The sequence below is a fragment of the Xenopus laevis genome, chromosome 1S (assembly GCF_017654675.1).
Source record: "Xenopus laevis strain J_2021 chromosome 1S, Xenopus_laevis_v10.1, whole genome shotgun sequence".
Classification (NCBI taxonomy): domain Eukaryota; kingdom Metazoa; phylum Chordata; class Amphibia; order Anura; family Pipidae; genus Xenopus; species Xenopus laevis.
In genome coordinates this window covers 72,396,421-72,457,368 of record NC_054372.1, presented here as the reverse complement: position 1 = coordinate 72,457,368, position 60,948 = coordinate 72,396,421, and the positions used below count along the sequence as shown (strand labels likewise).

The following is a 60,948-nucleotide window of genomic DNA, read 5'->3' as shown; positions in this document are numbered from 1 at the left end:
TGTTATGAGCAAATTCCGCCCACGGGAGGAGATCAGACCAATCATCTTGACAAAGGGAAACGTGGTTCCTCAAGAACTGTTCCAAGGCTTGGTTCACTCGCTCAGCCGCTCCATTTGTCTGGGGATGATAAGCTGAGGAGAACTGAAGATTAATACCCAGATCTTTGCACAGGGAACGCCAGAATTTTGCTGTGAATTGGGACCCTCTGTCAGAAACGATCTCGGCCGGGAAGCCATGCAGGCGAAAAATGAACTGAATGAACAACTGTGACAACTCCACTGCAGATGGAAGCTTCCGTAGAGGGATGAAGTGGGCCATCTTGCTAAAGCGGTCAATGACAACCCAGATCACGGTGTTCCCACTGGAGGGAGGAAGTTCAACAAGGAAGTCCATTGCCAAGTGCGTCCAAGGACGAGAGGGAACCGGCAACGGCTGTAGTAACCCACTGGGGCGAGAATGGCTGGACTTGGAAGTGGCACAAACGGTACAGGCAGTAACAAAGTCTTTGACATCTTTACGGATTGTCGGCCACCATACTAGACGCCGTAAAAGTTCAAGAGTTTTAACAGGACCAGGATGTCCAGCTTGTTTGGAACTATGAGTCTGTTGCAGGATAGGCAGACGAAGGTCAGGAGGTACAAAAGCCATTCCGATGGGGGTATCAGGAGGGGCAGAAGATTGACCAGCCAGGATTTGATCGGCAAACTGAGGGTACAATGAAGCGATGATCTTGACAGGAGGAATAATTGGCTCTTGTCTTTCAGGAGAATGATCCACCGGAGTGAAACTTCGCGACAGAGCATCGGCCTTCCGATTCTTGGAGCCAGGGCGATAAGTCAAGATAAAGTTAAATCGAGAAAAGAAGAGAGCCCACCTTGCCTGTCTGGGATTCAGCCTCTTGAGAGACTGAATGAATTAGAGATTCTTATGATCGGTGTAGATCGTGACTGGAATCAAGGAACCTTCAAGGAGGTGACGCCACTCTTCTAAGGCAAGCTTGACAGCCAGGAGTTCTCGATTTCCTACATCATAGTTATGTTCAGCAGGCGAGAACTTCTTAGAGAAATATGCACATGGGTGCAGCTTTCCATCAGAGGGATGTCTTTGGGACAAGATAGCTCCAGCTCCAACTTCAGAAGCATCCACCTCAATGAAGAAAGGTAACCCCGGATCAGGATGGCGGAGAACCGAAGCGGAAGTGAAGGCATCCTTCATGGATTGAAAGCTTCAATAGCAGATGGGGGCCATGAGCTGGGTTTACCCCCTTTTCGGATGAGGGCCAGGATAGGAGCAATACGAGAAGAGAACCCCTTAATGAATTGCCGGTAGTAATTGGCAAAACCAATGAATCTCTGGATCGCCTAGGTGCTCAGCGGAAGGGGCCACTCTTGGATTGCGGACACTTTAACGGGATCCATCTCGAAACCCTCTGGGGAGATGATATAGCACAGAAAAGGAATCTTGGACACTTTAAATACACATTTCTCCAGCTTGGCAAAGAGAGAGTTCTTCCTCAAACGAGAGAGTACTTCCTTCACCTGGGAGCGATGGCTTGCAAGGTCCTTGGAGAAAATCAGGATGTCGTCTAGGTACACGACCACAAACTTTCCCAAGAGATCCCGGAAAATGTCGTTCACGAATTCTTGAAAGACAGCGGGGGCATTGCAGAGACCAAAGGGCATTACGAGGTACTCATAGTGCCCATCACGAGTGTTGAATGCTGTCTTCCATTCGTCACCTTCCCGGATGCGGATAAGGTTGTACGCCCCACGGAGATCCAACTTAGAGAAGATTTTAGCCCCCTTCAGTTGGTCAAAAAGTTCTGCAATCAGAGGCAAGGGATACCAGTTCATAACGGTGATTTTATTAAGACCCCGGTAGTCAATACAAGGACGTAAGCCTCCATCCTTCTTTTCCACGAAGAAGAATCCAGCCCCTGCAGGAGAAGTAGAAGGGCGAATAAACCCCCGCTGGAGATTTTCTTGGATGTATTCATTCATGGCAGCGGTCTCTGCAGGGGAGAGAGGATAAGTGCGACCTCTAGGAGGCATGGTTCCTGGCAGGAGATCAACTGGACAATCGTAGAGACGATGAGGAGGGAGAAATTCTGCAGACTTTTTACAGAAGACATCAGCGAACTCCTTATAGAAGGAGGGAAGCGTCTTCAAATCTGACGTAGAAATATTCACCCTCTGGATGGGTTCAGCAGGAAGGCAGTGCTGTTGACAGTATGGACTCCAACGGGAAACCTGCCCCGAGGACCAATCAATGATGGGATTGTGCAGGCGTAACCAAGGAAGCCCCAAGACGACAGGAACAGAAGGACAGGAAATAATCAGGAACGATAACTTTTCTTTGTGTAAAGTCCCAACCTGCACAGGCAATTCCCCGGTTGTCATAGAGATAAACTCGGATTCAAGGGGTCGGTCATCAATGGCGGTTACACGAAGTGGAGGAGTCAATGGAAACAGAGGAACATTCATCTGCTTGGCAAAGAGAGCGTCCATGAAATTTCCGTCAGCCCCAGAGTCAATAAAAGCTGAGCCAACAATGGTCTTAGTGGACAGACGGATCTGTAAAGGCAGAAGAAACCTATGAGAGTTCTCTTGTGACTTGGGAGTAACACCCCCTACATGAGTCTTTCCAAGGTTACCTTGAAGAGGGGAACTCTGAGGCTTCACTGGACAGGAGTTGGCAAAATGAGATTGACCCCCACAGTAGAGACAAAGTCCAGCCGTACGTCTCCGGAGTTTCTCCTGATCAGAGAGACGAGCTCTTCCGACTTGCATAGGTTCCTCTGGAGGAATAACAGAAGGCTGCTGGGGGGTAGGAGGTAACAGAGGTCTTTGGAAGCGAGGAGCCAACATGGGTTGAAATTTCTTGACTCGGTCCCTATCAGCTTGATGTTCTCTCTGACGAGTGTCCACCTTGACAGACAAAGCAATGAGGTCTTCAACCAGCGTGGGTAATTCACGGGAGACAAGGTCATCTTTGAGGCGGATAGAGAGACCATTGCAGAAGGCAGCGTGATAGGCATCATTGTTCCAGCAAGTCTCTGCAGCGAGAGTACGGAATTCAACGGCATATTCTGCTACATTGCGATTTCCTTGGCGGATCTGGAACAGATGAGAAGCAGCGGTCGCCACCCGACTGGGAGCATCGAACACAGTCCGGAATTCATGAAGGAAGGCTTTGGAATCATCAATTAAGGGAGACTCCTTCTCCCAGTGCGGAGATGCCCATTCGAGCGCTTTCCCCGCCAGACGAGTGATCACGAAACCAACCTTTGCTCGTTCAGAGTTAAATTCCGCAGGTTGCAGGGCGAACCGAATCTGGCACTGATTCACAAAACCACGACAGGCTTGAGGGTCGCCACTGTAGAGAGGCGGTGCAGGAATTCGCGGACCAGAAGTGGAGGATTGTGTAGCCATGTCGGCAGCAACTAGCGTGGGCGTTGTTGGCGGAGTAGTCGGCGTTAGCATGGATAACTTTTCCAGAATCGCCTCCAGCGTGCGTCCGACATAATTTTGCCGAGCTTCGTACGCCTCCATGCAGGCATGCAGACCTTGAAAGGCCCTGCCGAAATCTGGCTGAGCTTCCTCAGTGGGATCCATGGCCCAAGTATAATGTCAGGGAGCCGGGATGCTCCCACCAGGGAGGTTGTCAGGATCAAGGAGGAAGCCCACAAGGGAGTCAAGGTCGCGGTGTATAACACGGGGTAAACCAGAAGAATAACCAAAGTCCAGGCAAGGGTTCAAGGGCAGGCAGAATATCAGCAAAGTCCAAAAGTCCAGGCAAGAGGTCAGCAACAAACAGGAACAAGATAAGTCTTCAAAATAGCAGACAGGAAACCCAGGAAACACACAGGAACGAATCCTATACTTGGGCGCCATTCTGGCGTCTTGGTAGGGCTTTTATATTTGAATTTGGCGCCATAGTGACGTCATCGGCGTCCTTGCGCCGACATTGACGCGCTAACGTCACCGCGCCGGCGCAGCTACCCACGTGGCGGCCATGGGCGCCGCCATTTTGGGAGCGACGCCGGCAGGAGAGGACGCGCCGCCCGGAGCTCCTGGACCTGCGATCGTGACACCCGGGCCTAAAGGGGACCAGGTTGTGGGCGGGGCCCTAAAAATTTTGTTGTACAGGGCCCCGTGATTTCTAATGGCGGCCCTGATTATGGGGCACACTTAGTTGCAGAACACTGATCTAGATATTGTAACAAACAAGTTTTGACTATGGATAACCACCCTATTGATGCTAAGATCTAAATTGCTTTATTGGATAATTTATAGCTTATATCTCATATATATTACATACAGTAGGCCTCAATCATAAAACTAACTAGGATTTTACAAACCTGGTCTAAATTGCTTTACTAAATAAGGTATATCTAGTTTCTTAGCCCATTTGATAGGCTTTAAGCATAACACTCTTTTACAAACCTGGTTGTGGGTAATGCCATGTTTATTTAGAATAAGCAACTGGAGAGCCTTTTCAAATCTTTGTGCAGTTCTATTTGAAGCACTACATGTTGCGGACCACACAGGTCCTTCCTCTGGTGCTATTAACTAACAATCAAAAAAACTGAACTTTTAAAGCAGTTACTTTCCCATAATTCCCAGATGTGCATCCTCAGCTCCATCTAGTGGCTAGAGGGCTAAAGGCATCAGCCATTATTACCAAAAGGATACTATTGTTACAATCTACCCAAAAATACACCATAATGTAGCTTTTCATAGTATAATGTTTCAAGCATTGCAAATAGTATAAATAGTAAATAGTAGGTTGTATTCCTCACCAATCATAGTGTGAAACAGTCCAATTCAGTTAAAGTATCCATACTTTTTTCAAGCTGTAAAAATATATAAATGATATTTAGCAATAAATCTGTTATAGAATGTATTACAAAAAACATTTCAGGCTCCAGGCCTCATTCATCCCCAGGGGTTCAACAGAGTTAATTTTGTCTATCCATTTAGCTTCAGATTTTAGTAACATTTTTTTTTATTCACCACTTCTGACCATTAGGCACACTGGCTATAAGCACTACTGAGCTGTTAGCAAGTCATGTTAGAAAACCCCATAATTTCTTTAGAAGATCCAGTGTGAGTTTCACGCTGTAGCAAATTTGAATAATTTTTGGCCCTTAATATTAAATAAATATGCCTAGAGGATTTGATTGTTCCTGTAAAGCCATAGAATCAGATATTGTATTATTTGAAAAGATGCAAGATGAACCCCCTAGGTGTCAACAATAAAGACATGCGCATAGCATCATATCCTTTCACTTTCATTGCTTGACCTCTAGTGCAATTTTTAGGAACTACACTGATACTTCACATATTTTATTGGTACATGTGATGCTTTTCTCATATCATTTCATTTTATAGTTTTATTGACTAGGCAATTAAACTGTCTCTCATAGGATAAAACTTAAATCCAATTTCCTCTAGAAAGGGAAAATCTACAAATGAATAAAATGAGAGCTTATTGTAGAGTCTGCATATATATTTATACTTTAGTCTCCACTTAAGTGTCTTTTTCTCACAGTGTAAACATTTCCAACTTGACCAGCTAGAACATATTGATCAGATAGAGAAGACATTATGGGATTATTAAAGATTGCTGGTGCTTCAGAACAAATGAATAGAATATAATGAATTATTACTCTCAAATAGGGATGGGCAAATTTTTTCGCCTCGTTTTGCTGAAAAAAATGACGCCCATAGACTTGTATGGCGGCGTGCAAACAAAAAAACAGACGCGCGTCAAAACAATTACGCTGCGCGACAAAATTTTTTTGAAGCCCATAGACTTTAATGGGCGTCTGCGTCATTTCGCCAGCGGCGAATTTTTGGCGAAGTGAAACGGGTCAAATTCTCCCATCCCTACTCAAAGAAAGGGTAACCTATATATTGCAGAGTTTCTTTATTCCTCCACCAATGCATCTGAAAGAGGCATGCAATTATTTGTAGGTCTGGGAAGTGCTAAATGTTGCTGCTATCCCTGCTCAATAAGACGTTTTTTATTTAATGTCACTTGTTACACCAAAAGATTTTTAAGCAGAACCCAGCAAAGTGCTACAGAACGTGGAATCTATGTTCTGTGGAAAAGTCACTTGAAATGCCTCAGAACATAGATTCTTCACTCTGCAGCATTAAAGGGTTTGGGAACGGAGCTGCTTTTAAAGCAGAGGATCAGAAATCTCATAAAAAACATTATATTTAGCATAGTTTGCAGTTTGGAAGTGTGCAGTAGAAAGATGTAATTACCTGCTTTAGATTTGTCAGAATGTGTACTTTCGGAAAATATATGGTTTTCTCAGGGCCGGAACTAGTGGCAGGCAGAGTAGGTACGTGCCTACAGCGCAAAGCTGGAGGGGCGCCAGGCACGCACCTTCTCTGCCTCTGCTATCCCCTAGTCCGGTCTCTGCTCTGGCTGACGTGCGTGTCTGCGTGAGTGTGCATGCACGAAAAATACTAGTGTGCATGCACGAAAAACGAAAGTGCGCTTGTGTCTCGCGTATTGGGCGCTTTGCTGGGCCAGGCTGCCTAGGGCGCCTGCCCACGTTGGCCCGGCACTGGGTTTTCTAGGGTTGAAGCTTTGAGGCAATTTGTATGTATTTCACCAAAACCGCAAATTTTGGAAAAGCCTTTGCGACTCAGTAGTGTTGACTATTTGTATGCACTAACTTCATTTTGGGGCCTCTAAACGCTAGATTCTTTGGTAATCCTATGCACAATAGGCACCAAACTGTTTGGAGGACCCCTGGCAATCATATTTAGGGTGCTTTTTTTTGGTATGTAATGAATCATGGGTGATATGATGCTGGAAAGTTGAAGCTTTGAGGCAATTTTCAGATATTTCACCACTGACAATTTTGGGAAAGCCTTGCGAGATTTAGTAGTTTGGATGAGAAAGCCCAGGGTTACCCATTTTAGATTCAGTAGAATGTGTACTTTCCAAAAATATATGGTTTTGGAGGGTAAACATATATTTCTGTATTTTTACCTCACAAAAAATGCAGTCAGTGTGTTGATTTTTCATTAGATTAAGTTACCCACAGGACTTTTTATATGCTAAATTTATTTTGGGGCCTCTAAATGCCAGATACTTTGGTAAACCTATGCACAATGGGCATCAAACTGTTTGGAGGACCTCTGGCAATCATATTTAGGGTGCTTTTTCTTGTTATATAATCATAAGTGGGTGATATGATGCTAGAAAGTTGAAGCTTTGAGGCAATTTTCAGGTATTTCACCACAACTGAATTGGAGTTTGGAGCAGAAAGGCATGAGAACCCATTTTAGATTTGGTAGAATGTGTACTTTACAAAAATATATGGTTTTGTGGGGTAAACCAATTTTTCGGTATTTTTCCCACAAAAAATGCAGTCAATGTGTTGATTTTTCAGAAACTGAAGTAAAGTCCTGGACAATTTGGATGCGCTAACTTCATATTGGGGTCTCTAAAGGCCAGGTACTTTGATAAACCTATGCACAATGGGCAAAAAACTGTTCAGTGGACCCCTGGCAATCCTATTCAGGGTGCTTTTTCTTGGTACCCCACCAGTGTGGGATATATACGGATCAGAATTTTGATACATTTTTATAAAAACTGCTACATTCAGACAAGCTTTGATGTTTGGTTGTTAGGATTAGAGAGACATAGTTACCCATTTTGGAATCAGCAGAACTTTGAAAATATATGGTTTTCTCTGGTAAACATACTGTCTCAGGATTTTTTGGCCTTGGAATCTAAAGTATGCCGTTTTCTGCCAAAATTCGATAATATACTGTCGGGAGTTTTTGCTGTACAGAAGTCCTAAATCTCCATAAAACTATACATATCTGGTATTGGCATGCTCAAGAGACATAAGGTTTTCCAATTCAGTTGGATTTTGATGCATAAAATGAAATATTTTTTCGGTATAAATTCATATATTGTGAAAAATAGGAATTTTTCATTTATTTTTTTGGTATTTAGCTCTATAAATCTTTTTGCAGAGGTGGAAATACATGAAAATTCAGGCAGATTTAGAAAGCTCAGTTTCTCCCAAGAAAAACAATGTATAGTGTTCCTAGTAAAACTATAGGTTTCCCCTCAGAAAATGCCCCTAAAGTGAAATAGCACAAAATGTTTCAAAAACGGCTGGAATTTCACGTAACCAAAATGTGAAATTCAGCTGGCACTTAAAGGGTTAAATACACAGTTCAGTGTAAAAATAGAACTTGGTAAATAGATAGGCTGTGCAAGATAAAACATGTTTCTAATATAATTAGTTAGCCAAAAATATAATCTGCCTGGAGAGAACAAATGTCTAAAAAACAGTAAAAGTCCTGCTTTTTAGCTCTCTAACTCTGAGTTAGTCAGCAACTTTAAGGGGGGCCACATGGGGCATAACTGTTCAGTCAATTTGCAATTGATCCTTAGCATGCAGCTCAGATTCAAAAGCAAACAGTTATGACCCATGTGGCCTCCCTTTAAGTTACTCATTGGTAACTTCCTGGTAACCAATCAGAGAAAACCAAAAAAGTAGGAGTGTGCTTGCTATTATGTTAGACATCCAGTCCCTCCAGCATTTCTAGATTACATTTTTGGCTAACTAACTCTATTTTTTTTTTGTTTTGCACAGCCCATTTATGCAGTTGTTATTTTTATACGTAAAGTGATACTGACACTAAAAAACTACTTTTTAAAATATGAATGTACATTAAAAATTACAAATACCGTATATACTCGAGTATAAGCCGACCCGAGTATAAGCCGAGGTACCTAATTTTACCAAAAAAAACTGGGAAAACGTATTGACTCGAGTATAAGCCTAGGGTGAGAAATGGAGCAGCTTTCAATGTTTTCTTTAACTGGATTACAGCTCCCAGCATCCTCCAGCGACCATTCAATTATCAAATCATAGGGGGCACTAAATTTGGAAGTGAAAGTTGGGATTAGGAAGCTGTGCTGTGAGGGGAGCTGTGGACCTTTTTTGGTGGAAAGAAGGATTTGAGTGGGCAGAGGGTAAAGGCCATAATGCAAGCTCTCATACACACGGAGCAGTCGCTCATACACACACAAGCCTCTTCTCCAGCAGCTAAAGTTACCCCCTCCCTCTTGTACTCACTTTGCCTGGGCTTCTTCAAGGCTCTTGTCAGTGATTGTCATGATTTGTTGCAATATGTCGCCGACATCCAGCTTCCTGGGCTCCCCATTGTCTGTTGGGGGGGTCGGGCATAGGATGAGGAGTGAGAGTTTGGGTCCCCCATGGATGGGGAGTCCTGGAATCCCCACCCCCTGGCCTGCATCAGCCTGCCTTGTTCACCATTTGAGCAGCAACAGCGAGGGATCGCTCTCCTGTTGTAATGTGTGTGTCACTCAGCTCTGTCTCCCCTGTCCTTCATAATACGCTCCTTCTCCTGAATTGCCGGTATCCTCGTCTCCCAGCAGCACCAATGTGGCCAGTGCGGAGCGTGCCTGCGGTGACGTCACACGCAGCGCGCCTGCATCGACAGCACACGCAGCGTGCATACGCAGCGCACACTGTTCACTGTCTTGCGGCACCGTGACCTTACTCGCGCCGTAACCAAGGCAACGGATTGTTTCGTGCTGGGCCGCATGGCTCTCCATCCGGATCAGCTAGGTACAAAGGATAATTTTTGGGCAAGCTGGCATGACTCGAGTATAAGCCGAGGTTTTTCAGCATATTTTGGGCGCTGAAAAACTCGGCTTATACTCGAGTATATACGGTAGGTCATGCTGATTGTTGTTTGCTGAGAGGTTTGTTAGTTGAAGTTCCTAAACCTGACTTTTTGCCAACCTGACTGTCCCATCTCAGCCTGTTAGTTAAAGTTTCTAATGCTAACGGACTCCTGCTGCATAAATATGGCAGCCCCCTTAGAGACGAACACAGGGAGTCAGATAGGTAACGTAAAGTTATGCAACACCTGAGACCATTCCCTATGGTGACACATGTGCCTGTCTTCCAGTTCCCATAAGACTACAGACACCTACAGAACACAGAAACAAAAGGCAATACTAATCTTGACAATTTAAAAGTATCTGTTATTTATATTTAAACAAACCGAGAATCACTGGTGCAGTGCAACATGAGCATTAAAGTTCTACAATTGTTTGTGCCATAATATCATTCTATGCAGAGTAAATGTAAAATAAGAGTTGGCTATAGCATCCCCTAACAGTTGTCGGCTAATTCTGGGAGAGTACATCATGACGCTCATTTCTAGTGTAATTAAGATGCATGATCCATTTAGATGCATCGAAGTATCACACTACTTTTTACATTATTATCACATTAGAGGGAGAGGAAGGTTTGCCATTATTCTCACAGTTTTTACATTATGAATAAATAAGGCTTGTACATAATGTGACAACACATTTGTCCCCTTTACTGTAAACTCTTAATAATTTCAAGTCCACCCAAGGGTTTTGTATTAACTCCTGTGCTGGGATAACTTGAACCAGAATTATATTACTTCTACTTGATGCAAACCCACATCTGGCAATTCAGCTCTTCCCCAGACTCTAAATAGGTGAATTGTAATCATATACTATATAGCCCCAGTAAGGGATCAATTCTTTCCAGTTATGGGACCAAGTAGCTAAAAAATATACCCTTCTCTCCGCACACACTACTGCAGCTTCTATTCTAGCAAATCCTCTTTTTGTTCCAGCTATTCACTCAATGTTAACCTACAGGGGCGTCTACACTATAGAGGTACTATGTGAAAATTTCCAGCCCCCGAATCAGAGATCTACCGTGGCTTCCAAATTATACACTTTATTAACACACACTGGAAGAGCTCTAAGCCTCAAAAACAGACTACAGTCTTTTTTGAACACAAAACCAATTAGGACCGCTTCAAACACACCACCACTTGGCTGCTCCCATATAGTGCCGGGTGCTCAGTCCACAGCGTCCCCACTGCCAACAATAGATACACGAACAGGAAGACGGCACTCCGGTAAAAAACAGGATTTTATTGCTGGGTACTGCAGAAATACATAGGCCTTATGCGTTTCGGGAACACCTTCCCTTAGTCATAGGCTTACAAAGTGAGTCGAGCACATGCATTATATACAATAGGTCTATGGCGACCTCTATTGGTTATCCTAGTTATTACAGCTAAAAAGCATATTTTATTTTTTGTATATCAATAAAAATAACAACACTCTGCTAAAATGTATAAAACAAAGGAAGGGGAATTTTGTGCCTTGGATATTTTATACGATTATCAATTAAAGTTGATATATAAACTTTATCGTAATATCTTAAATTCTTACTATTGAGGTTACCATAAGTGCAGATCAACTCTTATTTAATTTATATCTTAATGCATTAGTTTTGCCTTTTTCTAGTATTTTGTGTTTTGTATTTATACTTGAAGATATAAATCTGTGCATATATATATATATATATATATATATATATATATATATATATATATATATATATATATATACATATATGAAAAGAATAATCCAAATACGGGTCTGCATAACAATTTTAGCAGAGTTTTAACCCAATCATGGCAGGATGTGGGACTGTGGATTCTGGGGAAGTTGTTGGACTATGTGCCTTGGAAACTTTGGAGAACCATGTGCACAGATTTAATAGATATGAAATTATGCTTGGGGATATGGAGGTGGATGATGATGCGACCAGTATGGTGTTCAATTTATTCAAAACCCTGGAGAAACAGATGTCGTATGAGTTATTAACATGTTGGGACATTTTAACCTTTGAAAAGTACATCTCCCTAAAATGGGTACCTAGGGAATTAAGATTGAGAAAATACCCCACATTTGCTAGGGGGGATCAGGATTTTGCCAATAAGTGGAATGATGCATTGGCCAAATGTTCCATGGAGCTGATGGGTTGTATAATTGACTATAAATTACAAGAACTCTCTAATATCAGAGAAGGGATCAAAGAATCACAAATACATCTAATAGCCCATCTCCCGACTTTGACAGATTAGACACGAAACTACAGGAACATCTTTCCAAATTGGAATCCTCAGTTAGTACCCGCAAGAAACGTAAACTGAAAAGGGACAAAAGAGACTATGATAATGAGATGGTCTATTTGTGGAATAAACCCAAGTCTATTCTAAGGAAAAAGCAGAATAAATATAACCACAACAAATCTGTGTCCTTTTCGAGCACTCCTAGTGACTCAGGAGAGGAAACCTTCTGTACCGAGGATGTTGAGCCCACCTCCTTACGTACCACCAGGACAAATCAGAGATACCAAGGAAGGCAAAAAACTACCACGGCCAGGATACGTTTCTGAAACGCAAGAAAACGGACAAGAAGGAATGGCCCAGACGGAATTATCAGGCAGAAAGAAGATTAGAAGAGGAGGAGGAAGATTTCAGAGGTGGACATTATCGGCTGAGGACAAATTCGAAAAAGAAGAACAGGACTCACTGAATGTGGTTAATATATCCTCAATGCCCCTGACCCCATCCCAAGAGAGAGTCCTTAGCAATGGTTTGTCGTTTGCACCCACACATCATTTCAACCTGTTTAACACTTTACTAGATCTCAACAAGTTTGTAAGAAAATTGACCCTACGTAGACACTTTGGCCCATGTGGAATAGGCACAGATAGTGACAACAGTCAACAGGTTGAGGCCGACAAAGTCCGTGTAGGGGCCAATCAGAAGGGATTTTTCAATTTCAATTCTTTTAGGGAATATTGCTGCTTAACAGATTTAAGTGATTTACAAAGGGAAAGTGCAACAGAGTCCCACAGTCAAAAGGACACCATAGGTCATATTCTTTTGTCCAAGAAAATGCCTTCTAGATTTTATCCCCTACAATCTAGGTGCCCCTCTACCTTCCAGGATCTTGTTGAAGGGGACTTAACCAAGCTAAGTCTAGATAGGCCCAGGAGGACCCTTGAGAATATTTCCAGTGAGGAAAGAATAGCCATAAAATCTTTGAGGGACAATGCAGCTCTCACAATTAGACAAGCGGATAAGGGAGGATGTGTTGTGGTTATGAATATCACGGATTATATATCCGAAGCTGAAAGACAGCTTAATGATCCTGATACTTATCAAAAATTACATTCTAATCCGCAAAGCGAATATATGGTAATTATTGAGCAATTGGTTTCTTATGGGGTGTCGTTGGGGGTGGTGGACCATCGGGACAAAGAATATTTGGTGAGAACACAACCGATTGTCCCGATCTTCCACCACCTCCCCAAGATACACAAATCACTATCATCCCCAGAAGGCAGGCCCATTGTGGCCAGTATAGGGTCTGTCAATGAAGGCCTTTCGGATTGGGTGGATGCTTGTCTGAACCCTTGGTACCCCAATTGGATTCTTTTATTAGGGATTCAGGTCACTTGCTAGATAAGTTGTCCACCGTGAAATGGTTAGACACTTACACATGGGTCACAATGGATGTGAAGTCATTGTACTCAATGATACCACACAAATTAGGCGTAGCAGCCATCACAGAGATATTGACGGATACACAACAATATACGGGAGATTTTATTCACTAAACACTTTTAGTTTTAGAATATCTGCTAACACACAATTTTTTTTATTTCTACGGGGTTTTTACCTCCAGAGATGGGGACCGCTATGGGGGCTTCCTTTGCCCCATCCTACGCAAACCTCTATATGGGGTGGTGGGAGCGGTCCCTTTCGTCAACACATAGTATGGTATGGCAGCTATATAGACAACCTCTTGTTTATATGGGGCGGTCCACAAGAGTTGATTGGTGATTTCCATACCTATCTAAATAACAATCCGCACAATTTAATTTTTTCACTAGAGCACAATCATCTAGAAATTAATTTCCTGGATCTTAATCTAAGAGGTAATTGCCAGAGGGGAGGCATTGATTCCAATATTTTTAGGAAACCGACAGCAGGCAATACAATATTAAAAGCCAATACTTGTCATCCTAAGCATACCATACGTAGTATCCCTTATAGCCATTTTGTTAGATATAGAAGGAATTGCAGTCAAGATGACACTTTTAACGAACAATCTCGACTGCTGGGAGACAGGCTTCGTAGGCGGGGCTACTCAAAAGAGATTGTAAAGACATCATTTGATAAAGCAGGAAGATTATCTAAGAATAACAGTTCCTGTCCATACACTGATCCTAAAACTAAGATATTTGCCACTAAAGGGGAGAATCAAATTGATTTCATAACGGAATATAGTGAAGAGTATAGTAAGATTTGTGGCATTATCAGGAAACATATTCCAGTTCTGTATAATGACGCTAGATTAGCGGAGACTCTGAAGTCAACGGACATCAGATATATCTCAAAGAAAGCCCCTACGCTAGGAAAGATCTTAGCACTTAGCTTGGTGACCAAGAGCTCAAACAATCCCAGCAGTACCTAGCTCTCAGTTAGAGGCGTATAGATGTGGGACAATGCCGTGCAAAACATGCACAGTTATCTCCACAGGACCTGATTTCAAATCCAATGTCACTGGGAGGATTTTTCAAAATTATGGCTTTTATAATTGTAATACCAAGAGAGTCATTTATCTGCTGGAATGCACATGTTGTGGGAAACAATATGTGGGACGTACAACACGTTGCCTAAAAAGAAAGGGTTAGGGAGCATATTAGCAATAGATAAAAAAGATGAAGGATCCCCTGTGGGCAAACATTTTGCTCTATGTTCTTCAAAAGGTATTCAGGACCTGGCTGTTAAAGTCATTGAACAGGTAAAGGTACCGTTTAGAGGAGGTGACCCATTACATTCCATTAACCTCATGGAAGCTTTCTGGATTCTGAAACTTGAAACAAGAACACCAAAAGGCCTGAATACAAGATATGACATTACTTACCTATACTGATATACGTTAAATACAGGCTATATTATTCGAACACATATATATTTATTTGACCTAGGATGGGATATAGGACAGCTCACTAGGACATTTGGGTTTGTTCATATAAATCTATAATCATATCAACTAATGGAAGCCCAACCCCTCCTTTTTTCAGTGGAATCTGATTATGGAAAACTCCATTATTCCTCAGGATTATGCTTTTCATATATGTATATATATATATATATATATATATGCACAGATTTATATCTTCAAGTATAAATACAAAACACAAAATACTAGAAAAAGGCAAAACTAATGCATTAAGATATAAATTAAATAAGAGTTGATTTGCACTTATGGTAACCTCAGTAGTAAGAATTTAAGATATTACGATAAAGTTTATATGTCAACTTTAATTGATAATCATATAAAATATCCAAGGCAAAGAATTCCCCTTTGTTTTATACATTTTAGCAGAGTGTTGTTATTTTTCTTGATATACAAAAAATAATAAAAATGCTTTTTAGCCGTAATAACTATGATAACCAATAGAGGTCAACTACAAGAGGTCCTCTGCACTCAACCCATTATCAATATATTTAAGACAGAGACATTTTGTGCATACTGCTACTAAAAAATGCCTTACCCTTTAAACAACACAGGGATTGTTTGTCCATAGTGTATATTGCAATATATTTAAGATGGCCAACTACGTCAAAGTCATCCCATATCTGGCCAGTCCTACACTTAATTTTCATCTGATTCATTAAGAATTCAATTGCTTAATTATACATTTTACAAAGGGACTAAGTTTTACCTGCAACTTACTAGCTGCTTTCAAAGTAAAACTCCCAAACTTGGCTGCCCTTTTATTAGAAACCAGTGGGATCACCTGACTATAGCTGGGAAGGGTGGGAGCTACAACATGGAGCTGGTCACTGCTCCTGTATAACTATAACAAACAAGGGAAAGTTGTGCTCACCACTATTTTTTAAAACCATTAGGCGGGGGTGCAAACCAATAGAGGTCGCCATAGACCTATTGTATATAATGCATGTGATCGACTCACTTTGTAAGCCTATGACTAAGGGAAGGTGTTCCCGAAACGCGTAAGGCCTATGTATTTCTGCAGTACCCAGCAATAAAAACCTGTTTTTTTACCGGAGTGCCATCCTCCTGTTCGTGAGTCTTTTTTGAACCCTGGTGCATGTCTGGTAAGTTTAAACTTGAATGTTCCTGTCTCTAGTTTTTCAGTCTGGCAGTTTAGTAATTCAGGCTCAGACTCTAAACTGTAACAATTTTGCAACATTTAGTTGATACATTTCTCAGCAGCATCTCTGGAGTATTAGCAACTATTGTATCAATTCTATCAGCTGCCTGTAATGAAACCCAGAGATTCTGCTCAGCAAGATAAGAAATGTATCAACTAAATGTATCAATTAAGAACAGTTTACAAGGTCGGCGACCCCCCCCTCCCAGAGCTGCTTTAGAAGGTGAAAAATTACACTTTACACTTCAATATTACAAAAATAATGACATAGAAAATAGAGAGTAATTGGGAAAAGTCGTTATTTCTGGTGATCTATCTGAAAACAACTAGTTTCATGAAGGTGAACAACCCCTTTAACTCCAGCAAGGATATTTTCCTAATGACATCCGGCAACTGCTTATGGGGATGTTCAGAGCTGGGTATTATGGGACACATATGGTGGACTTGTCCCCAGGCAATTCGATTTTGGTTCAGAGTATACAACTTGATACTTTTCATACTACATATTAATTTCAGGAAAAACCCCTCCTCTTTATAAAAAAAATTTAAGAAAAGAACAATTAAAATAATGATAAACAACTAAAAGCTAAATAAACTATTATGGGATGGATGGTAAATTTTGCTCCTGTAATTCAGAGATATAACTGAATGCAACACTGCATACTTGTATGTAGTAATGGACCTTAGAGAAAGTTTCTAAAATGTAGGCAAAGAGTCATGGTACATTTTATATACAGCGCTGCCAGGGTTCATATTCAGCTGTGTTGCCTGCAGCGTGCCCCTCTTTTTGTTTATTGTACTTACCTTGTATGAAATATGGTAAGCCTGTATAAAATTGTTGTAAAGCATAACATTTCTGTAGGGTTATATTATAAAAGAAACAAAGTTTGACAAGATGCAGTAACTCAAAGGAACTCGTGCGCAGATGGCATTTACTGGTCACCTGTTTAAAAGCAAACATCTTATTGGTTGTTATGGAGCAATAAAGGAAACAAATTTATAGACTTGTCTTTTATGTATCTTGCACAGTTTTGATCATTCATTTATTTACAAATAATACTTGTTTTCAGTATTTTATTTTACATGCAGGTATTTACAAACAGTGTCACACGGAGCACTCACCAACTGGATAGATGAATGTCTATGTCAGTCAAACAGAAAACCTTTTGTGTTATGTTTGCAGTGAGAAAACCATTCCTAGATAATATTGGTTGCTTTAAAAAATTATTGGTTAATTTTGGCTATGCCAAGAGATCCAGGGCGTTTGAAATTAATACATTACTTATCATACCCATTGGTGGCATCGGTCAATGATAGTATTGGTCATGAATTGTCATCGTTATCAAATGCTATTTTTTTGATCCAGATATATGGTGAAGGAGAGTTGTTAGCAAATATTAACTGGAGACTGTTAACTGGAGAATCTCAAATTATTTAGACAAGATGTGAACAGCCACAACATTTGTGGAAGCTAGCACTGGTTGAGCATTTCGCTAGCATACCAGACTTGGCAAGCATATTTATTGAGCTGGAGGGAGTGGCTGCAGTTCAAAGCTAATAAGGCTAATTTGGTTTACAAGGAGGAAAGTGATATCTTATTGTGGTCCTTTACCACTAAGCCAATAGTCTCTGAGAGTGCAAGTGGTGTCTATAGTTCCCATGTGGGATATATTGGAATTGAACTGCTAACCAGGCCTGATCTGTATCAGTGCCAAACAATTTTACTACTGTTTTGGCTGAAAAGCAGCAGATCCACTAACAATTTTCCAAGCATTCCTAGAAGAGTATAGGCTATTTTAGTAGCAAAGGTAAAACCAAACTTATACTGTATAAGTACCTTTTATAATAAGATGTTAGACCGGCAGATGTCCACATGATTTTCTGCCATGTACTGTAGCTCTGAAAATGCAGATAGGGAAACTGTTATTTGTGAATTTCTTTGTTTCTGTCTTCTTTTATGGAGCCTGAACCTGGATGATGTTTCTAGAAAACTAATAAATCTGCCTCTACCATTTTGCATGTGGAATCAAATCAAGGGTCTAAAGGCAATAGTCCTTTATTAAATGGAGTTCTGACATGAGACAATGAAGTATAGTACAATCCATAAATCACAGCCTGTCCTGCAAAAGGAACTTTTAGATCAAAGTAGAATAAATGAAAGAAAAACACATCTTTAATACATGCTGTAGTGTTGATATACATAACTCATTTGTACATTGTAATAAAGGTATGCATCTGAGGAAGAGTTTTGCAAATCCTGATTTTGAAAATATTTAACAATTTTATTTATTATAATAAATAAAACATAATGCTTTTACACTTTTTGAAAAGAAAATGTGCTGTATTTTAAGTAGTATTTGCCTTCAGTATATGTTTCTGTAAGCATTCCCCATTGTGTACATAGTTTTGTTCTACACGCAAATTTTATTTATTAGTTGCATGTGGAGATAAATTGTAATATCTTTCAATGACTTTAATAATTCAGTGTCATCTTTTGGCTAGATTATCATTAAACACATAGTTAAATGCTTACTTGGGTTCATTAAGGAATAACTTTTAAATAAAACATCTGAAAGACATTGGAGTCTCCATGAAAAAATAATGATAGTCACAGGGTCCTTTTACAGGAAATGGGGAACATAAATTGTCCTGGTTTTATAAGATGGCTTGATCTTCCATCATCTTTTTGTTGCTGAGCATTTATTTAAATTAGTGAATTGTCCTAAAATTTTGACATCCAAATTTTACACCCATGCCAAAAAGTCGATTATAATGGGTACCTATGCAGACACATGAAGTGAGGACCACATTAATATGTCAGTGAAGTCTGAATTGCCCAATAGGGATTTATCTGATTTTTAGTCAGCCAACAGTTAGGTAGGGTGTCCATTTTGCTCCATACACAGGTTGTTATCTACTGACATTACTGTTCTTTTAAATGATAGAAATTTGCAGTTTCTTTTGAGCACTTTTTTGTACATATATTGCACATAAGTGGCATTATTACCAGTTATCAAAAGGAAATTCACTGGCACACAGGTAATACTAGCAGGGTAAACCCTTGCTATTTTATTCAATGGTTTGCAGCATGCATGCTGCAAACCATTGAATAAAATAGCAAGGGTTTACCCTGCTAGTATTACCTGTGTGCCAGTGAATTTCCTTTTGATTCGTCATTTCAAGGTGGGACGCCGATTCTACCATTGCTGTGCACCAGGGACTATCTTCTATTCAAGGCCAGGGTGTGCGAGTGCAATTTGCTAATTTTCCAATTATTACCAGTTATTACATTGCTGTCTCCATTTCCCATCTAGTGACAATAGATATGCACCTATTTTTCTCAATATACTGAGAAAATTTGCTGCAATGTCATACTTTGGATTCCATTAAATAAAATCTTTGCCAGCAGTATACCTGTATAGGACCTGTTATCCAGAATGCTCTGGACCTGATGTTTTCTGGATAATGGATATTTCCGTAATTTGGATCTTCATACCTTAAGTCTCCTAGAAAATCATTTAAACAATAAATAAACCCAATATGTTTGTTTTGCCTTCAAAAAGGATGATTTATAACTAGTGCAAGTGCAAGGTACTGTTTCTTACAAAGAAAAAGGAAATCATTTTTTAAAATCTGGAGTCTATGGGAGACAATTTTAAATAACCTGTATGGTATAATTGGCCTGGAATCAGTCTGGGATATGAATGCACCCTGCAGTGGTGTAAGTGGTAAGTGGTGTGCTGCAAGAAAGAACTATTGTTGAACCCCAATGACACAATGCCAATTCTTGATTTAAAAAATAACAGACATCTAGGGGTTCTTGTAGATAACAAGTTGTCTAATTCTGGGCAGTGTCATTCTGTGGCTACTAAGGCAAATAAAGTTCTTTCTTGCATAAAAAGGGCATTAACTCAAGGGATGAAAACATAATTATGCCTCTTTATAGGTCCCTGGTGAGGCCTCATCTGGAGTATGCAGTGCAGACTTAAATTATGAGGGTAGACTGTCAAGGTTGGGGTTGTTTTCTCAGGAAAAAAGGCGCTTGCGAGGGGACATGATTACACTTTATTATAGACATAAAGTGGATCACCGTACCAGAGGCCACCCCTTTAGACTAGAAGAAAAGAACTTTCATTTGAAGCAACGTAGGTGGTTCTACACAGTCAGGACAGTGAGGTTGTCGAATGCACTGCCAGGAGATGTTGTGATGGCTGGTTCAGTTAATGCCTTTAAGAGTGGCTTGGATGATTTTTTGGACAGACATAATATCAAAGGCTATTGTGATACTAAGCTCTATAGTTAGTATAGGTATGGGTATATAGAATTTATGTGAAAGTAGGGAGGGGTGTGTGTACGGATGCTGGGTTTTCATTTGGAGGGGTTGAACTTGATGGACTTTGTCTTTTTTCAACCCAATTTAACTATGTAACTATGTAACACATATCTAAAGTTTTTGAACGCTCACAGATAATTAACAGAACACAATAAATGCTGGAAAAACTTTGTTTCTTTCATATTTAACATGAATAATTAAGTTTGACTTTGTGTATATATTCAATTGTGTGGCTTCCTGTATTCCTGTATTTACTTGTAGAAGCAACTCCATTCCTCTTAGTTTCTCCTAATATAAATATTATTCACAGTAGTGAGAGCATTCTTCATCCTAGCTATCAAAAACAGCAAGCACATTTATGTTTTCTGCCCTCAGATGTAACACCATCATGAATGTTCTGTAGGGATGTACAATTAAGGGCAGATTTAGCAACATTTAAGATCTAGTGGTGGTTCAAGGTTTTTGAGGCAAAAATCTCAGTTAATTATTACTATTAATTAGTAATAATTTTCAAATTTGAGTTTTCCAAACTGGAATGTTTGAGATATTAGTTAAAGAAAAAAATTGAATAAAAAAAATAAAAGTTATTGAGTTACTAAAGTCAGTGGGAGCTATTTCCAAATGTTATGCTATTTTAAATTCAAGTTTCAAGATAAATTCAAATGTATGCAGATGCTTTAGTTTATGCATTTGCTTCAGTTCCTTTACACTAAAGAAATGTAACCAATAAATATGTCTTAAATACCATGCTGTGTAATGTTTAGGGAATGTGAATACATATAAATACATATAAATTCATATTTTTTTTTTCTGTAGAATTACCATATCATATTTTATATATCAGACGAGTTTGCCAAAAACTAAACTACATTCATTATTTGATCATCATAGTACATTTAAACATAAACATTTTCCCCCATATGTAATAAAAGGCACTACAATTTCCCAGTAGCAGTAACCCATAGCAACCAATAAGATGATTGCTTTTAAACAGGTGACTGGTAAATACTACCTGCCTATTGGTTCCTATAAGTTACTGCTCCTGGACAAATTTAGAGCCTTTTTTTACATTACCCCATGTATCGTTAAACAAATTACCTTAAAACCTAATGTACCATGTTTGACATGTTTTGTTGAGGCTATGCAACCCAAGGTTTGTAATTAACAGATGTTGATGGTATAACACATAGACAAATTGACAAGTGAGTATAATTAAAAGGCAAGTTTGATATATACCTGTATATAACAGCATTAATAATCACCTTTCTAGCATATCATTCAAGTCCAATGAGGCTTAGTAAAGAAAAATATTCTTAATCACTAATATATAAATACATGTACTGTGGACCTTTATTATAAATTTCTGCTCATATACAGTATCCTGAAATCATTTATGACTTAAGAAATAAAACCTGGTGTGATGATGATTCCCTTTCAAAAAAAGTCAACCATAACACAGTCCAATATACCTGATAAAAAAAGATTTCTTGTATTCTTCTTTTCTATAGTCACTGCTTTAACAAACGATCAGACATAACTATTCAACCACGTCTGTAATGCAGGGGTAAATATAAGAACTGATCCTATGATAGATACTGAGAGGAACAACCATAGGAAGATGCGATCAAGAACTTGAGCCACAAATTTCCAGTCTTGAACAACCTATGCAAAACAAACATTTAGTTTAGCATACAATTACTGTTTCAGCTAATTATACCATTTTAACACTTTAACCATGATTGCGATTCATTTAATAAGTTGACCCTTCATATGTCTTATGGGTTATTTATTATGCTCCGAATATCTGAAATTCGAATAATTCGTAGTTTTTGAACTAAAAAAAACTATGAATTTTTCGGAATTTATTAAAGCTTGATGGTCTTAAAAATCAGACTCTGAAAATCCGGCATCTCAAAGCTCTTGAGGTCCTGTATAAGTCAATGGGAAAGGTCCCAGTGTCTGCACTGCTGTCCATACTGATAGCCAATAATTTCGAGAATTTTGGACCAAAAAGTCTGAAAATTCGTAGTATTTGCGGAAAAATACTTAATTTTCAGGCAAAGCTTTTTTTGTGTTTTTAGTACCCTACTTCTGCACAAAAACAAAGTTTTTTTAGCATTTGCTATGGAGACTCACAAATGGTCCTCATTATAGGCAACTCACTCCTATAATGACCATACACCAAAATGTTTTACTTGGAACCTTACAATCAAGTTATTTAAACCTTGGGTATTTAGGAGCTCCATATTTCAGTGTTCTAGTTAGAAAGAGAGGTGTCTCTTGATAGACAAGTCGGTGCAAAATTATGTTCATGAACCAGTTTTTGGAACTGTGACTACTTTACAAATGAAGAAAGGGCATAACAGGTATACCAGAGAATTTTAAAATGAAAATGTCAAGACATCTGTTTGTGAACTGAATCTCAAGATACAGTGGGTCATGCAGCAAGACAACAACCCTAAACACACAACATAAAGTTAATGTTCTAGGATGGCCAAGTAAAATCCTGACATTAATCCATTTGAAATGTTGTGGAAAGATCTAAAGCGAGTGGGTCATGTGTGGAAACCCACCAACATCCAAGAGCTTAAGCTGTTTTCTATGTTTTCATCCCGATCATGGTATACAGTATTTAGTAGAAGTAAATCTAGAGCAACTGGACCTGCTGATTAATTATCAAAGACGTTTCACTACTCATCCAAGCAGCTTCCCTAAAAAGAGGAGGGGGCCTTCAACACCACCAATCTGCTAAATACAACGCTGTTCTTTATCTCAGCTGTTTCACAAAACTTCACACCTCCATTCATGCAACTCTCACAAGTAACACCTGTCTCTTTGAGTTGCATGACACAATGGTAATTCTATTACAGTAACTACATATTATTCACAACCACTGTGAGTTTCACTTGTCACTTGGAAGGGTTTATATGCTGAGGATTACCCGTACCAGTCAGTTGAACTGAATAAAATGCTTGGATGAGTAGAGTAACGTCTTTGATAATTAATCAGCAAGTCCAGTTGCTCTAGATTTAATTCTACTAGATATTTTGAGTCAGTAATTACACTTTTAGATAAGATCAACACTCACTTTTATTCAGTTTGTTCCATTTGATAAAAGAAATAACACAAACACGCGCTTATTTAATTTCCCTGGTGAATAAGCAGAACTTCCAACACCATGCAATACATAGAAAACTTTTTGTGACACAGTAAGCAAAATGTTGGTCTTACTTACTTGTCTAATAAAATGTTCTCTCTTTACATGTGTAGAAATGTACTTAATAGAATCTGATGCTTTTTCCAAGAAGGCAATTAAGACTTTTTCCCCATCACTTGCATTAATGCGTTTCCTTTTGCCAGAACGTTTTGATTTGGCAGAAGAGACATTGCTTTCTGAATCAAAAAAGGAGAATTGGTCAATATGTCCTTTCATACAGAGAAGCTTTGGAAGCTGTTCCAGGAAGAGCCGTTTTACCCATGGTGCCATTGGATGATAAGTGGCTGAAGACCGATGGTGAACATTAATGACAAAAACAGTAACTATTATTGACAAAGTTACAAAAATCATGATAAATAACAGGTATTCTCCGATAAGTGGAATTACCTTTGATGAAGAAGGGATAATTTCTTCAATGACTAGTAAGAAAACTGTAAGAGAAACCAATACAGATGTGGACAAGGAGAGTTTTTCCCCTTCATCAGATGGCAAATAAAACACTAGCACAGTTAGGAATGAAAGACCAAGGCAGGGAATTATTAAAAAAAGGGTATAAAACAAGGGAAGGCGTCGCAAGACAAAATAATATGTGATAAATGGGTAGGAATAAAGCCCATCTTTCCTCATTCCCTTTAAGCCAGTGGCATTAAGGATGTCCCATTCTCCATTATCAAAGAAATCCTTCCTGTCTACATTCTCGTCCAGCAGAATAAGGTCAACCATGTTCCCATCATACGTCCATGATCCAAATTTCATTGAACAGTTTTGTCGGTCGAAGGGGAAAAAAGTCACATCCATTGTGCAAGAACTTTTATAACTGGCTGGTGGAGTCCATGTTACAGTTCCATCATATTTTACTATTGCTTTTGTCATGAGGGAACCTTCAAAACGCCCATCAGCACTGGTAATATAAAAATAAAAAGGGATGCCTTATTAGAAATTCCAAAAAGACAAATTTGTGAGTCATAGTATAACTTCAAAAGCTTGGAATAGCTTCATGTTAGAATCAGTGGTAAAAAAACATGCACATTTACACAAGGTAGAGACCTGAGCAGTTCTGGTTGAATAAAGCTGCACATGTCCAGGATCTTCTAACCAGTGACCCAACCCAGACCAGGTGGCCCACATGTAGCCCAAAATGGCCTTCTACCTGGGACAACCCACAGGGATTTTTCACTTAATCTAACTTGACACGCACATTTTTCCCCCTTAGATTACACAGGGGCAGTCTGACTGTCTGGCTGTCTATGCAAGATGCCCCAGGATGGTGATTCATAGCTTTTTTGCTGAAACCTAACTTCTGTGTGGGAAGCAGACACAATGAACTCGCAGTCTAAATTTTTAAAGAGTAGGCATTTAGCTCTATAAAATAATAGGTTTTTAAATAGAAAGAGAACACTTACTTTTCAAAAAGAACAATATCAGGAAGCCACAGAGTTTCTGATGGAACCCTAATGTATGTTATCCCCCCATAGTCTTTAGGATTCCACCTCAGTTTCATGTCCATCCACTCCTACAGCATGAATAAATACATAGAGTTATTTGGTGAATTAGAAGGATTTCCTTTGTTTGATTAACATGATTTTTTAAGTAAGGAAAAGGGAAGTTTATTAGGAAGGCCTGAAAACGAAGCACACAGGAATTTATGTTAAAGTTGGATAAATTAGGAGTTTGATAACAAAGAGGCCTTTTCTGTTGTTATGCCTTTTCTTTCATTAACCATGTGGCACAATTTTCTCATTGACATTAATCATGACATTTTCTATTTAGAAATTGGCAATGTTTATTAATGACATTTCATTCTGCAAAAAATATGTTTTTGTTTTACAAGAACTAGGAGTTCGGTATGAATTGGTCAAAATATTTTGGAAGTAGATGTCAGATGGGTGTTTATGGAGTTAACATTCTTGTGTTCGTCAAGCAAATATCTTTATAAAATGTGCTGTGAATACTGTGTGTTGAATACGTTCCACCAAAACTGTATTGCCATTTGCCCTTCAGTACTATTGGAACATTTACTATTAGACTTGGTCAGCAGATAAAAAATAAGGCTAGATATAAAATGGAAAAATAAGGCATGAAATCAGGAGAGAGCAATAGTTTAACATCATCATGTGTGGTTGAAGCCTAACTATGCTCATCAGTCTTTTCGAATGGTAACCATGAAAAGGCTCATTCAGATATTAAACTATAACAAAGAGTGGAAAAAATCTATCCATGTACTCTAATATATCAGTGTCTACCTCTGCTACCCATTTTCCAAAAAAACAACAACAAATTAATGGGCAATCATTATTGCGTGATGAATGTATTGAGGGGGGAGGGGACACCTTAAGCACAGCACAATATCTGTAATAGGCCACATAACATGTAGGCACTCTATAAATTTAACATTTTAATTAAGAAATGGCTTTTAATGATAATAACAATGGAGGACATCATAATGGAAACCTACCCTCATGTACAAAAAATGGCATTGCACAAAAAAAGAAATGTGTATACAATTTAAAAAAACGATGTCCTTGCGCTGTGCCAGTTTTACTCATACATTTTAAACAGTAATTTGGCTAGAGGGCTTGGACTTGGAAAATAGATTACTCCAATTGGAGACCTCTTGGATTTTCAGACTTAATACCTATAAGTCAGAATTTGGACTCAATGGACATTTAAATTTCCAAGCATTTATTCATAAATAATCAAAATGATTGGACCAGGGCAGTGTTGAACTTGGGATTGGCTTACAATGCCTACCATGCTTACAATAGAACTCCCCCTCAGACTTATTATGACCAGTTGTCTTGGATACATAACTTTCTTTTCTGACTTTACCTTTTTTTGTTTTGTTTTGCTTTGTTTTGTTTTGTTTTGTTGTGGTTTTAACGTTTATTTTTCGTATTCTTTCTGTATATTGGTGTATTGCTTTATTGCTGTTCAATTTAATTCAGCTTATTTGATGTATTATTGGTTTATTTGATTGCTATTTTGTACTTACTGTACCATTTTCATTACTATGCTTTCATCTAAGAGATGCAGTGAGATAACCTAGAGGTATTTCATATTGCATTTCCACTATTACTACTCACATCTCCAAGCTGGAAATGACTTGTACAAGGAAATTTGGAAATCAATGAGGATATCAATTGGCAACAATAGTTTTTGAGTTTCAACTGCTGGTTGTGTGTAACTTTATTAACCATTGGATACAATTGACGGGAGTAATTCTCATGGCGCTTAGAGTTCACAGTCACATGACGCTTCTTTTAAATATTACATCACTTCCGGCTCTCCGGCCTCTTGGCCTCTTGGGTTCTCCGTGAAGGTTTTGTCTTACACTGAAGGTGCATCCCCCTTAACATTTAATGGTGTAGTACACCTACATCTCGAGGAGACTTGTTCCATAGGGGGTGCCTCATACAAAATTGGCGATTTTGGCATGCCTCAGACCTGGGGATGTATTAACACCATGTCTTGGCTACAACTGATTGAATATTAATACCGGATTGTCTGAGACCACTTACTTTCTCAAAAACTGAGATTACCGTCCTTTACTGGAGCGCTCCGGTCTAATCTTAAATACGCTATTTCATACTACAGCATATAATTGCCATCTATATTGTTGTATACATATAGACTATAGCAAGGGATCCCTTTTGCACATGCAGCGCTGCTTAGTTTTATTTTAATTGGTTTTAATTTGATATTGGCATAGTGTTGAATAAATATTGCCTTTTATTTCACATCTAGGAGTATTTATTTAAATTGAGCAATTTGGGGTCACATGGGCAGGGGGATAAGTCCCATTTCTGTTGTGTATATATATTGGCTAGAGGGCTAGCAAACTATTTTTGCATACTCATTTTACACCACAACTACCCATTTACTTTAAACTGCAACAATTCCTTTTAAAATAGAAAAATAAAAATACTTCTGATTACCTGCCTTAACCATACATTTGTAGTCATCAGCTGTTTTTTCTCATCCTGTTAATGATAAATAGCAAAAGATATATATGTCAATTCAAGCTGATCATTTTGCTATTAATCTAAAAATCTCACAAAATATGTATAAGTTGACTACTGACACATTGCTGTTTTATATATTTATAAAAAGTAAAATGAACAGCCCTTTTAACTGTGTTATGAAAAGTATTAGAAAACAAAGAACTAGTCATTTCATTTTTTATTTTGTTGTAACAGTATGTCCTAGCAGTAGTTTCATTTTTAAAAAATAATGGCATTTTTTCTTAATGCTGTAAATGTTGCCCTGAATTTAGCATCAATTTTATATTATATATATATATATATATATATATATATAATAAATTAGGAAACCCCCAGACATCTGCACCCACAGGCCCTGCACCCTCTGCCCTCCACAGTACTTGTTGAGAATGCAGGAAATGGGGGATTGCCTGATGTGTGCATTCTAGGGGTGGGGGTCATTGGCCCTTACAGTGTCCGTTTCTATCTGTGGGTTTTCAAACCCTATTTTCTCATGTCCCAGTAAATGCTACCTGTTGATTGTTTGCTATGGGTTACTAGAGAATTAGCAAACTTAAGACCATTTGTACATCACACTCTAAAAAAATATTAGGCCCAGCATTTAGACTCTGGTATATTTTATATCCTCCTGCCTCCTTCATGTGAAACATTACATTTGCTGTAAGCTTAATGGTACATACTGTATGGTGCTTTGAGCAAACATGATAAGTAGCATCATAGCAATAGCAAGTAAAAGAAACGTTCACTTTTGTTAGTTTTAGATGCATAGGTAGAAACCATAACATATCATTGCATTTTTAACATGCATAGGCTCAGTTGGGTTATAACATTTTTAGTTTAGTAAGAGTAACTTTTATCAGTAAAAAATAAAGGAAAAAAATTAAATTCATCGTGAAAATTAAATGCTTTGTGAAAATAGGATATTCAAGGGTGATCACTGTTAAAACCTTTTTTGTGTGTTATTTTCATTTATTTATAATTTATTCAGAAATATTTTTTTTTAAAAGGTACCACATTCATTAAGCACAACTACAATTGAGTACATTAAATAAATAGTATTAAACCAGAAAGCATGATTGTAAACCCGGAAAAGCCCAGTCACAGTCCTTGTGATAACAGATATGTATATATGGGTGCAGATGACTGATTTGAATAATTTTCAGGGCAGCCCAGTTGCAAGTGACATACAATTCAGCTGTGCTGTTTTTTGCGCACACAGCTGCTTTTTAGAAAAAAAAAAGTGACCTAATTTAATGGATTTTCTGCACTTCCCTTTATTTTAAAGACATTAAAGGTATATACCTTGTTTGTCTCTGTTTGTATATAGAATTAAATGTTCATTGTTAAACCTATTTTTTGCTGTTTATGATTTTAAAGGCAGCTAGGCAAAATGTATAACTGGAGCTTTTTCATTGCTTTTTTGGGCTTGTTTTTAGTAGGGATGTACCTATTAAAGGATTCTGTTTAGGATTCAGATTTGGTTTGGCCAGGCACTTGGATTCAAGCCAAATCCAAGTGCCTGGCTGAACCATATCCGATTCCTTAAAGGAGAACTAAACCCCCAAACTAATCAAAACCCCTACCCTCCATAGTCCCCCTCCCTGTCCCCCCCCCGCACAGGTGTTAATACCTGTAAATGCCCCTATGTCTTTAATTACCCCTCGATGCAGAGTCAGCAAAGCTGTGCAGGGGGAACAGGGAGGGTGGACTATGGAGGGTAGTGGTTTTCATTAGTTTGGGAGTTTAGTTCTCCTTTAAAATCACTTTTCATCCCATGAAAGAAGTTGCAATATTTTCTTTGGGTGCACTATATGCAAGGCTCTTTTTAGTCCTTCCTTGCTGTATTTTGCATATTATTTGGGATTTGCACCAAATCCTTCATGAAAAATATACTATTTATCCTAATCTCATAATAGTGGATTTGTTTCAGAGAAGCATATGGGCGTGGAATCCCATACAGGCATGGGATCTGTTATCGAGAAAGCTCAGAATTACAGAAAGGCCGTCTCCCATAGACTCCATTATAATCAAATAATCCAAATTTTTTAAAATAATTTCCCTTTTCACTATAATAATAACACAGCACATTGTACTTGATCCAAACTAAGATATAATTAATCATTATTTGAAGCAAACCCAGCCTATTGGGCTTATTTAATGTTTATATGATTTTCTAGTAGATCCAATTTACATAAAGATCCATTATCTGGAAAGCCAAGGTTCTGATTATTCTGATAAAATATTCCATATCTGTATAGCTTTTGTGAACCAGAAAACTGTTTAGTGACCACTTCTGAAGAAAGTTTGAGAATTCAAATTTCTTACTGAAAAAGTTATGTTTGCTCCAAAAGATTATGACACCTTTTTTTTTTTAATTCTTTTTTTGGGTGAATTGTTTTAGTCCTTGCAATTTTTATTACATTTCCCCCATTGAGTCTATTTTGTAACTGCTGAAATAGACCTTAACCGAGTCTCAAAAAAACTCTATGGGAAGAAGAGCACACAGCTTTTTCTTCTCTAGTAGAAATATTGCTTTAAACTACATCTCCTTCTCTTCACACTTCCCTCACACGTTGCCTCCTTCTCTTCTTTCCATAATAAAAAGCCCTTTAGTGAAGGACCCCTTCAGAAAACATTATGCATTCTATAGCAATCCCTTTTGTTACTGCAAGACTTTTTTCTTCTGAGGCCATTCCCAGCCATGCCTTTTATCCTTAACCTTCACCCCTGCTACATTTTATTTACTTAACCTTTTCCATTAGTTGACATAATTTTTTAATTTATAATGCATGTACTCTGTTCTTTGGGTTCTTGCCCAGTAAGGATTTTTCACTGTCAATTTGCAATATCTGCTAAAGAACAGTTGCATTATTTAATATAGACAGTCACAAGCATTAGTTGTGATCACTCTGTAGCATCAGCCTAAATAGATTTGACCCCTGATACAGTTTTTAAGTCATTAAGCAGATATTTATTGCTTCACTCACTCCCAGCAGTGCCTTTTGTGACAGTCTTATGTGGTAGTAGTGAGAAGGCATATTGAAAGAGAAAGAGTAGTAGAGAAGTCTTTGGAGATACTAAATTAAGTAACATGTGATGCTCTTTCTATTGATAAGTGGGGACAAGCACACACATTTACACTACACTACATCTATATCCCAAATTTCACATTTATTCTTAAGAAGTTTTGCAAATCTGTCAATATCCACCATCAATCCTCCCATGTTTTTGTAAGACTTCTGGATTTACTGTGGCTTGGTGGCATAACGATGCTAGTTAGGGTATAATAGGGCATGGGCATAAAAGGTCAAAATAAGGGCATGGGCAAAAACCTCCAGCACTCTGACATCTAATGTCATATCATGCGTGGTTGCCAGCTTGTGTGTTGTGCCATCTTATGTGAATTTGACAGAAAACATCTTCCAGACAGGGACTTCTATCTCACAAAGCCACCAACACAAAGGAATTGTGAAATCTATATGACTTTAATTGTATATTGCCCCATGCTGTTTCTAAATCTATGCAGGGCCTCTCCTGCCACGAGGCAAGCGATCATAGCACTATAGATGCTGCCCCCCTTTGATGCCCTCCGACACAGATATTTAAGAGTGGAGCAGGGGGGGGGGGTGGCAGCAGCCCAAGAATCGCCCCTGAACCTATCAATACTGTATGTGTATGTCAGTTATTACCAATAATCTGTAAATAAACAAGCAGATACTAAAGGTCAATGAACTAATGACCATCTATAAGCCTCCCTGTTACTTACCACATCAACAAGCTGGGATATTTTTAAACCAAAATTAACTTTAATGGTGCTGTTTGGGTTTAGAACAGGCCTGACCCATTTCTGGTAACCAGCAAAAAGTTTTCTAAGGAGCGCATCTTCTATTTCTGCTAATGGATGAAACTTTGCAAAAGCTGTTAATAATAAAAAATAATATTAGTGGAGTCATAAAATAAACATTTTGTTATTTTCATAGTAAAAGTTTAGAAATTAGTAGTAATTAGTAGTAATTAATATTAAAGCTATTACTCAATAAACTAAACTGGAACCATCTATTGAGTTAGTTAGCAATCCTGAATTCACCTTTCATGGGAGTTTTCATTGGTAACAGTTGGCCAGAGCCACTGCTTAAAAGCTACTTTTGTGTTAGGCTATATACATATGAAGATTGAAGCTACTTTCTCATATTTTTCAAAATGCCCCATTGTTTGACATGGGGCATATTCACAATGCTAGAATACCTAGATAAAAATGTGTTCTTACATAGTGATATTATACATATAATATATAATAACATCTTCTCCTTTTCTGACTGACCAATTATTATAGGATAACTAAAGCTTAACCAAAGTAGGGCAGAATGTTCTAAACTATGTTTTGGGCTTCTGTACCAGCCCAAGGTAACCACAGACATTTAGCAGTAAAGATCTGCTTCTTCAGTAGCTCCCCATCTTCTTTTCTGCTGATTCACTGCACATGCTCTGTGCTGCTGTCATATCTTATAAATGTCACGATATAAGGCTGATTAGTAAAGAATTCAGATTTCTGGTACATGGCAGCTTAGAAATCAGCACAACTAGTATCATAATTTAATAATCAGACCAGAAGCATCAGATTATATGAAAGGCAAACCTCATTTTCTCCTTGATCATTTTTGACGACCCCTAAGCTTAGCCTCTCAGCAGCTGTTCAAAGCACACCGAGCAATGCTCAGACTCAATGCTGCAGACACTCCTAAGAAAATCCAAAATGAGAAATCTGTGACAACTTTGAAGGCCTTGATCATTACTACTATAGAGATGCCGAACCCTTTGTTTGGTTCAGTAAGTTCAGTATAAAAAAATATGGCATGTCTAGCCATATTCATTTTTACAGTCTAGCTCTCCTTTAATGATGTAATGATGTGTTCCCTTGCATATTATGCCCCTTTGACATAGCATCACAAGTAGTTGCCATAGTCCTCTGAAACTGCAAGCCCAATATAGCATACATTCATACTGTATGTTTTCGCTTTTACTGTATTTTATTCTTTAAATGAAGATTTTTTTCCTGCATGGTCTTGGATTATTTGTTCTGTGTCATTCATCAAACCTTAAACCTCAAAACTAGTTAAACTGCAAGTAATAATGCTACTAAGTGGATCACATTATATCCATAAAAATAATATGAAGTGATAAAATGCATAAGTAAAAGTATTGTGTACTGCATCATGTGCTTCAGTGATTCATACATACTGTAGTGGAAAGCTTGTAGCTTTGTTGAAAATACCAGTTTCATTCTCTTTCAGAGCTATATGAATTTTAAATATTTATATTTACACTTAGGGGCATTTCAGCCTTTAAGCAAACACCCAGGAAGAGACAGTAAATTGCCTCCCAGCACCTAAGTTACAAGTATGGACTCCCACAGGGCACGTTACTTTAAAGGGCCGATTCATGAAGCTCGAGTGAAGGATTCGAATTAAAAAAACTACGACTACGAATCGAACGATTCGAACTAAAAATCGTTCGACTATTCGACCATTCGATAGTCGAAGTACTGTCTCTTTAAGAAAAACTTCGACCCCCTACTTCGGCAGCTAAAAGCTACCGAAGTCAATGTTAGCCTATGGGGAAGGTCCCCATAGGCTTGCCTGAGATTTTTTGATCGAAGGATATTCCTTCGATCGTTGGATTAAAATCCTTCGAATCGTTCGTTTCGAAGGATTTAATCGTTCGATCGAAGGAATAATCCTTCGATCGTTCGATCGCAGGATTTGCGCTAAATCGTTCGACTTCGATATTCGAAGTCGAACGATTTTAGTTCCTAGTCGAATATCGAGGGTTAATTAACCCTCGATATTCGACCCTTCATACATCTGCCCCTAAGAGTTGATTTTAAATCACAGACAAGAATGTAGAAAAATCTTGCAAAGAAATTTGCAAATATTTATGCTATTTTTGTTGTAAAGGTATGGGACCTATTATCCAGCATGTTTGGGACCTGGGGTTTTCCGGATAACGGATCTTTCCGTAATTTGGACCTTATGTCTACTAGAAAATTATGTCAACTTCAGCTGGTTTTACTTCCAATAAGGATTAATTATATTGTACTTCATCAATGAATCAATGGATCAAGTACAATGTACCGTTTTATTGTTACAAAGAAAAAGGAAATAATTTCTTTAAATTGCGATGAATTTATTATAATGGAGTCTATGGGAGATGGCCTTTCCATAATTCAAAACTTTCTGGATAACGGGTTTCCGTATAATGGTACAGTTTACTACAGTTTATTACATTCCATTCTTAGGCTCTAGCAAAAGACAGAGTAATCAACTATAGGGGGTCTGCCAGTAAAGAAAAGGAGGTGGGGTCCAGCATAGGACTGAAAAGACTGAAATAAACTGGAGGCACCCATTCTTATATTTTTCCCATATTCTTCTTCTTTTGATTCTCTTGTTTTTATCTCATATTTTAGCTCATTTACCTTCACTCTTCTTGACTTTTGTAAGCAAATGCTGTATATATGTCACACAGTTGTCAAACCTTTTGGCACTAATATTTTCCCATGGCCACTCACAGTAGTACATGGTTTCTATTAAAGGGACAATATACATCATGTGTTCAATATGCATTACCGGTATCTATTACAGACTATGCCCCCCACACAAGATGCTCCATATTTATTCATATTACATTTATTGAGCTTTAACATATGCTTAGATGCTACCATGGCATTTCAATCTATTGTTCTTTTGCCACGATCTAGTTTTTTGATTGTGACAAAATGTCAAAATTGTCAAAACAAAATCACAAATTAAAAAAACAGCTTGCTTAAATTCTGAAATTATACTCACTATTCACTTCCCATTGATGCAGTGAATGCACTATAAAGACAGCAGTCTTGCCAATGCTGACATGGCTTTGGCATGGGCATGCCTGATATGATAAACATGACATGAAGCATTTTTTACACTTGACACAGCCCATTATAACAGCACAAACTAACATCGAAAGTCCTTAATGATTGATATATTAATAGATTTTAATGGATCCTGAACTTCTGGATAAAGAATTCCATACCTTTACTATCCTTTTTTTGCATCACTAGCAGGATTGTAGTCACATCATACACAAAACATCAACTTTGACAGTATACACAGTGCTCACTTCTCTCCCTGCCTAATGAACTGTCAATGCTCATAGTACAAGCATTTCCAGATGTCCATTGATTCATATTGGAGACCTTTGCATGGCTTACTCAACATGGCACAATTTAGAAGGAAAATACTGTATACAAACTATATTTTAGTTAAAAATGAATAATTATATTATTACAGCTCATAATGTTAGCCCCAGTACATCTGTTGTCCCATTAGTAACTGAAAATGCTGGGCATAGCTGTAAATAATAAAGCTTGTAGGGAATTATCTGATTTGAACAGTTGCGCTGATAAATTATGTTTTTTTATCCCTGTAAATAATAACTTATGATAGGTTAACCCTTGTACATTATAAATAACAATATAACCATCCACTAAAAGTTAAAAGGCTATTAGAAGTAATTCTGTAGTAGAGGGTACTTTATTGTATATACATTTATGTACACATTCATAAATGTAGATATGACCAATGGAATTAAATATTATAACTTTTAATGTTCTATAAAACAAAAATGCAGTGAAAAATTACAGAATTAACATAAGATATTTAAGATATGCTATATGCCTACCCTAAACCAGTGCTAAATGATGTATAAAAAAGGTACTGATCCCTTTGGCTTTCCTCTTTAAATGAAGAGACATTGTACTGTGCCCACACTGCTTCCATTTGCCATTGTTGCACATGTATCTTCCTATACAAAAGCATCTGGTACATTTCAATGATGTTTTCACATTCAAATATCATCTCAGATTTTTTTCCTTTAAAGAAATTGTTGTTCACCTTGGAGTTAACTTTTAATATGATATAGAGAGTGATATTCTGAGACAACTTGCAATTGGTTTTTATTTTTTATTAATTGCAGTTTTTGAGTTCTGCAGCTTTTTATTCAGCAGCTCTCCAAATTACCCTAGCAACCATGCACTGATTTAAATTGGAGACTGGAATATGAACAGAACAGGGTTTGAATAGAAAAAGGAGTAATATAAAGTAGCAATAACAATACATTTATAGCCGTACAGAGTATTTGTTTTTTTTAGATAGGGTCAGTGACCCCTGTTTGAAAGCTGGAAAGAGTCAGAAGAAGGCAAATAATTCAAAAACTATACAAAAGAAGAAAAAAAAACAATTAAAAAGTCGCTTAGAATTAGCCATTCTATAATGCACTAAAGTTAACATAAAGGTGAACCGTCCCTTTAAATCATTTCCATTTCATGAATTCCAACAAAGACAAACAATGTTACGAGACCATTATTCAAGATCAATCTATCAGGAAAGAGAAGGCATAATAATTTTTTGGAAATCCCTACCTCATCTACATTCATTTAAAATGCACCATCACCTTTTTATTGCTGAAATATACCTTTACATCAGATATCTATATATAACAACCAACTTACATTTTGTAATGTATTTTTTCAATGCATTCTAACATTTTAATGTGAACTAAACTAAACTCCATGCAGAACCTACTTGAACACTTCGCCTGCAGTGCATTTCAACATTCTTTTGCTTAGACAAAGGGACCTGACTGGCATCTAAATAGTTACATGCTGATCAGAGTCCTTCCCATTCAACAAGGCAAACATGCTTAAATAATTGTAAACATGTCTAAAGTGCACTTACCGGAGTTGATGAAATACACAGTAATAGAAAAGGAGAGAAAATGAGTAGAGAGGATCATATTCAAGAAGACTTCTTTTTTGGTATCAGTTGCAGAGACTGGCTTCCATAGATCAGTTTATGTTGACACTGAGAATATCACAAGCCTGAAATACAGAGAGACAATTTGTGCCGTTTCTAGGAACAGTAGAAGAGTCTCTGATGCTTACTTTACTGTTTCAGCTCTGCTTGTATCATAAGCCCTGCCCTGTTTAACTCCTGCTGATGCAGATAATAGCAAGATATAAGGACCACAATCTTAATCAAATGAACACATTTCAGTTAGAGAATTAAAAGAAAACCGAACAATTAAAAATCCTGAATTTCTGTTCAAATAGTATTTTCATCATGATCTCTCCAAAGCTTTGCTGCTGGTTTGCTTACCAAGGATGATAGTGATTAAGAGAGTGGATAAAAATATTCCAGAGGAAAAAAAAAGCTGCGTCAGCTGTTAAGGTCGAAAAGATTGATGCTATTCAAATGCAATATTATCATTATCATTAATTATTTATACAGCAACCACACCTTGATGACATTGTGCTAGCTAGCATATTACAGTATGCTTATACGCCTGAAACATTAGTAGTTACTTGCAGCAGTACATATATCTTGGAAAACAATCAGTAAGAATGAAATATGTATATTTACACTGCTAAGAGCTAATGGATGCTTTCTTATGGAATCTACTAAATGAGAATAAAATATATGTACTCTTTGCAAAATATGCACTGGCTGTCAGTATTTTGTCTGGTATGCCATGCGTACTGCATTTTTTCATGATTTCTAGTTTCTGTAAAATATAAGATGTGTCTGGATGCATTTTGCTTGCACCATACTGATACAAATGAGGAAACAGTGTGGAAAGATTTTGAGCCCAATCACCAGGTTTTTTGAACATTATTATTATTAACATGTATTTATATAGCGCCAACATATTGCGTAGCACTGTAAAGTAACTGTGATTATACAACTACATCACATGAATTACATACATAGAATATATGGAGTAACAAACATCACAATCAATACAGGTACAAAGAGGTGAGGAAGGCCCTATGCATAGGCATACAGTCTAAAGGGAAGGGAGTAATACACAAGGTGTGGGAGTGGGCAAGATCGAAGTAAGTGGGTGAGAAATGTGGTGTTGTATGTGGTGTTGCGTTTGGTAGTTAAGCAGAGTGAGGGTAGGCTTCTCGAAAGAAGTGCGTTTTCAGAGATTTTTTGAAAGCAGAAAGGTTGGGAGAAAGTCGGACAGATCGTGGGAGAGCGTTCCAGAGGAGGGGTGCAGCCCTTCCAAAGTCTTGAATGCGAGCATGTGAGGAGGTAATGAGAGAAGAGTTGAGTAGCAGGTCAGTAGAGGAGCGAAGTAAGCGAGTGGGTGAGTATATAGAGATGAGTTCAGAGATGTAGGGTGGAGCAGAGTTGTGAAGTGCTTTGAAAGTCAGTGTCATTAATTTGAATTTGATTCTGAAAGGTAACGGAAGCCAGTGCAGGGATTGACAGAATGGCGAGGCAGAGGATGAGCGGTTGCTGAGGTGTATGAGCCTCGCAGCAGTGTTCATTATGGACTGGAGAGGTGACAGTCTCTGGAGGGGGAGGCCAATTAAAAGAGAGTTACAGTAGTCTAGACGCGATATGATGAGAGAGTGAATAAGAATTTTGGCAGCGTCTTGGGTGATAAATGATCGTATTTTGGATATGTTCCTTAGGTGGAAGTGACATGATTTAATAAGTGACTGAATATGAGGAGTGAATGACAGGGCAGAATCTAGGATAACCCCAAGGCACCGGGCCTGGGGAGAGGGGGTGATAGTGGAATTGTTAACTATGATGGATACTTCGGGGATGCTACTGGTGTTTCTTGGAGGAAAGAGAACCATTTCAGTTTTAGAGAGGTTTAATTTAAGGTAGCGTTGCGACATCCAGGTAGAGATAGCGGACAGGCAGGAGGAGACGCGAGTTAGGAGTTCTGGGTTGAGATCAGGAGATGAGAGATAGATTTGAGTATCGTCAGCATAGAGGTGGTAGTGGAAACCATACGAATTTATTAATTTGCCAAGGGAGGAAGTATAGAGGGAGAATAGTAATGGTCCCAGGACAGAGCCTTGAGGAACTCCAACAGAAAGAGGTAGGGGAGAAGATGATACTCCATTGTAGGAGACACTGAAGGAACGATTGGTGATGTAAGAAGAGAACCAGGACAGGGCTGTGTCACGAAGGCCAAGCGACTGGAGGGACTGGAGGAGGAGAGGGTGATCTACAGTGTCAAATGCGGCTGAGAGGTCAAGCAGTATTAGTAGTGAGAAATGATTGTTGGCTTTAGCGGTTAAAAGGTCATTAGTTAGTCGAGTCAGGGCAGTTTCTGTGGAGTGTTGTGGCTTAAAACCAGATTGTAGGGGGTCCAGCAGGTTATTGTCAGAGAGGAATGAGGTAAGTCGGTTGTAGACTAGGCGCTCAAGTAGTTTAGAGATGAAAGGTAGCAGAGAGATAGGTCGGAGGTTGTCAAGATTGGAGGGATCAAGAGAGGGTTTTTTCAGAATGGGGGTGACAAGAGCATGTTTTAGTTGAGAAGGAAACAGTCCAGTTGAGAGCGAAAGATTAAATAGGTGAGTTAAGGCTTTGATTAGACAAGGATTGGTATTGCGGAGAAGTTTCGAGGGAATTGGATCAAGCGGGCAGGTGGTAAGGTGAGAAGAGGCCAGAAGCTTTGAGACTTCCTCATCAGTGACAGGGGTGAAGGAGCACAGGAGAGACTGGGCAGTGTGCAGGGAGGGTGGTGGAAGTCTAGGGGGGTTGAGTAGTGTAATGTCCCTTCTGATAGTGTCAATTTTGTTTTTGAAGTGCTCAGCAATATCTTGAGCAGAGACAGATGTGCATGGAGGGGGTGGAGAAGGGGAAAGGAGAGTGTTAAAGGTGGAGAAAAGTTGTGCTGGTTTTTTAGAAAGGGAGTTAATGAGTGAAGTAAAGTATGTTTGTTTGGCTTGGAAGAGGCTGGTGTTAAAGGAGCGCAGGGCGGATTTGTAGCTCCAAAAGTCTGATTCTGAACGGGATTTGCGCCAGCGACGCTCAAGTGCACGTGAGTGTCTTTGGAGCGCTTTTGTATGAGCAGTATGCCAAGGTTGAAGTGGTTTGGGTCGAGAACGTTTAGTTTTTATAGGAGCAAGCTCATTTAGGGCAGTGGTGAGAGTACTATAGTAGACAGAGGTAGCCTCATTAGGACATGAGATGGCTGAGATATTAGAGTGAAGAGAGTCAAAGGAAGAAGAGAGATGCGACACGTCTACAGCTTGCAAGTCACGGTAAGTACGTGTTTGGGGAATAGCAGGGGGTGAGGAGGGAGTTAGTGAGAGTTGAAATGTGAGCATATTGTGATCAGAGAGGGGAAATGGGGAGTTAGTAAAATTGGAGGTTGAACAGAGTCTGGTAAATATGAGATCCAGAGCATTACCATTGGAGTGAGAGGGGGAGTCTGAGCACAAAGATAAGCCTAGGGAGGAGGTTAGTGAAAGAAGTTTAGAGACAGAAGAGTTGTTAATGTTGTTAACGGGTATATTAAAGTCACCTAATATGATGGATGGGATGTTAGATGAAAGAAAGTAAGGAAGCCAGGCTGCAAAGTTGTCCAGAAATTGTGCAGTTGGTCCTGGTGGTCGATATATAACAGCAATGCAGAGTGAAACAGGAGAAAAGAGCCTAATGCAGTGAGCCTCAAATGAGGAGAATGATAAAGAGGGAACAGGTGGAAGAACTTTAAAAGTACAGCGGGGAGAGAGAAGCAAACCTACCCCACCTCCAGGTCTGTTACCAGGTCTAGGAGTATGAGTAAGGTGTAGACCCCCATAGGACAGGGCAGCAGGTGAGGCAGTGTCAGTAGGAGAGAGCCAGGTTTCAGTAAGCGCAAGTAGGTTAAAGGAATTTGCAATGAAATGGTCGTGTATAGCGGTAAGTTTGTTGCAAACAGATCTGGCATTCCAGAGAGCACATGAAAGATTAACTGGGTTTTTGGGTATAGGAGTAAGTGTTCTGTACTGATTGAATTTGCTCCGGAGAGAAGGAGCTCGTGGTCGTGATATAACTGGGATGGGGTAAGGGCCAGGGTTTGGGGAAATGTCCCCAGCTGCCAGCAATAGAAAGGAAAGATAGACTAAGTGAGAGTGGGATTTATAAGTCCTTGGTTTGTATGAAAAGGAGGAGTTTTGTGGAATAACTAAACAGAGTACTTTATAAACTTCATGTGTGGAGAGGGAAGGAGAGGAGAGTAGAGAGGCTGAGATTTGTATAGAACTGGGATTTGATGGAGGAGGTAGTGAAAAGTGTTTTATGAAGCATGAGAGTGAAAGGAGGAGAAATGCAGGATAAAGCATGTTTGGAGTAAGAAGTAACAAACTAGCAGGTACAAGCAAATCTGTTTTCTTCTTATCCCAGATGGTTCGCTGTTGATTGCAGGGGAATCCGGTTCCTTTTGCCTTGTCAATGCCTTGTCCAACTGTCTTGTTTAACTGTCATTTCTAAGCACTTGTGAAACTTTAGCACTTTGGAAAGGTTAGCACTCGTGTCATGCCCCAGACACGAGTGCCATCCCCAATACTGGGTCTGAATTTATATGTAGCTGATTGGGAAAACCAGAGCCTAATTAATCAATTAATCAATTAAATAGCTAGCATGAATCTGACCCAGTTGAGCTAAGTATGGCGCAATCACAACTGCACATGCTCTTTGTCGCAAATCAGATGCAGTTGTGCAGAATATTTTCAAAAAGTCAGCATGGTGTCAGTTCCAGTGTTCGTTGTACGAATGACATATGCACTCAGTTCTTTAGATGCAAGTGTGCTGCGTCTATTGACACAGGGCACTGACGGAACCCTGTAGTTGCCACCTGGTCAGGAGGTGATGGTATCTCTAGGGTTTGCACAGCGTTGTGCATCAATAGCTGCAGCAGTGGGCTAAATGGCACTTAGCGCAACTAAATGGAATTGTGACAAGTACTTGTGGACGCAAGTATCCCAACTATGGTTTTAGATGCAATTCACTGTGGGGAAAAGTGCAATTGCCCACTGTGTCTGCAGACATAATGGCATTCTGACAATTTTATAAGATAATTATATATTTATAGGAGATTGAGGTTATTGTTGGTGTTGCTAGACAGTTTGTTCAATTAAGTATCATGAATGAAGTAAAGTCATTCTTTAATCTCTTCAACGGATGTCAGTGTATTTTTTTTTGTGGATAAGCCAAAAAATTGCACTGGACTGCTCAAAATTGTACAAGGACATGCCCAATTGCCCTATTCTAATATATATACGCAACAGTATATACGCAACAGTATAACATCATCAGCTCAAATGATACTTTAACTTGGAATACACAGTCAGCTCCATACATGTTCAAATAACTAAAATACATCAGATTTATGAGACATATGGTTTTGATGCATGCTTTTACTGTAAAAAAAAAGAATAATTAATTGCAGACAGGCTATTCTTTACACTGTACTTTATACTTTCCTTAAAGGAGAAGGAAAGCTACGGAGGCATTTTATTGCCAATAGATTAGCTGCAATAGTGCAAGCTAGAATGCTATATTTATTCTGTAGAATATTTTACCATACCTGAGTAAAAAGCTCTAGAAACTCTCTGTTTGTTTAGGATAGAAGCTGCAGTATTGATGTGGGGTGACATCACTTCCTGCCTGAGTCTCTCCCTGCTCTGGGCTCAGATTACAGTAGTGAAGGGAGGAGGGGGGAAGAGGAGCAAACTGAGCATGCTCTTGCCCAGGGCAATGAGGTTTAAGCTGAAGGCAGGAAGTCTGACACAGAAGCCCATGTGTACACAATAGAAGGAAAGAAATGCTGTGTTTCTTTTGACAGGGGACTCAGAGCAGCACTACTTTGGGGGTTAACTGGTATATTTAGATGGACCTTTCTGATAAGGCTTACTTGGTTTTAACCTTTCCTTCTCCTTTAAAGAAAACCCAAAGTACAGGATGTTTAATTGTTAAATAGCAGACTTAGGATATGGAGATCCAAATTACAGAAAAATCCCTTATCCAGAAAATCCTAGGTCCCATTGCATTTTGAATAATAGATCCCATACCTGTACTTGCTTGCAATAACAAAAAATCTTAACTGTCAATTATATTTTCCCTGCCCCTCCTCTATGCTTTAGGAGATAAACCAAAATGGCAAAAACTAAGCCAATGATCAGCTCCAGGAACATCAAAGAAGGTCTAAAGTTTCCTGTGAGTACTGTTACAATTAGAAGATGCCTATGTGAAGCCAAAATATTGGTAAAAAACCCCGCAAAATTGCATTGTTGAAAAAAGGCGTGTTGAAGAGGTTACAATTTGCTAAAGAACACATTGACTGACCTAAAGAGAAATGATGCAATATTTTGTGGACTGATGAAAGCAAGATTGTACTTTTTGGGTCTAGGGGCCACAGACAGTTTGTCAGACAACCCCCAGACACTGAATTCAAGCCACAGTACAATGTGAAGACAGTGCAGCATGGTGGCACAAGCATCAAGATGTTTCTCATACCATGGTGTTGGGCCTATTTATGTTAATACTTAAATAGGTCATGTTGCCTTATGCCAAAGAGGAAATGCCCATGAAATGGGTGTTTTAACAAGACAATGACCCCAAACACACCGGTAAACGAGTAATATCTTGGTTCCAGACCAACAAGATTGATGTTATAGAGTGGCCAGCCCAATCCCTGGACCTTAATTCAACAGAAAATTTGTGGGGTGACATCAACAATGCTTTTTCGGAGGCAAAACTAAGAAATGCAGAAGAATTGTGGAGGTACCAGAAGTCGCTTGAGTCCATGCGACACAGATGTGCAGCAGTTCTCAGAAACAGTGGTTATTCAACTAAATATTAGTTCAGTGATTCAAAGAAAAGCAAAATCTTGAAACATTTTTCAGTTTGTACAGTGAATCTTTGAGTTTGTAAAAAAGAATGCAGACACTACTATTTTTGGAACAGCCTAATATTCCCTTTTCTTCACTTTTTGTAAAGCAATAACACAAATTTGATAAAATTTTCTTCATGTAATGACTCTTCAGCGCATTTGCTTGCCTGAGCTTATTGTTGGAAGATAAAAGGCATAAATCAATTCCAGGGGAATATCAAATACCTGCATGATCCTGAATATGGTCACTGACTTGCTTTGCTAACTGTACAAAAATGCATAATTTTCTGAGGACTGAAAATTCCTTTTGCTATCTGCTATTAACTTTGCTGGCAGATTTGAAAGGTAAGTCCTGAAATCAGTTTGACAGAATTTATATAAGTTTTGCCAACTGTCTACAAACTTACTTATACTTACCTTGTATTTATTTTCTTATTTATTTAGAGCCCTGTTATATCATGAAAAGTGTAGACAGCAACAAATTAGATGTCACTTTTCTTTATACTTATATTAGATATTATCCTATTTTATTTTGCTACTCTTTAGATTATATGTTACACATAAGGTTACATGTGGCTTTGTAAGGAACATAATAAAAGTGATGTTACACCAAATATTACAAATCAATTACAGGTATATGGTTTACTGGCCTTTAAAAACAAGACGTATATTTGTATGATGAAACAGCATACAGCAACATATACATCCATGTTTTAATGTGGATTTTCCACTGTTATGGTTACTGAATTTCTTTTGAAGGAATCGTTATCACTATATGTATCATTTTTATCCTTCTATTTTATCCGTTCATCTTTTTCCTGCAATAGAAAGTAGCAAAGGGAGGGCAGGTTATGTGTCTGGGAAGCTGCACATTTTAATGAATTCATGCATTCGAACTGAAACGGTTAAAGAACCAAGAAAACATAGTCAATGAAATTTTAATCTGGTCAAGCCATGCATTAAACAATGACTTAAGGGAAAGTCCTAACAGTCTCAAGTACCTTGCATAACAGCTGCTCCACTTGTCATATCAAGTTTATGTGGATTAGGCATAAAAGCTTTCTAAGCCTGCTTTCGCTTTCCACTTCATGTGTTCATTATATACAACTTTAAAAGGCTCACTTGAAGGAGAATTAAAGGGGGACAATTCAGTTTTTGCATGTATAAGTTTAAAGCATGGTGGGAGCTGTAGTCCAGCATTATTAGGGATAAATCCTTAAAGCAAACTGCTTGATAATATTTTTCCATGGAGAGTAATCCAGTTTTATGCAAGATGGTCTGTCTGTCTACCCATTAAAGTCAAGGCCTTCTGCACAGGGTACCCTTGGAAATCTAATTTTTTCTTTGGGGTCCAGTGCATGTAACATTTGGGCCTTCAGTGACATAAGAAACCTATAAAATGTTGTACCACTCTTGCAAAATATACTGGGTACCCTGCACTTTCTATATGTTTAGGTGATCAAAACTACTGGTAGACAACTCACATCACATGGAGTCGCTTTATTTCCCTGCAATAACAACTGAGTCTTCAGCTTGCTGTAATTTGCACCTAAATTGCTGTTAACCCCTTTACAAGTAAATATTAAATATGCACCCAAATATCCTCAGTACCAAGCAGCAGCAGGTAGAACATGGATCACGATCAGGAGTCATTACCTAACAATTCGTAATGGTTAGTGGACAAGATGGAACCATAAATGAAAACATGTAGTTTGACGTCTTACTACAGACATTTTTCCAAGTACCTAAAAAGCCCCATGAATACCAAAACTTGTACAGCAATTACCCAATTTAACTAGTATTCTGATTTTGTGTCACTTGTAGGTAGGATTTATACTGGAAAATTATTTTGCATTTGTAATTATATTTAGGCCACTTAATGGGGAGTGCTGGGTGGAGCAATGGGGGAGTTTCTGAGAGTTTACAGGGCTCATTTACATGAATTTTGACTTTGATGCAGAGTGCAAAGTGCAATTTCTGGTGCAATAGCCATATTACCCCACAATGCAGTATTTTCCAACTTATTTCCAGTATAATAGTGGTCAGGACACAAAGCTTAAACAAGGCCCATATCCCCTTTAACCTTTAATATTATGCTGGACTATGCTGGAAATTGTAGCCCAGACAGAATTGTGGCCATTCAACCCTGTCCATGGATGGATTCTGGGAATCAAAGTTCCTCCGTTTTCCATAGTGCAAGTGTCCCCAACTTTCTTTTACTTGTGAGTCATATTCAAATAATAGCTCTGGCCTACAAGAAGGTGTTACCTCTGTATTTTTTTATTACATAGCTATGTTTCAATAAATATTCAGTTCCCATATTTTAATGTTTATAGAGCCACCTTTTGCTTATGGGTGTATCCAAAGAGGATTACTCTTTTGTCCAGCAACACAGGAAAAGTGAAAACCACCTTTTGAAGCAGAGATGAATGATTTATATACGTCATTATCAATTTATCAATACAATAAAAATAAAAATGATATGAGTGTGCTTAAAGCTCTTGATGAAGGGAAGTGAAGCTGGAATGGGGAGGCAGGGTATGAACAGATAGTTTGAAGAGAATAGGACAATGGACACACAGTGGCTCACAGTACAAGTTGATCTGATTGTCATTTTGGAGTCAGGAAGGAATTTTTTCCCCCACTGAGGCAAATTGGAGAGGCTTCAAATTAGGTTTTTTGCCTTCAACTAGCAGTTAGTTGAACCTGACGCGTGTCTTTTTAACCTAATTTACTATGTTATGTTAGATATTGAGCACTTTACGAAAAGCACTGGGGAAAGTTTAAACTTGCTAAGTGTGGGGAATCATGTACAGTATATCCATAACCAAAAACATACTTGCATAATCATATGTTACTACCAAATGGGCTATGCACTTTTTTAACATAAGTTTAGCAATGTTATATTTATTATGTAACTAATAACTCCATCAACTTGTGCATGGGAATCATCTTGCAAATACAAATTGAATGGGTCATCCCCTCCATAAAGATTGGCCAGATCAGTATATTCTGGCTATTTGTTATTATACACACAGTTTTGCTCAGCATGACCAGATTAATAAGCATACTAATCAATGCATTTGAATCCAAAGTAACTGTTGATGGGTTTATACCAGTATCTACACTTGTACAGTTTAACATGTTAAGATCTGAAAAAAAAATTCTGTGTTGACTTGTTTAAATATTTAAGTGAAATACGAACTACATTAAGACCTCTTGCAGACAGGTTATATAATGCACAATGGAGATATTGTCTCAGCATCATCAAATAAAATTGTTAAGTTGTTGACAATTTAACTTTATTTTGCACTGGAGCCTAGTGTACTAAAAGTAAATTAGTCTTTAGGGCTTATTTACAACCAAAGCTGCAACTGCATTCATTCAAAAATAAAAAAATTTTCATGATGTTGCTGAAAACACAGTTCGTCAGTTTATATATTGAGTCCACAAAAATATAATCAGCCAAGTAGAGCTTTCATTAGCATTATTTTTTGGCTTTGATTATTAATAGTGCAATACTGTTTAGCTGTATCTTTATAGAGAAATCATACAGCTACTGGAGTACACAATGCTTTTGTGCCAATATAAAAAAAGTATTTGGTGTGCCAAAAAATGACTGTACTTTCTGTGTTGCTGCTAGGTTCCTTGCAATGTGACACTGAAGAGAAGCTTTTTCAAAAACTGCTTGCACGATACAACCATCATATCAGACCTGTAGAAAATATGTCTGATCCTCTTATGGTACATTTTGAGGTTGCAATCACACAGCTCGTTAATGTTGTAAGATTAAGCTACTCTTACCATTGTCTCTCTTTCAGAATTTACTGATCCAGACACATTCCATGACATGGTAAAGTACAGGTATGGGACCTTGTTATCCAAATTGCTCAGGACCTGGGGGTTTTCTCGATAAGTTATTTTCATAATTTGGATCTCCATATCTTAAATCTACAAAAAAATTATTTAAACATTAATCAAACATAACCTGCATCCGATAAGGATTTATTATATCTTAGTTGGGACCAAGTACTTTTTTATTAGTACAGAGAAAAAGGAAAACATTTTTTTTAATCTGAATTATTATTTTACAATGAAGTGTTTAAGAGATGGCCTTGTCATTCGGAGCTTTCTGGATAATGGTTTCCGGATAACGGATCCCATACCTGTACAACATCATACCCTCAAACCTTATATCATGTTAATAAACTCTCTAACTCTGTGTTCTGTAATGACACAACAATTATGAAGAGTTATATGATATTATATCCTTTCTTATGAAGCTGAAATTATGTTGTAGGATGAAGTTAACCAGATCCTGGAAACAAACTTGTGGCTTTGTCATGTAAGTAGAAGGAATCTATGCATTGGGTTGGGTATACAAATATGAGTTAACTGAATATATGAATATATATAGAAGCAAGCAATGCAATCATATCACTTGTGTGCTTTGTGAGAAAAATGAAAGGTGTTCTTTGTAAGATCTAATGTACTGCTATTTTAAAGGAATAGTTCAGTGTAAAAATAAAAACTGGGTAAATAGATAGGCTGTGCAAAATAAAAAAATATTCAAATATAGTTAGTTAGTCAAAAATGTAATCTATAAAGGCTGGAATGACTGGATGTCTGATATAACAGAACAGAACTTCCTGCTTTTCAGCTCTCTAACTCTGAGCTAGTCAGCAACTTGAAGGGGGGCCACATGGGACATAACTGTTCAGTGGGTTTGAAATGGATCCTAGCTCAGATTCAAAAGCAACAGCTATGACACATGTGACCCCCTCAAGTTACTGAATGGTTACTGACTGGTAACCAATCAGTGGAAACCAGGAAGTAGTGTTCTGGCTAATATGTAAGACATCACATTTTTGGCTAACTATTTTACAGCCTATTTATTTACCCAGTTTTTATTTTTATACTGAACAATTCCTTTAAAATTCCAGAAATCCTCTTGGAGTTACATGTCCTATATGGTACATTCTACATGTAGTCCTGAGCTTGTATGTGGTCATGGAACTCATGGAATACCTTATATTTTAAAATAGGGCATACTTTATACTATATATATATATATATATATATATATATATATATATATATATACTGTATATAATATGGAATGACTATAAATTGCAGTGGAATCCTAAAGAATATGATGGAATTGAATTTATGTGCATTCCAGCAGACAAAATATGGAAGCCAGATATTGTTTTATACAACAAGTATGTATGCTTTTTTTTTTAAATAACTGTGGTGAAGTTGAACTGTGTTTCATTAAAAATTACTCATATTCCCCTTATTAATTTTATGCAGCGCTGTTGGAGATTTTCAAGTAGAAGGGAAACCAAAAGCTTTAGTCAAATACAATGGCTTGATAACATGGAGTCCACCTGCAATATTTAGGAGCTCCTGCCCAATATATATCACTTTTTTATCCTTCGACCATCAAAACTGTTCAATGAAGTTTGGACCCTGGTCATATGATAAAGCTAAAATTTACCTTGCCATCATTGGGTCAAAAGTGGACATGAAAGATTTCTGGGAGAACAGTGAATGGGAAATAGTTGACGCTTCTGGCTTCAAGCATGACATTAAGGGGCAGATTCATTAAGGGTCGAATTTCGAAGTTAAAAATACTTCGAAATTCGACCCTCGAATTGAAATCCTTCGACTTCGAATATCGAAGTCGAAGGATTTAGCGCTAATCCTGCGATCGATCGATCGAAGGATTTTTCGTTCGATCGAACGATTAAATCCTTCGAATCTAACGATTCGAAGGATTTTAATCCAACGATCGAAGGAAAATCCTTCGATCAAAAAATCACAGGCAAGCCTATGGGGACCTTCCCCATAGGCTAACATTGACTTCGGTAGGTTTTACCTGCCGAAGTAGAGGGTCGAAGTTTTTTTTAAAGGGGAAGTACTTTGACTATCGAATGGTCGAATAGTCGAACGATTTTTCGTTCGATTCGTTCGATTTCGTTCGAATTCGAACGAATTTAACCAATTTGATGGTCGAAGTACCAAAAAAATACTTAGAAATTCGAATTTTTTTCATTCGAATCCTTCACTCGAGCTTAGTGAATCGGCCCCTAAGTATAACTGCTGTGAAGAAATCTACACTGACATAACATATTCATTTTATATCAGAAGGCTACCCATGTTTTATACCGTAAATCTAATAATGCCTTGCCTCTTTATCTCATTCTTAACAAGTTCTGGTCTACTACCTTCCATCAGACTGTGGGGAAAAGGTTACCTTGTGCATCTCTGTTATGCTTTCCTTAACTGTGTTTTTGTTGGTCATAATCTGCCAAAATTATTAATGATGAAAAAAACCGTAGAGAAGAAGAACCGACCATGTTCTAAAAGAAACAGGAAAAAAAGCTGTGAGAAATCACATGCGTTGGTAAACACTGAAAGTGCAGAGGTGGAGTTGTTTGATGATGAGTCTTGTACCATTGCATGAGATCAAAAGAACGAAGCTCCAGGATCAGAAGGAGGCAAAGGGACTCTAATGGGGCAGTTCAATAGTATACGTCTGAGTTGACTGAGGTGGTTGAAAGCATTCAGTTCATGGCAGAAAATATCAAAGACCAAAATGAAAGAGGTAAAAACAAATGGCATTGTTAGAGTTGATACCAACAGTGATTTGGGGTTCAAAATAACTTTGCACATCCCACAACACTTATTTACTCACTGTACATTAGTTTCCATTTTATTCCTATACAATATTTCAAAAGAGTTTAAGAATGAGCATAAAAGTAGGAGTTTATTTCTGTTATATTTTGCCCAACTATAATACCATGCAAATAATTTATCTTGGGCAACTATGTGTGATATTTTATTGACTATTTCTGGCTCCAGGCATTACAAAGTCAGTGTTATTCATGCAAAAAATGCTTGCTTTAAAGAAGAAATTGTATTTTTTTAGGATTGTGAATGTGTTTGCTATCAGCTCTACCATGTCCATGTTTTATCTGTTCCTTAAAGTGACACTGACATGTAACTAAAAAAAATGATAGAATCATGTCAGTATTACTAAAAAAGAATGGGTACAAATTTTATTATTATTTTTATTATCCTTCTATAGGCTGAAGTACAAATAAAAAACAGTGCTCGAGTATATTGACATATGACTGCTTGACTGATATAACCAGCTCTTCACTCCCATAGTCTTCAGACTAAAGGACTGATTATATAAATGTAAGATTGCATTACAAGACCCTTTACAGGTACAGGTATGGGATGTGTTAACCAGAACCTGTAATCTAGAAAGATCAGAATTACTAAATTGAATTCAAATAATCCAAATTTTCAAAAAATGGTCTCATTTTTTTCTGTAATAATAATTCAGCATATTGTACTTGATCCAAACTAGATAAGAGGTCCCATACCTGTACAATGTTTTCATTTTCTTTAAAGTATAAAAATTGTTAAGCAGAGCTCCTAACCTGGTTGTTACAAATGTTTGAAAGTGCAAATGAAGTTAACAATGGTCCTTTAAATTGACACTGAACTTGTAGCGCACAAGGCTCAAAAACACTGATACATTATCAGCTATACTATATATCTTAAACTGAAACAGCCACCACCATCAATTGTTTTTAGAATAATACTGAAATTTACACCCAATTATATAATTGGGGCGGAATGTTAGATCTTTGGTTACACTGCAATTTTCCATTGCTAATAAAATGGAATGTAGTTTGATTATTGATGAGTATATTATAATAGCAATTGATGATATAGTGCAATCATATAAAGAGCATTCCTACACAAAACAACTGATTTACATTATAATATTTTTTTTGGTTTTTTAGGCGGAAGATGACTGGAAGTACGTTGCCATGGTCATTGACAGAGTTTTCCTGTGGGTGTTTATCCTCCTGTGGATAAATGCACTCTGGAGGAGAATAGAATTGCAGCAGCATATGTCATGACATCTAGAGAAGACAAAGTAGTAGACGTGGACTAAAATGTGTTGTGCATTCTACATGTATTTATTTTTCAAAATGAAGCTGCACAAAATCCTATGACCTGCAGCTCATTTTATAGTTATGTTGGTTTTGTAACTGACACAGTTCTGTATATTTTTCATGAGTATAACAAAGCATAACAGGCAAAACTAATATGTAGCAGCATTAGCAAATATACAAGAAAGATGAAAGTGGGGATGGAGGGAGCAGCAAAAACCTTCCAACAAGGAGAGCAGAGTAAAAAATGAGTACTACTGCTGGCTTAACTCACATACAGTTAAGTCCATAACTCTTTGGACAGAGAACTTTTTTCTAATTTTGGTTCAGTACATTACCACAATGAATTTTAAATGAAACAACTCAGATGTAGTTGATCTGCAGACTTTCAGCTTTAATACAGTGGGTTGAACAAAAAGATTGCATAAAAATGTTAGGAACTAAAGCCTTTTTTTAACACAGTCGCTTCATTTCAGGGGCTCAAAAGTAATTAGACAAATTAAAAAACTGAAAATAAAATGTTCATTTCTAATACTTGGTTGTGAACCCTTTGCTGGCAATGACAGCCTGAAGTCTTGAACTCATGGGCATCACCAGATTCTGGGTTTCCTCCTTTTTAATGTTCTGCCAGGCATTTACTGCAGCGGCCTTCAGTTGCTGTTTGTTTGTGGGCTTTTCTGTCTGAAGTTTAGTCTTCAACAAGTCAAATGCATGCTCAATTAGGTTCAGATCAGGTGACTGACTTGGCCATTCAAGAATATTCCACTTCTTTGCTTTAATAAGCTCCCTGGTTGCTTTGGCCGTATGTTTTGGGTCATTATGAAACACCTTCCAATCAATTTGACTGCATTAAGCTGGATTTGAGCAGACCGTATGTCTCTGAACACCTCAGAATTAATCTTCTGTCCTGTGTCACATTATCGATGTGAGTGGCTTGCATCTTGTATCTTTCATGCCGTCTTTCATGCCGTCGTCTCTTTATGGGAGACTTGGATATTGCTATGCCTACCTCCTGGAGAGTGTTGTTCACTTGTTTGGCTGTTGTGAAGGGGTTTCTCTTCACCATGGAAATGATTCTGCGATCATCCACCACTGTTGTCTTCCGTGGACGTCCAGGTCTTTTTGCGTTGCTGAGTTCACCAGTGCTTTCTTTCTCAATATGTACGAAACTGTAGATTTTGCGACTCCTAATATTGTTGCAATTTCTCTGATGGTTTTTTTCTGTTTTTGCAGCTTAAGGATGTCTTGTTTCATCTGCATGGAGAGCTCCTTTGATCGCAAGTTTTCTGTTCACAGCAAAATCATCCACATACAAGCACCCCCCTCAAATGAACTCCAGGGCTTTTATCTGCTTCATTGATAATGACATAACGAAGGAATTGCCCACACCTGCCCATGAAATAGCCTTTGAGTCAATGGTCCACTTACTTTTGAGCCCCTGAAATGAAGTGATTGTGTTAAAAAATGCTTTAGTTCCTCACATTTTTATCCAATCTTTTTGTTCAACCCACTGAATTAAAGCTGAAAGTCTGCAGTTCAACTGCATCTGAGTTGTTTCATTTAAAGTTCATTGTGGTAATGTACAGAACCAAAATTAGAAAAAAAGTTGTCTCTGTCCAAAGATTTATGGGCCTAACTGTATGTCTGTAGTATGTCAGAAATCCATTGTATCTTGACAGTCAACTGGAGAGTCTGTTGAAGTGTTATGTATTTGAACTGGATCTATAGAGGGTTGGAAGAGGGAATGTTCATGTATTGATTTCAATTATTCACAAACTTCTATGAAGATATACATAACTTAAATTTTAGAGCAGTGAGTGAGAAAAAGCATTGCTTAATGTTCATGTATTGCTTAGGCATGCCTTAAGGATACTGCCCAATAGTGTCAAGTGAGTTTTTTAATAGAGGGGATCCCAGAATTTGATCTCTCTTTGGACTTCAATTGCTTGCGTGGTGGTCTGAAAAGTCTGTTGTGAATTTCCAGCCGTAAAGCAATTTACTGTGTTTTAAAATACCTCTAATTAAAATTATTGAAGATTTGTGAAGTGTGTGTAGCAGGCAGGAACCCTTTACTCCAGCGTTTGAGTAAAGGCCTACCTGAGAGAATAGTTACCTGAGAGAATAGTTGTAAGAAGTGGTCTACTGGGAGTAACCATCCAACCTTTATAAAAGGAACTTTAAATGGGGGTTAGCATCGTATTTGGTAAGGTAGTAACAGCCCAACCACCTTCACAAAACTGCTAATGGTGAGGGAAGATTAATATTGTTTGATTAAGTCTTCTGCTGTTGTGAAAGGCTTTTTGAGTAATTGTGCTAGACCAGCACTTTAAAGGGATACTGTCATGGGAAAACATGAGTTTTCAAAATGCATCAGCTAATAGTGCTGCTCCAGCAGACTTCTGTACTGAAATCTGTTTTTCAAAAGATCAAACAGCTTCCTGGTAGATAAGAACAGCACTCAATAGCAAAAATCCATGTCCCACAGCAATTTCTTTGGCTACACTGAGTAGGAGAAACAATAGCCTGTCAGAAAGCACTGGCTCTTTCTGAAAGCACATGACCAGGCAAAATGACCTAAAAACTTGTTGGATGAGGAATGAACTTTTACATGGTAGAATTATTTGCAGTGTAAACAGTGTAATTTAGAAATATAACAGCCTATCTACCTTTTAACAAACAAGCCCCTCCCTTCTCTAAGGAACAGCCTTTGAACAACTAGTTTTTAGAGGCATCTCAGTGAACTAGTAATTGGTTTTATCAACTCCTTCAAAGTTCTTTGGGTTCAAGAAGTGATAATTTAAACTGGCTTTGGATTTTTTTTAGTATCAGAAATAATAGAAACCATGAATATTTCTTCATTTAAACAATAGGCAAAAAATATGTTCAGCACATGTCCTATTTATTGAGCTCATGTTGAAAAGGGATGTATACTGACCCTTTAAAGGAACAGTTCAGTGTAAAAAGAAAAATTGGGTAAATAGATAGGCTGTGCAAAATAAAAAATGTTTCTAATATAGTTAGTTAGGCAAAAATGTAATGTATAAAGGCTCGAGTGACTGGATGTCTAACATAACATAGCAGAACACTACTTCCTGATTTTCAGCTCTTTAGTCAGCAACTTTAAGGGGGCCACATGGGATATAAATGTTCAGTGAGTTTGCAATTGATCCTTAGCATGCAGCTCAGATTCAAAAGCAAAGAGTTATGCCCCCCCTCAAGTCTCTGATTGGTTACTGCCTGCTAACCAATCAATGGAAACCAAGAGAGCTGCAGCAGTGAGTAGTGTTCTGGCTATTATATTAGATATCCAATCACTCCAGCCTTTATACATTACATTTTTGCCTACTATATTGAAACTATTTTTTATTTTGCACAGTCTATTTAGTTTTTATATTTACCCTGAACAATTCCTTTAAGCAAAGAGAAAAGAAATTGATGTTTTGGACAAAGTTGAGGCGTGTGGGTTAATGGGAACAGCCTGGCTGTATTGTCAGCCAAAACGGGGCAATGACTGGTAGGATATGTTTATGTACATGGATAGTGGCAAAGCGTAAAAACTTTTTATTAATGAAGGGGGCAATGACTGTGTGTGGGTAATAACAAGCATAGGTTGGGTGCAATGAGTGCATCATCTGTGCAAGGTGGTTTATAGCATAATACATGGATGGATGCAGGGGATATGTGCTGGGTTGAGGCCCTAAACTTAAAGGAAAACAATACCCCAAAAAACAAAACTTAAGCAACAGATAGTTTACATCATATTAAGTCACCTATTAAAGAATGTTACCAAACTGGATATATATTTGAGTAAATATTGCATATTTTCCCTTCGATCCCCATTTTATAATATTCTCAGTGCTGCCTCAGAGATCACCTGACCAGAAATACTGCAGCTCTAACTGTAACAGGAAGAAGTGTGGAAGCAAAATACAGAACTTTATGTATTTGTCCATTAATTAATCTGACATTAAAACATATAATGTAGGGTTGCTTGCTTTGTTTGTGTGCACGGTGAATCATAGGATATTGGGGGGGGCCTTATTTCTTAAAATGGGAAATTTCGATTTAGGATTACCCAATTGCACACACTACTTAAAAAAGTAAATTACAGGTATGGGACCTATTATCCAACATGCTTGGGACCTCGCATTTTCTGGATAACTGATCTTTCCATAATTTGGATCTTTATATCTTAAGTCTGCTAGAAAATCATGTAAAAATGAAATAAACCAATTAGGCTGGTTTTGGTTCCAATAAAGATTAAAGGGGTTGTTCACCCTGGATTTAATTTTTTGTATGATGTAGTGAAGAGTGATATTCTGTGACAATTTGCAATCGTTTTTAATGTTTTATTATTTTTCGTTTTTGAGTTATTTAGCTTTTTCTTCAATGGTTTTCCAATTTGCAATTTCACTAATCTGGTTGGTAAGGTCCAAATTACCCTAGCAACCACGCATTGATATGAATAAAGACTAGTATATAAATAGGAGAGGCCTGAATAGAAAGATAAGTAACAAAAAGTAGCAATAAATGTGCAAAGCATTTGTTTATGGATGGGGTTAGTGCCCCCCCATCTGAAAGTGCAAACAGTGAGAAGAAGTCAAATAATTTAAAAACTATAAAAAAAAAGATAAAATGAAGACCGATTGAAAAGTTCCTTAGAATTAACCATTCTATAACATACTAAAAGTTAACATAAACATGAACCACCCCTTTAATTATATCTTAATTGGGATCAAGTACACTGTACTGTTTTATTATTACTAATAAAAAGGAAATCATTTAAAAAAATTTGGACTGTTTGGATAAAATGAAGTCTATGTGAGATGGCCTTTCCGTAATTCGGAGCTTTCTGGATAATGGGTTTCCGGAAAATTGATCCCACACCTGTATATGAAAATGGTTTATTTACATGAAGCAGGGTTTACACATTTACTATCTTATGCTATATTGTTCAAGGGTATAGTTTTTCTGTGGAGGGATTGTCAATACAATGAATGGGTGGCAGAACAGGTTTTACATTGAAGGGGGAACAGGATGGACTCTTCAGGCATGAGGAAGCATTACAGGCTCTGCAAAAGTGGCAGGGAGAGGGATGGAGAACATGAAAGTTATACAGGTTGGTGGGAACAATATTGAGAACCATCCATTTATACTTTGGAACCACATGATGCCTTGCCTTTTTCTCTCTGTCTTTATTGAAAGGTTAGGTATCCAAGAACATACAGTATATAATTGTAGAAGCCAGCAGCAAAAGTGATTCAAGCCTTTCCCTTATAGTTGTAATCCTGCCATCAGTTCTGTGAAAGCACCAGTTACAGGTCTTGGTTGGTTGATGTAATTTCTTATTCATTTCACTCAGTGCATGATTAAAAAAGAATCCCTATTCATACAGATTAAATATTTAAGTATTTTACTCTTTACAAAGAGCTGCCAGCTGCATTTGAACTAAACTAAATGTCTTTTGCACAAGTATGAACAGAGATATTGTACCTGGCTAAGAACATTCTTCTGTTAAAATCATTTACTCTACTGCTCTTTTTTTTGTCACAAAAGCAGGATAAGGTCTCCAGCCCTTGTTGAAAGAAATGTGAAAAGCTTTTAAATGATTTAAAAGGCTCAAGCGTTTCTCTATTGAGAGCAGTGGTAGCAGAATTCCTGATCCCTTGTGTGCTTCTCTACTTCTATTTTGATCATCCAAAGCACTCACCTTTCTCTAACCTCTATAGATCTGTGTTAGCTCTATACTTTTAAGAAACAAAAAGTAGGTGCTGAAAAGAAAATTGCATGCTTCCAGTTGACAGAGCAGTAAATAAAACACACACACTCAAGCACCCCTACACCTACATCCTCATTAACACCCATCCCCCAACCTAAACCCCCTTTCAAATTAAAAAAAGGTAAAACTTTAAAATAAATTAAAGGGGTTTAAAATAACTGACTCTGGTGGAAAATCCTTTTTTTTGCACTTGCGGGAGGTGCAGACGCCGGGCGCTAGGGGCGCCCCAAATACAAAATCTGGCCCTGGCAGGCTAGTGATGTGAGGGTCGGGTTTTTCCCAGCCCCACGAATCTGCATTGACCGAACCCTCCTATAGTAATATATGTAGACCTATGTAGATATGAATATGATATATCTTTCAAATATATGGTGCCTAACATTGATAACTCTAGTATTTACCAATGACAGCTGTATTTAGGTAGGAGACATCCTTATTACTACACCTCCGACGCTGCAAAAAGATCTTCTGTGCTGTTTCAGTGACACTGGGGGGCGGTGCGATCCTTCCATAGGCTAGTTATAAATGAAAACAGGATTTCGGCATATGGAAGGATCACTCCGCCCCCAGCCCAGCATCACGGAAGCAAGCCAAAAGATCGGTTAGCTGTGTTCACGGAACTGGGGGCGGCTTTGAGGGGAACTATTCTGGGTGCAGTAACTATTTCATACTGACATGTTCCTATGATTTTAAAGTTATGTTTGTGTGGAGTTCCCCTTTAATAATCAGTCAATAGCTCTGAGCAATGGGGCTATTACCAACAAATAAACTTGGTTTTCTGCAGCCGGGCATAAAAAATAATATAGCTCTGGAGGCTCAACATTGGTTTGTCATAAACAGAATATAGCAAAACAATTTCTAGGATTAAAGCGAACACTGAACACTCCAGAAAACATAATTTGTATCAGGCAAGGAAGGAGCTTTCTCCAGCCAATTCTCTATGCACTGATCCTTTGCATATTCTGCAGAGATCTAAGTACTGAAGTGCTGAAACAGTTATAATAATGCACTCCTAGAAAAGCCACTGCTTGACTTAGTATAATCATATCATACAACATTTCAAATCATATCATATCAAAAACATTTGAATCATTAGGCTGTTTTCGGAATCCGAGTTGGAGAGACCTACTCAACAAAACTGCTACATCTCATAATAGGAACTGTTTTTATATTCATTGAGCGGGATGTAATGCTTGAATAACTCACCACCCAGTACATGAAATAAATAGTGATGGGCGAATTTATTTGCCAGGCGCGAATTCGCTGCGAATTTGCGCGATTCGACGCCAGCGAATAAATTTGCGAAATGCCCGCGAAAATTCGCGGCAAAAATTCACTGGCGTCAAAAAAAATTTTCCGAAAAACAGGCCGCCGGCGTCAAAAACGAGACGCCTGCGCCGTTTCGCTAATTTTTCGCCATTTTGCAAATTTCGCGCGGAATACGCAAATTTTTCAGCGAAGCGAAACGGCGCAAATTCGCCCATCACTAGAAATAAATACTTATTTCTAATCATATTTATTGCACAACATATTCAACTGTTACAAATACTGCTAAGATTTTTTAAAATCATTGCCACCTTTAATGGACAGCAGATATATAAAATATATCTGTAGAAATACAATAACAGAGGAGGAGGGGTGGAACAGATTTATAATACATAAATAAATAGAGACAGATCTGGGACATTTCATTTACCAAGCTTATATTGCCAGTGTAAACCTACTGCTTTGGTTTGTCTTAAGATAACACAACTCTCCTCTGCTTTCCCAGTGTGATTCTGTATATATAAGTAATGGATGCCAATTATCCTTTTGCCACTTCTGCCAAAAAGGATCCTGCACACGGCAATAGACAGATATTGTCACCTTGAAAGGTAGTTTTCATATAAAAGAATGTCTGCTAAGGAGTGTCGAATGGTTTCCAGGCTTGGCAGAAAAGGAAGCTCTCATTTGGTAAAATTTTCTTTCATTATGGCCATAACCAATCCTCACTACCCCATCTTAAAATTATTATACCTTTATTTTAACAGTTGATTTGTTTGATTAAATTATCAAGAGCTGATTGTATATGTATTTCTCTTATCACTTACCACAGGCCTTCTATTTTGTTGGGCATGGCCTAGCAATCTATGGTTGTTGCACGACATTATCCAGGTATGGGATCGCTTACCTGCAAACCCATTATCCAGAAAGCTCTTCATTTCGGGATGGTCTTTTTGCAATAGACTCCATTAGAAGCAAATACTGTAATTGTAACTTTTAAATATGATTTCCTCTTTCTCTGAATAACAAAAGAGAGCAAAACCAGCCTATTGGGTTTATTTCATGTTTACAGGTTTTTCTATTGGACCTAATGTATGGAGATCCAGATTATGGAAAGATCCGTTATCCGGAAAGCCGCAGGTCCCAAGCTTCCTGGATAACAGGTCCCATACCTATACTTGGTAACTAAGCTGCATGAATCCATAGTGGTGGCAAAACAATCCGAGTTGTTTATTTAATGTTTAAATGGTTTTAGACTTAAGGTCCGATTAGGGAATTATCAATTATATGGCAAACCCCAGGTCCCAAGCATTCCGGATAATAGATCTTATACCTGTAAAACAACTACTGTGAAGATTAGCCGATTTAGATAAAAGCTTATAGTTGTTATTTCTATCTTTTCAAGTTTAGTTATTTTAAAAAAAATGCTAATGGGGAACCATTATGAATTAGATTATTAGATTAGAAAATATTAACAAATAATACCAATTCAAAATATAAATTCATTAGCGATTTTCAGTGCTTTTAATTCAAAATAATATTTTATAAACAGTTTGCCAACTTCTGCGCAACATTAAGAAGTGGGCTTGGCCCAAGTGCAGCTTGAACTGTTCTGTACTCAACTATTAATACACCTTCAAACAGTTCTCAGTTTGTCCTCCCCAATATACTAATTATGCCCCCTTCTGTAGATAGATAACCACCTTACTGAATAGTTCCATATCTTCCATATGTTGTGTATTAATAAATAACATGGCCAAATGGAGACCCTTCTTTCACTCTGTATATGCACCCAGCCCACTCCCTTGCCTCATCCCTCCATTTACCACAATCCTCTGAGGCAGCAATCTCATTGGACACCCACCTCCTCCTCCCATCTTTTCCTTAAAAAATGTTTTATTTCACCCTGATATATTTACATTTTGACCATTCTAACACAGCCTAATTAAAAGAAACATCACTCTTCTCTTTAAATGTGTCAGGTTATTTTTGTCGACTGGTTCATTTTTCCAAAAGGACAAAGCTTTCATTTATATTTGATGGGTGTTGTCTGGGGCATATCTGATAACGGAGGTGCCTGCTATATAGTGTTGTTGTTTTTTAACCTGGGATTCAAAACTAGCTCTTTTCATGTTCCTGGACCAAATAAAGGAAGAATAAAAGTTTGCTGCCTTCTGTTCACTTTGCACTAATGAGAAATCTAAGCTCCCCTTGTTATTTTTGTGGTATCAGATTAAATATTACCAGTCAAATATTCTCAAACCTTTCATGGGTCAACTATTAACATTTGAAAAGAATATGAGATTTTGGATCTGGAGAGGCAGATTAAAATTGACTTTTCTTATTTTTAGCCTCTGGATTTGGGATCTGTGGTCACAACATGACCTTCCAAAGCTCCAAATCAAAAGCTTCTTCTGGTGTTAATAATTCAGTTCTTAAGTGCAGTGGCCAAATTGCTTTTTCTATTTTAAGCACACAAAATGTCGAAACGCCTGAGCCTTAGGGACAATGGGAATAAGCTACATGAGAGTGTTATGCTTGCTT

The 60,948-nt window shown here is 38.0% G+C and overlaps 1 protein-coding gene and 1 pseudogene across 4 annotated transcripts; one reads left to right on the top strand and one right to left on the bottom strand.

The window, feature by feature from the left end:
- Window positions 1–20,480: 20,480 nt before the first annotated feature.
- chrnb3.S (cholinergic receptor, nicotinic beta 3 S homeolog) lies at window positions 20,481–36,948 on the bottom strand. 4 transcript variants are annotated; one of them, XM_018243476.2, is made up of 6 exons: window positions 36,438–36,825; window positions 31,433–31,584; window positions 27,601–27,645; window positions 25,069–25,178; window positions 23,684–24,566; window positions 20,481–22,110 (listed from the first exon to the last, which is right to left on the bottom strand). In XM_018243476.2, the coding sequence occupies exons 1-6, from the start codon at window positions 36,493–36,495 to the stop codon at window positions 21,976–21,978; spliced, it is 1,383 nt and encodes a 460-aa protein (XP_018098965.1). In that variant the 5' UTR covers window positions 36,496–36,825; the 3' UTR covers window positions 20,481–21,975. The 4 variants fall into 4 exon arrangements, with proteins under 4 accessions (XP_018098965.1, XP_041435659.1, XP_041435658.1 ...); XM_041579725.1 differs by lacking the exon at window positions 20,481–22,110 and adding an exon at window positions 36,858–36,948 and having other exon boundaries at window positions 23,519–24,566; window positions 36,438–36,580; XM_041579724.1 differs by lacking the exon at window positions 20,481–22,110 and having other exon boundaries at window positions 23,519–24,566; window positions 36,438–36,828.
- Window positions 36,949–43,465: 6,517 nt separating this feature from the next.
- LOC108704530 lies at window positions 43,466–51,329 on the top strand (annotated as a pseudogene).
- The last annotated feature ends 9,619 nt before the right edge of the window (window positions 51,330–60,948 follow it).

Coding starts and splice junctions, on each gene's coding strand:
- chrnb3.S (XM_041579725.1), bottom strand. CDS start 36,495: ATGATCCTCTCTACTCATTTTCTCTCCTTTTCTATTACTGTGTATTTC. Junction 31,585..36,437: donor TGTGTATTTCATCAACTCCG/GTAAGTGCACTT, acceptor TATTATTAACAG/CTTTTGCAAAGTTTCATCCA. Junction 25,179..27,600: donor CAAATGTATGGTTAAGGCAG/GTAATCAGAAGT, acceptor TTCATGCTGTAG/GAGTGGATGGACATGAAACT.